The sequence below is a fragment of the Coregonus lavaretus genome (genome assembly GCF_964263955.1).
Source record: "Coregonus lavaretus genome assembly, chromosome: 21".
Classification (NCBI taxonomy): domain Eukaryota; kingdom Metazoa; phylum Chordata; class Actinopteri; order Salmoniformes; family Salmonidae; genus Coregonus; species Coregonus lavaretus.
In genome coordinates, this window is record NC_140008.1 from 16,702,154 (window position 1) to 16,774,242 (window position 72,089).

At 43.7% G+C, this 72,089-nt stretch overlaps 2 protein-coding genes across 2 annotated transcripts; one reads left to right on the forward strand and one right to left on the reverse strand.

Annotated features, from left to right (window-relative positions):
• Window positions 1-1,607: 1,607 nt before the first annotated feature.
• On the forward strand, window positions 1,608-23,427 carry LOC311149101 (one cut domain family member 2-like; the record flags this gene model as incomplete). The annotated part of the gene is made up of 2 exons (XM_084186210.1): window positions 1,608-2,649; window positions 23,135-23,427. The coding sequence occupies 2 exons, from the start codon at window positions 1,608-1,610 to the stop codon at window positions 23,425-23,427; spliced, it is 1,335 nt and encodes a 444-aa protein (XP_084042336.1).
• Window positions 23,428-32,166: 8,739 nt separating this feature from the next.
• Window positions 32,167-49,523, reverse strand: atp8b3 (ATPase phospholipid transporting 8B3; the record flags this gene model as incomplete). The annotated part of the gene is made up of 27 exons (XM_084186211.1): window positions 32,167-32,430; window positions 32,636-32,766; window positions 32,881-33,019; window positions 33,151-33,375; window positions 33,501-33,584; window positions 37,238-37,461; window positions 37,694-37,880; window positions 38,090-38,213; window positions 38,393-38,468; window positions 38,548-38,659; window positions 38,841-39,005; window positions 39,122-39,234; window positions 39,553-39,741; window positions 40,996-41,152; window positions 41,311-41,342; window positions 41,951-42,162; window positions 42,362-42,555; window positions 42,782-42,870; window positions 42,996-43,154; window positions 46,065-46,156; window positions 46,282-46,352; window positions 46,656-46,728; window positions 47,124-47,185; window positions 47,483-47,581; window positions 48,736-48,849; window positions 48,988-49,079; window positions 49,487-49,523. 27 exons carry the CDS (start codon window positions 49,521-49,523, stop codon window positions 32,167-32,169), a joined length of 3,516 nt encoding a protein of 1,171 aa, XP_084042337.1.
• Between the last annotated feature and the right edge of the window lie 22,566 nt (window positions 49,524-72,089).

Consider the following 72,089-nt stretch of genomic DNA (forward strand, 5'->3'; position numbering starts at 1 on the left):
CTGAAGTGGAACTACGAGTTAAATCTCCTCAAAGTTTGGGCCTACCCAAAAAGCTTTTTCCACAACCCCATATATCTGAGGTTTCTCGTGATCAAAGGAAGCACCTATGCCATCTGTATATTTTATTGCTGCAGTATCGATGAATCGCCCACTGATCTATACATCCATTGACACTGATGAATTAGGATTGCTGACTTAGATTGACGTCAGCAGGCAGAGAGCTTTAACATGGGTTCAGAATGTGTGAAAATTGTGAAGGAAAATTAGGCTTAAAATGAGAATATAGGTGAGGCCCCGTATAGCCTATGCCTTTAGCGTCCATCTGGTGCAAGCCACAATAACTGCATACACAGCGCATACAGCATATAGGCCTATAGCCTATACATTCATGCGAATGTATGGCTTTTTTAGTTGGCTCAAATATTGGGTACATTTTAAGACAAATGAAATTAGAATTAGCTTTTTCCTAAACCATTTAGACCTATTCGTTCATGCGAATGGCCTAATGGAGGCACTGTATGCATATACCACACATTAATAGTTATTCTATCCTAGAATGAGCCTAGGCCTATATCGTTTTCCTTCTTGATTCATGAAAAAAGGATATGATAAGTGAAAATATTGTTTTTCAGTGTATCGACATTGGGCCTCGTGATTACATTTAGGCCTAAAAACAGAAGCATGGAGGCCTATCATACGTCTTTCACACAAGAAAATGCATAGCATTTTTCTAAGACATTTTCCTCAATTGCATTCTAAAAATCAATCAACATATCATATCATGAAATAAACAATGTGTGCGTCCTGAAAACTCCAAAGAGTATATATACATAGCCTATATCTTTATGGAGTGCATTTTAATAGATTACTTAAAAGAACAGAGCTTTTTATTTATGGAGGTAGCATGATGTTAAGCATGTCAATTAATATTTAACCAATGAGAAATCACATGTGCTGGCGCCAAGTTAAGCGGCTTTATCAGGGAAAACCAAAGGCGCAAGTTTCTTATCCAGGCAGGACTCCCCAATATCTCAAGGTAAATGTTGCATGACGAGGGCTTGCAGTTTTGCTAAAGATACGTGTCTGTCTCTTATCTCTTTAAATGTCTAATGTAATCTTTTTGAGAAATTCGAGGTTTAGTTTACGACATGAGCAAACATGTGTCTGACAGAGAGCTGGTGACGTCAGACAGCCCCAGACTGAGTGCTAACGCTGGAACACTGGGCGCACACATGCACAGGCACAGTCACGTCTTAACATAAGCGCGGGCACATCATCATAGAAGCTGTAAGCACAGCCTTTGCTTTCTAGAGGTGGGCTACAGCGAATAAAGTAGGCTACAAGCAAGGACGGACACCTACCAGAAGCGTGAGCAGCGGTTTGTGGCACAGCTCTGTCGCGGGCAACTGATCGCTTTAAATCATGCTGTATTGACTGAAGAGAGGCTAGTACAATCAATGGTTTGGCTTTGAAATCGTTCACAATTTATTGGAAAGGAGTGTGTGAGACGGAGGGAGAGGGAGAGGGAGAGGGAGAGGGAGAGAGAGAGGGAGAGCGAGAGAGAGGAGAGAGGAGAGAGCGAGGAGGAAATAAAGATTATTTCAACGATGGAACTTACAATGGAAAACATTGGAAATCTGCACGGCGTATCTCACTCTCATCAAACGGGTGACTTAATGAACTCTCCGCACCACGCACGGCAGTCCTTGGCGTCGCATCGGAACTTGGTGTCGCACGGACGTTCAGCCATGGTGTCCAGTATGGCCTCAATATTAGAGGGGTCTGGGGAGTATCGCACAGACCATGCGTTGTCCGGTCCCTTGCACCCCGCAATGACCATGTCCTGCGACTCCGGGATGACCATGAGCAGCACTTACACTACGCTGACGCCGCTGCAGCACCTGCCTCCCATATCCACCGTCTCGGATAAATTTCACCACCATCCCCACCCGCACGCCCACCACCACCCGGCGCACCAGCGACTCGCCGCCGGCAACGTCAGCGGCAGCTTCACCCTCATGCGGGACGACAGGAGCCTTGCCTCGATGGGCAACCTCTACGGCCACTACCCGAAAGACATGTCCGGCATGTGCCAACCGCTGTCCCCTCTCTCCAACGGCCTCGGGTCTTTGCACAACTCTCAGCAGACTCTTGGCGCTTACGGTCCGGGCGCACACCTCTCCAACGACAAAATGCTCTCGTCGGGAAGCTTCGAGTCTCACGCAGCAATGCTGTCCCGGAGCGAGGAGCACCTGGCCCGGGGATTGGGGGGCCACGGGGTCGGGATCATGTCATCCCTGAACGGTATGCACCATCACAGCCATCCGCACTCTCAGGCTAACGGGTCCATGCTCTCTGACCGGGAGAGGCAGACGGCGGGGGGTGGGCAGGGAGGTGGTTCGGGGCAGGTGGAAGAAATAAACACCAAGGAGGTGGCACAGCGAATAACGGCGGAGCTCAAGCGCTACAGCATTCCCCAGGCCATTTTCGCCCAGCGGATCTTGTGTCGGTCCCAGGGAACCCTATCTGACCTGCTGAGGAACCCTAAACCCTGGAGTAAACTCAAGTCTGGCCGGGAAACCTTCCGAAGGATGTGGAAGTGGCTGCAGGAACCCGAGTTCCAGAGAATGTCGGCGCTCAGACTAGCAGGTGAGTGAGGAGACTTCCAAATTTGGCTAATGTGAAGGGATCAATTAGAAGTCAATGTGGCAAGACTATTAATTGCTACTCAAACAGATTATCACTGTAACAAGTTAGTATTGATTCTTGGAGGAGTTAACGATGGCTATTATTCGTTAAACTTTGTTAAATAACCATGTTGAATTGGATGTTAGAAAATATAAGTAAATCCAGATTGGATTGACTGCTTCATGCTCATATAATACAGTAGGAAATAGTAAACAAGCTATGCTGTGCTGTAGTAGTCTACTCTGCTGGTGATATCCTAATTAGGTGTTAAACCTGGAAAAAAAGATAAATCAACTTGTTTCAAGTTTTTGAATAGTCATGCACTCATTTGCTGGCAACATTATAGTAGGCCTACACTTGTAATCAATTTTACGCACGCGCGTAATGGTGACCACACACACATACACATACACACACAAACAAACACACACGCGAAGGGTTTCGACAACAGACAATATGAAATCAAACAGGGAATGGCCTGAATCAAATTGATTGTGCTTCTCTGTAACTGTATAATTTGGGCCACAATAACGAGAGTAAAATGGTGCGATTATTGACAAAAAGACTGTAGTGTTGTAGTATTGATGACCCTTTGTCAAGTTTCACATATTCACTCTTCTCCTGGTGTGGAGTCGTTCCACAAGCCACATGTTAATTGTATTTATGTATCAAATGGACCTGGAATTCTCGTGGGCCTTCCCTTCCCCTGTCTACTCCGCGAGGCGTAAACAAGGCGCGTCTGAGGTGTGCCTAGCAGCAGTGTGACCTCCCGCGAATCGATACTTCGTGTCCCGGCGTCCCTTTTTAAAGTAGCCACTAATAAATGATCAATTTGGATCTGAAAGACAGCTCAAGAAACAGATGCCCCTGTCTTTGATTTTTCAACATTCTGCTTAGGCTACACTTTATTTCTAAAGTATTTATAATATATTTATAAAGTCATATAGGTCGAATAGCGAGTTCATGGTGAAATAGTGTGATTATGAATAAATACAAGTAAAATAAGAACTGAGTGGAGGTGAAATAGGCTTAATTTAATCTACAAATAGGCCTAATTTCAGAATTATCTGTGGTCAAAGGGGACTTTTATTGAATCTACAACATACCAACTCTAAAACATCAACAATTACATTTTATTCATTTAGCAGACGCTCTTACCCAGATCGATAACACTACAACCAAGGTTGAACATTATGTTGTAGCCTATGCTGGCTATAAAAATACATAGGCCTATAATAAAACGTTTGTTTTTACGAAGGTCTATCCAAGTGGCGTAGCGGTCTAAGGCACTGCAGCTCAGTGCTAGAGGCGTCACTACAGACCCTGGTTCGATTCTAGGCTGTATCACAATCCGGCCTTGATTGGGAGTCCCATAGGGCGGCGCACAATTGGTACAGCGTAGGCCGTCATTGTAAATAAGAATTAGTTCTTAACTGACTTTCCTAGTTAAATAAATGTAGTTACGAATTTTTAAGGCCTGCACTAGCCTGTTTAAGTATGGCGCTAAAGTAATTTAATAACATTATATCAGTTAAACCCCAAAATAATCATACTTCATTTTGGAAATTCAACAGACATATACCATTTAATTGTCACATATTGCTAATCACTCAACTTCGAGATTTTTGAGAGAGGGGATGTTCATATAAATAATTTGAAATAGGCCTACGATTGAACTTGTCTATTAATCCATTACTTCCATATTTCACTCTGAATTCAAAAGTTGCAACCATTTATTCATATTTATTTATTCCTTCATCAGTTCATTTATCCACCAACTTTGCCAGTGAGAGATAACAGTTTGAAACATTGTATAGTACTCCAAGCCTCTACATTGAAAACTCCACGAAGGCAAAAAAATTAACCGGAAATAGTATTATTTGACAAGCTATACAGCGTAGGAGCTAATTAAAGAGGCTTAATTAAGGGTGGAAAGCTATAAAATCAGAAGAGTTGGAAGTGAGCTCCACTTTGATGTTTCTGCAAAGCACTCCTTTTGGACATGCATGCGTTTCAAAACGTCAATCAGTACTTCTGTGTGTCATATTTCAGTGGACAGTTCAATTAAGCAGATATAGTGGCATATTTTAGTTCCAGTCAATGCCCCATTGAAAAGCACTTAATGGGATGTAAATTGTTCCTTTGCACATTTAGCAGCGTTTTGGTATATAAAGATTTAAACACTCCACAATTGTCTCTTTAAGTGCCATTGCTAAACCTAATTAAACCTAATTGGGCAGAGGGGTTTTTATATAGTCGTAACCTGGTCTCAGAGCATTTCGTATTATTTTGTACATAAATCCGAGACACTCCATTTAGTATGATATGTTACATGGTTACATAAGGCAGATGTTTACTTAAGGCAAAAACAAAAGTAGGGTGATTGGTTGCGTGGATGGGTAGGAGTATAATGCAAACTCCTTGCGAGTTTGAATATTGTCACAGACAATTTTGGCATTTTAGCTAATTAGCAACTTTTCAACTACTTACTACTTTGTTAGCTAACCCTTCCCCTAACCCTAACCCTAACCCTAAACTTAACCCTTTTAGCTAACCCTTTCCCTAACCCTAACCCTAAAGTTAACCCTTTAACCTAACTCCTAAACATAACCCTAACCCCTAACCGTTAACCCCTAGCCTAGCTAACGTTACAGCTAGCTAACGTTAGCCACCTAGCTAGAATTCATAACATATCATACATTTAGAAAATTAATAACATTTAATACATTTTGCAAATTCGTAACATATTGTACATTTTTCAAATTCGTAACATATAACACTTTTTCAAATTCGTAACATATAATATGAAATGGTTGATGGACATCCATAAATTAATACATTCCATACAAAACGTAACATATCATACTAAATGGAGTGTCTTGGATTTACATACAGAATAATACGAAATGCTCTGAGACATGGTTGATTGTCCACACCCTACACCATGATAAAAACCTCCCAATTAATGGACTGCATGCACTATACTAGAACTATGAAACAGAACTTCCTATACTTGTGTTTCTGCATGCATAGGGTCTATATGTGCAGCATGCATGCCCGTTCGTATGCATTCATTTTAGAATTGATACACCTATGCTCCATTTGTTCCCCGGTGGGTATTTTACTGAACGCATTAAGGTTGACATCGGATATTTGAGGATGGTATAGGCTACATAAACATTCTTCTTACTGCAGACGACACAACAGTAGTAGACTTGATTACCAACAACGATGAGGCAGCCTACAGGGAGGAGGTGAGGGCTCTCGGAGTGTGGTGTCAGGAAAATAACCTCTCACTCAACGTCAACAAAACAAAGGAGATGATCGTGGACTTCAGGAAACAGCAGAGGGAGTACCCCCCTATACACATAGAAGGGACAGCAGTGGAGAAGGTGGAAAGTTTTAAGTTCCTCGGTGTACATATCACTGACAAACTGAAATGGTCCACCCACACAGACAGTGTGGTGAAGAAGGCGCAACAGCGTCTCTTCAACCTCAGCAGGCTGAAGAAATTTGGCCTGTCACCTAAAACCATCACAAACTTTTACAGATGCACAATTGAGAGCGTCCTGTCGGGCTGTATCACCACCTGGTACTGCAACGGCACCGCCCACAACCGCAGGGCTCTCCAGAGGGTGGTGCGGTCTGCACAACGCATCACCGGGGGCAAACTACCTGCTTTCCAGGACACCTACAGCACCCGATATCACAGGAAGGCTAAAAAGATAATCAAGGACAACTATCACCCGAGTCACTGCCTGTTCACCCCGCTATCATCCAGAAGGCAAGGTCAGTACAGGTGCATCAAAGCTGGGACCGAGAGACTGAAAAACAGCTTCTATCTCAAGGCCATCAGATTGTTAAACAGCCATCACTAGCACAGAGGCGCTGCTGCCTACATACGTACTTGAAAATCACTGGCCACTTTAATAAATGGAACACTAGTCACTTTAATAATGCCACTTTAATAATGTTTACATATCTTGCATTACTCGTCTCATACAGTTGAAGTCGGAAGTTTAACGTTTCGGGTAGCCTTCCACAAGTTGGGTGAATTTTGGCCCATTCCTCCTGACAGAGCTGGTGTAACTGAGTCAGGTTTGTAGGCCTCCTTGCTCGCACACGCTTTTTCAGTTCTGCCCACAAATCTTCTGTAGGATTGAGGTCAGGGCTTTTTGATGGCCACTCCAATACCTTGACTTTGTTGTCCTTAAGCCATTTTGCCACAACTTTGGAAGTATGCTTGGGTTCATTGTCCATTTGGAAGACCCATTTGCGACCAAACTTTAACTTCCTGACTGATGTCTTGAGATGTTGCTTCAATATATCCACATAATTTTCCTTCCTCATGATGCCATCTATTTTGTGAAGTGCACCAGTCCCTCCTGCAGCAAAGCACCCCCACAGCATGATGCTGCTACCCTGTGCTTCACGGTTGGGATGGTGTTCTTCGGCTTGCAAGCGTTCCCCTTTTTCCTCCAAACATAACGATGGTCATTATGGCCAAACAGTTGTATTTTTGTTTCATCAGACCAGAGGACATTTCTCCAAAAAGTACGTCCCCATGTGCAGTTGCTAACCGAAATCTGGCATTTCTATGGCGGTTTTGGAACAGTGGCTTCTTCCTTGCTGAGAGGCCTTTCAGGTTATGTTGATATAGGACTCGTTTTACTGTGTATATAGATACTTTTGTACCTGTTTCCTCCAGCATCTTCACAAGTTCCTTTGCTGTTGTTCTGGGATTGATTTGCACTTTTCACACCAAAGTGCGTTAATCTCTAGGAGACAGAACGCGTCTCCTTCCTGAGTGGAATGACGGCTGCGTGGTCCCATGGTGTTTATACTTGCATACTATTGTTTGTACAGATGAACGTGGTACCTTCAGGCATTTGGAAATTGCTCCCAAGGATGAACCAGACTTGTGGAGGTCTACACATATTTTTTCTGAGGTCTTGGCTGATTTCTTTTGATTTTCCCATGATGTCAAGCAAAGAGGCACTGAGTTTGAAGGTAGGCCTTGAAATACATCCACAGGTACACCTCCAATTGACTCAAATGATGTCAATTAGCCTATCAGAAGCTTCTAAAGCCATGGCATCATTTTCTGAAATTTTCCAAGCTGTTTAAAGGCACAGTCAACTTAGTGTATGTAAACTTCTGACCCACAGGAATTGTGATGCAGTGAATTGTAAGTGAAATAATCTGTCTGTAAACAATTGTTCGAAAAATTACTTGTGTCATGCACAAAGTAGATGTCCTAACCGATTTGCCAAAACTATAGTTTGTTAACAAGAAATTTGTGGAGTGGTTGAAAAACGAGTTTTAATGACTCCAACCTAAGTGTATGTAAACTTCCGACTTCAACTGTATGTATACAGTATACTGTATTCTATACTATCGTAATAATGTTTACATATCTTGCATTACCCATCTCATATGTATATACTTTATTCTATACTATCTATTGCATCTTAGCCTATGCCACTCTGACAATGACATTGCTCATCCATATATTGATATATTCTTATTCCATTCCTTTACTTAGATTTGTGTGTATTAGATATTTGTTGTGGAACTGTTAGATATTACTTGCTAGATATCACTGCACTGTCGGAACTAGAAGCACAATAATTTCGCTACACTCGCAATAACATCTGCTAACCATGTGTATGTGACCAATACCTTTGATTTGAATAGGCTATTCTAATCGGTATAGTGCAAGTATCATAATTATAATAAATTATCAATCATTATAGTAGAGATATTATCGTGATTGTTATGGTTATTGTTATTATGGTTATGATTATGGCTATGATTGTTTAATAGCTGCACTCTTTGAGAGCGAGCGCTGTTCCAAGAGGGTGTCCCCTGGCCCTGACGTGCTGTCTGTTGTCGTGTGAGCTACCTTGTTCTGTTGTCAGTTGCTCTCTGGAAAAATGGAGTTGGGCAAAATGACAAATGACTGTGTAAATGGTGGGAGCTATGTTTTACTTATTGCATTTAAATTCACCATTATGCACTGTGCGCATGTGGAGTGGGAGTGGGAGTTGGGGGTTGTGATTCTGAAAGGGATACTGGCGACAGGCCTACTCGGTCGGCCACATCAATCAATAAATTCAAATTACTATTCCAAATTCATCACAGTCCCACAAATCAATGCGGCTGCATTGCTTAGCTAATGTGAAAACGCCAGTGTCTGCACACTCACAATCCTCCTCAGAAAATTAAAAACAGAGCACGATGTAGTCAATTGAGGGGGGATTCTGTCAAAACAAAGATAGGCTGCGTGCCCTTTAAGCGCACACCCTAAAAGGCATGGTTCATAATTGGAATGATGTGTAGCGTTGTCTGCGTGAGGAGGGCAAGGTAAATCTCACAGAAGATACAAACCTAGTATGGCCTACAATTTAGGCCAACTAGTGCCTCGTTACGTGTCACGCTGATCGTGTATCACGATTAGCCTTTTAGGACAAATCATTATTTCCAAAGAAGCTCACAACCTGCATCTGTTCCAATGTTGAAGCAAAGTAAACAAGGAAGCGCACATATACTGTAGGTATGGAGTAGACAATACCTTTGATTGTGTTGAGAAAGACACGGCTGAGGGCATGAGGGCTGAGATGCATTTAAAGATTGCATAAACGATGAAAACAACTCGTCTTTGCATCTGTGTTGAACTCCACGCTCCATCTCAATGTATTTGGTCGGGTCAATAAAGCAGTGATCGATAAGGATAGCCAGTGCATCTATCAATTATTCCGCCTCAGCACTCTCTCCCATTGGACTCTCCCAGAGTGGTGGGGGATGGCTGGGCGGTGTAGGCAGGAGCCGGGAAAGCAATGAGAGACTGGGAAAAGCCCCCATTGCACACCTTTTTCTTTCTTTCTGTTGTAATCATGTTACATGTAGACTGGATGGAAAACTCACTCTCAAAACGCCGTTTGGGGGTTGGGTTATATAATCAGCTTGGATCTGTGTAAACATGTATCCACCAACGCATTGTTCCAGAATCACTCGGGAGCCAAGAGGAAGACAATAGAGAGACAACAAAAATGATTCGATCCTGCAAACCTCCCGTGTGAAAAATACGACGCAATGAAATATTACACAAGAGCATCAATCTCATTTATCCAGAAATGTGAAGGGGGGAATATCAACATTTTATCGTTTGTAAAAATTCGATTTTGAGGATGAGATTATGCTCTGTTCTAGTAATAGGCTATTCAATCAAAATACAGGAAAATCATGGATAAGGAGAGAATAGCTCAATAACAAATTTAATCACAGGCTAAGCCTACATGCCAATCACGCCAAGAGAGGTCGACCTCTCTACTGTCCCAATACCATTGCTATGGAGCAATATTTTTCTGGGATGGCTAGGATATTCATGAAAAGCTAATATAAGTGAAAGGAGTCTTTTATTAATCTGTCATCCAACAGTTTATATGCACAAATCAGCCACATGCATGCATCCTCCATATTCCCGGAGTAATGCTGCCTGTCTGGGACATAATCCAAATGTCATCACTGTACCTAAGTAATGACCAACCCAGCCTGCTCCATACACCACTAGCATTTATATCCACCTCCAAGTGTAGGCTACAGAAATGTTCACCCCCAACTAGGCCTCCTGTAGCTCAGTTGGTAGAGCATGGCGCTTGCAACGCCAGGGTTGTGGGTTCGATTCCCACGGGGGGGGGGCAGTATAAAAACTGTATGCACTCACTAGCTGTAAGTCGCTCTGGATAAGAGCTTCTGCTAAATGACTAAAATGTAGCAAAATCATTTTCAATTGGGATCACCGCTGTCTATGGTGCTGAAATCTTTATATGAATGACGCTGTTGGCCTATGTTTGAGGCCATGGCTTTAATAAGGGGCTGTACAACATGGTTGAGGTATGCTTGTGTGCCAGATGAGTCAAATTAAATATATAATATATGTATAGCATACGTCCTTAAGTCAACACGTGATCAATAACATTACACAATTTCACAATCAGATCCGTCTCACCATCCTGTTGTAGGCTATGTTAAGACACATAGTCCAAAATCCACAGAATAAGGTCCATATTCAATCAAATCCGGAAAACCCTTTTCCGGTATATTCGCCTCCAAAATACCCAATTTCCTATGGTGCACAACAAAACTAAAGGTTTCACCAAAAGAGACTCAGAATAAAATGAATCAAAGGCTGTGATGCAAGAATGTTGCTAATAATCTTCCCAGGAAATCCGGTTAGTCGTTTTGATTGAATAGAACCTTTAGAAGTGATTGATTTAGGATAATCGAAAACAGGCTTTTTCATGAAGAGAAGTGTTGATGCAGGCCTGCGAAATGATCGATGCGGACTTTAATAATTGATAGGCATAGGGAAGACAAGGGGAGAAAATCATGCAGCTGCGGTTTCACAGAAGCTCTTAGTTAAGCACAGCAATGTGTGCTGTAAATACTGGGATTCACACACACGCAAGCACGCGCACTCACCAAACACAGTGAAATCCTGTGGCTGTTGTGGACAATGGCCAGTACGCAGCTATTTTCCCCGCTGCAATAATGAAAAGCTATATTCACATTCTTTATTCCAAATGTTTGTGAAGGCAGCCAGATGACAAATTATGATTTGTTCTGTGTTTTTCTGCCTTCGAGGAGGCGAATTGAGCACTCACATACATCTCCCAATTTTTACAGTGTAGCGTGCCTGCATGTGCGTGTGTGATCGGGATAGAGAGTGCGTCTGCGCCATACATTGTTAAGTCCGATCTGAATCTGTATCGATTTCCATTCCCCGGTCTCTCCTTTCCATCGCTGGAGCTGCGACATGCAGGCATACTCCCCCTTTCCCCTCCGCTCCTGTGCAATACCATTTCCCCCATTAACATCTCACCCTTCATAACATACAACGGAATGAATAATAAACGCATGTTTTCATTGGCACTACGCAGCTACAGTATATGCTTGCATTTACACGCGAAAAACAGGTATTCCACTAATCATAGGCTATGTTATGTTGACATTTCTCTAAAATTGCGAAGCTATGGATAAGGACATAGCCTAAAATGAGATTAGCCTAATTTCGTCCCAATCAACCCAGTGTAGCCTATATAAGCCTATGGCCAGACAGACCTATAGTGAAAATGACAATGTCTCCATTAGATAAAGGGATCAATAACAGAAGACTGTTCCGTCACGTACACAAGACAATGTGGGCAGTCGCTCCACTCACACTGTACAGTAGTAGCCTTTAGTAGAACCCCAGAACTTCACTGTCTCTATTCCATATTTTCATCGCGTATGCATATGCTCACACACACACACACACACACACGCACGCACGCACGCACACACAGACACACACACACACACAAGAGAGAGAGCATTCACACCGGGGCATTGCAATTATAAATGCAGCACATAGTTCTAACCCGTTTGCCTCAATAGGCATACAGTCTAGAATACCGTCTATTCCATTTTAGATGATCAATTCCTACGCTTTTCCGTCGCCCCCTCGCCACACCGGATCGATAGGAGAGAATGACCTTTAAATCAAATTGCTAGGAGACTGAACTGTAAGCACGAGGCTAGCATCGAAGGGTTAAATGGCAATGCGTCACTGATTTCAAATATCAAACAGTAAGAGAAGCCATTTGCTGAAGCCATCCTATAGGATCATTGTTTTAAAATCACAACAACATTTCCCTGCCAGATAATATGAAAATGATTATGTTTGTATTATACGTATTATTAGACACATGAAATGCATTGAATAGTCTATCCAAAATCATTATCAATAAGCCTAAACTTATATTCTCATATTTGGCACCGTAAAAACAAAGGCATCTTGTATTGGGTCACCAATCGATTTCCCCAAATATTTTGGTGGCGTGGAATCAGAGTATACGAGACCACATAATCCATAGCCAACCGATACGCGTTCTGTTGTTTGAAGCCTAACTTGGTGTTCGAGTTTGGGAAACCCTGCAATACAGCACTTTCCGCGCGCCCTGCGTAACCGGTTGTAAATCTCTGAGCAGTGGTGCTGAAATGCCGATTGTCTTCCCGGTTAGTAGTGGCCGCTAATCTGACTTCCCGACAGGTCATCGCTTATTCAAGGTCCGATAATGGCTTGTTTAATGCCCGATCTAAGGCGAATACTGCAACGTTCGAAGAACAAAGCAGACATTGACCACGCCATTCTTAAGGAGAGAAAAGGCACACATCCCCATGTAGGCCTTGGACGAATAGGCTAATAGTAGGAAAGCATTAGCCAATAGTCAACTAATTAGGCTGCAGTGATAATTGAATGGCAACATGCAATGACAACAGCCTCATCCATAGGCCTACACTGAATTCATAATCGTAGTTAGTGATTTGATCAGCAAAACCATGCTTGCGTGCAGGTTCGGTTGTAGACTATAAGCCTAAACACATTCTAAGGCATTATCATGGATGATAAAAAAAGTTTTTCCATGAGTATGCTTTTCCAAAACTGGGATTAAAAATGACTTCAGAAAAGGGTCTCATTATAGGTCCTTAATACCATAACACGTGTTCGGGCACCGCATGCCAACAATCACCTGCAGGCTGCATTGGCTTCATCGATTATTGTCGAAAGAGGAAAATGCTTTTTAAAGGTGACAGCAAAGACATTAATAAGATTAATAAGTGGTCCTCTGTAGCTCAATTGGTAGAGCATGGCGCTTGTAACGCCAGAGTAGTGAGTTCGATCCCCGGGACCACCCATACGTAAAAATGTATGCACACATGACTGTAAGTCGCTTTGGATAAAAGCGTCTGCAAATAGCATATTATTATATTATATTATAGTCGAGGGCCTTAAAGTTGTACCAAAAATTCCACATGTTGCAAGTTGATTATTTTCACACAATAACACACCGATTGTGTCTAAATTTTACAGTGGTAATAGTTCCAAAAATAGGACGGGAGACAATCTATGATTTTACCACTCCTTATATCACATCAGGTAAATGTTTTCCAACACTGAAACTTTCATTTAACTCAGAGTTGAATAGAATACAAGTAATCCAAAGAGAATCCCAGCTTGACTCTTACATTGAAAACGGAAAAACTTAAAGAAAGTTAGCCTAATTGTAACCATTTGGCATTTAAAAAATATTTGACATTACAGAAATATTACTGAATAGAGAAATCATTAGAGAGCCTGAAAAATACAAATATTTGACAGTTAATCCTACCCTGAGAGCCGAGCCTATATGCGCTCAAATACACCACCTGCAACCAGGGTCGATCACACAGTAAAACCGCAATCATACACACGACACACCCCACCCCGTACCCACAGATGCATCTCGAAACTCCAGTTGGGCAAACCTACACAAATCAACAAAGGAACAAAACGACCGTGAAAACATTTGATTAATTAATCAAAGCTATATTACATGCTATGTAAACAAACGGAGTGGATTCTAACATAAGAATTTGAATTGATGTTTGAATATCTATTCAGCCAGGCATTCAGCCAGGCTATCGTTTTGATTAGTAAGGCCTATGCTGAGCCGGCATCTTTATCCACTATTGGCTAAAGATTTAAAAATATTGTAGCTTGAAGAAGATATACAAATACATAATTACATCACATATTCATATCACATTCAATGATTCAATATCAAAATCAACACATTTAATATTTGTGTGTGTGTGTGTGTGACAATTTCATTAACGCAACACACACCCAAATATGCTTTGATAAACTTCAAGCCCAACTCTTTTACCATGTTGCACTTTTGTTCGATAAAGACTAGTTATTTATATGATCAAATATTGGATACATTTAATTTCCTCTGACTTGGTTATTACATTTATTATTATTATTATTATTATTATTATTATTATTAGTAGTAGTAGTAGTAGTAGTAGTAGTAGTAGTAGTAGTAGTAGTAGTAGTAGTAGTAGTAGTAGTAGTAGTAGTAGTAGTATTTGTATTTGTATTTGTATTTTATTTCTTATTTAATTATACTATGATTATGGTTTTATTGCATAATATTTAGCCATATTTTCAGCCGTTGATTGAATAACATTTTCCATACATGTCCTCATCTGCACTTTTTTTTCAGCTGACAACTGCAGAATTACATCCATCAAGATCGACCTTTGAGACGATTAGCCGGCTGCTTCACTGATAAAATGTTCAGGCCGTCCCATAAATCACTGAAAATAAGAAAAACACTAAACGAGTAAGGTTTGGCTTAATAAATAGAGGTACATGTTTTATGGTGCCAGAGAGCAAATCAACCAGTTCTGAACATGCCAGGAACAGTAGGCTATGCTTACAGAAACAAACATCACAGTTGGGCTATGCGTTTTAACAGGAGCCCTTCACAATGTTGACAATAGCCGTCTGTCTACACAGTGATTTTGCTGGCCACAGTCACTCAAAAACGATATTCACTAATCCGTGATCTGTTGTGGCAAGTCATCCATGATGCCAATGAAATAACTCTGCCTTTTTTATTTGTCTTTACATTTTACCTTTGATGTAGGCGAATTCTTTAATTTTATTTCAAAAAGTAATACAACAACCCTCAATAAAGGCTCTGGTACAAGGTATTGCAGCTTTTCATTGTTTGTTTGATTGTTGAGGCCTGTAGACCTAAATCGTTTGATGATGCTTTTGTTAAACAACATGTCTAGACTTGTTGCTATAAAACAACGTAAGAATAGGATAGGCTATATGCAAAACATTTGCAGAAATAAGATCACACAAAAACAGACTGCCCACCTTCACAATATCAACATAATATATCTGCAATTAAATCATGGAGGCCGATGAAGTTATGCTTTAATAATCTCTATTGCAATAGACTAAAAGTAACAGCCCATAATAACGATTTGAAATGAGTCAGTCGTAGCTGATGATGGTGTGCATCTTGCATGTCCACCTCAGACATTGACCCAATGACTTGTTAGAAGCCAGTTATTAATAGTAAGTAATTATGGATAAGAGTCCATGGTTGACATAGTGACTGTTTCTCGCCTGCAGTAGCCCGGCCTCTGCGGGAGAGAGTCGCACCGCACCCAATTTCAGATCAGCCCCATTCAAGCCATCGATCCCAGGCAGAACGGTTGGGTGCACGGTGCGGTTAGTTATCGATTCTCCCACCATATCCCCCCCCCCCCCCCCCCCCTCACTCCAAATCCGACAGAGCACACACCTCTAGCCAGGCTGCAGAGGCAGTTTTCACACGCTCACATATTTATTTAAATGCCAGTTTCAATCTGGAAGCATGCGTGGGCAGGCTTTTTCCGAAATTGGGGATTAGTAACTCAAGTATAATAATTAAATGAGACACAATTAAGCAACTTTGTACTATGATCAGGCTATATACATCAAATACATTCACAATTAATTTACAACGTATCCCATAGGCCTATTGTTATCATATGATGTATTTACTTATGATGTGGTAGGCCTACATTCAACAAATGCGTCCAACTGAGAGATACACCTGCTGTTATTTAGGATTTGGGTATCCACTCACAGGCACGGAAGACCTCTTGATGTAAAAAATATAATAATTATTATGATGTAAATAATAGATCAAGTCAATCTCAGCGAAGTTAGTCAATATTAGCATTACCCCACTCTTACGGACATGTTGTCACGTTCACTTCTTTAACTAAAATAATCCGTCGGTTATTGCCTTTCTTAATCAGGGAAACACCAAAACGTCAGAGTACATTATATAAAGTAAGGAGGTGTCACACAATTATAAATATGTTTAATCATAAAACAAAAGTTGAGTTTATATCACTCATCTTTAGATGGGCACTCCTAAATTTGCTCAGCAGCCTGACTGTTTACTGAACAATGCCACCATATTACATTTTGCAACTTTCACTGACTTTTATAATATAATACTGACTTTTGTTGCCAATTATGATATGCCATAGCAATACATGTAAGCATGAGGTCTACAACATTTTCCAAGTCACTCATTGTCACATTTGACTTCAGTTAAACATTACTTGTAAGTATACATTCATGTCTCCATCGATAATCTGAGCACTTGAGCACTGTTTCTAAAGGCATTCTGCAGCTGTGAATGACACAGGTGTTATCACATAATGAGCTGACTACACAGTCATTATGATATTATTTAGATGTTATATCATATCAGGTTCTCGGTCTGCATAGGTAAATATAGGGTATTTATCTAAAGGTGATTAAGGAAGTGCTCACTTCACTTTTATTAAAGAGCAAACATCTAAAAACAACAACATTTGATTGGTGAATTTTGCACACAGAGAAATCTATTTGATGAGCTCAGATATAATGGAAGCCTAATGACTGGTAAAATATAAAGTATCTCCCCAAAAATAACAAAAATGCTTAAGAAATGAAAATGTAGGCTACCAGTGAATTTATTCTGAACTGCAGTTAGAACCATTCTTCTTCCCAACAAGTGTTTTGAGCAGTGTGACTTTCAAAATGGTCCAGAGTGAGTGTTATTGAAGTTGTCGGGAATGCCTTGCAGGGAGGGGCAGTGTGCAAGGTAAACAAACAAATTGTATCAAGTTATCAGTATATTAGCACCAACTCTGCCTCATTACATTAAGGAGTATTGAGTTGAAAGTTTGCATTGGGAAACCTTGGCACTGCCCTGCGGTCTGAATTGAATAAATACTGTACAAACTAGCTTTTAAAGTGCAGCCCAGTCGATACACAGCCTACAAATCTTTGTGCAACATAAGTCAAAACAAAATCCATGGCTTTAAAATACTGTACGCCCCACCTTACAGCACCATCCAAGGTCTTGAGAAAAGGTGCATCCGATTCTGTGGCATCTAGAAGGGGGAAATAATTGAGTTTTAGATAAGACACTGATACATGCCAACTGGCAGAGCCTATAAGGTAGAGAGAGAAGTGGCTGGCCTGGGGTTCTTTTCTGTAAGGGCAATGGAAGCACAACTTGAAGTTGGCTTTATAGTGTGTATGAACATGTTGAACCATAGCCAGTAAAAATGTTTATTGGGAGATTCATTAAATCAGTGGTCTATGGCTAGAGCATATAAACAACCAATAGGCTACACATTAACAGTAAGCCTAAAGGAATCTGTGTTTTACATTTAGGACTGTTGTCATTAAATATTTAGCCATGGCTATTAGACATTAGTAACATGTTGGACTAGATGATCAAAGACCTATGGGCTATTCATTCTGCAGTGCCAATAACCAAAACACATTACAACATTTCGTTAATTCCATAGATTCAATATGATTTCAATATCTAGAGATAAACATCTATTTTATTTTGACCTAGTAGGCTGTTGTTTTTCTCGAACAAATAGAACCGCAGCACAAAATGGACAAAAGAGAGGGAGAGGGCTTTGGATAACCCAGGCAGGAACTGACTGTTGAAGGAAAGTCGTTGGAATAACAGGCTAGTCGCCCCTATAAGTGCAATTAACTGGTGCTAACGGTTTATGAGGACCATTGTTTCCACAAAATTTGAGCAAATAAAACCTACAACTGACCAATTCGATAAGCATCTCTCGAAACTCATGAATCTTTTTCCTTCCCATTCTCCCTCCGAGGCATAATTAATTGGACGAACTGAATTTCACACACGAATTACTCACGATTCTATCGACCGATATTGAACACCCAGGGCCTTTCACTTAACCTTTTTTGGTGCGTTGCAATGCTAGGAATATTAACGACCACAGAAAGAGAAAAGTTATTCAATAACATCAAACTTTATTTGGACTCACATTTTAGACTTTAAATTGGGGTTCAATACAAATGTGTTGAAGTCATGATCTTCCCGTGCATTGTGGGATTGTTTTGAGTGACCATGACAAAAGGCAACACCCATAGGACTATATTATGGTAAACACTACACCGACCCAAATGTATTGATTGGTAATGATGATGATTAATTGAGTAGGGTATACTCTGTCATGTTTGTAAATTAGTTGCATATATAACACAACGTCGCCCTAACCTTATACACACGCCAAAATGTAGGCTATATTATCCAATACAATTGTCAGGTTTGAGACTGAAAAATATTGAATAAAAAAAATCATGTTTATCAATTTATACATTTTATTACGAGGCTTCCACTGATGCCACAGTTAGAAGTAGTGAACGGGTAGAATAATTGCCACGGTGTGGGGTGGTAGGCCGGGCAGAGTAGACCATCGTGAAAGCCGAAAATAAAAGCCAAATACATTTGTATTATGATTCTAATATGGGTTTTTCGTGCATGTGTTTATGTGAGTTTATGTCAGTCTCTGTGCTATGTGTCTTCTGTAGCTCTAAAAGCTGCAATGATTGATTTTCTTCTTTTCTACAGCGTGATTCAGTAATCAGGGCCCCCTTCCTCACCGATCGATCACTATTGATTTGCCTACTAAATCCAGCGCCTGTAGCAAGGCCCAGTATGGCGCCCGGTACGGCCAGGCACAGCGCGAGTGACACCTACTGACTAAGAGACGATAAAACAACGGGGTCAAAAGTCTCCCACAGAGCTCTGTGTACAACTTGAACATAATGGGATGAAGGGGCTGGATGGAGAGAGGGATAAGAGTGGATAGCTGTGTTAATAATGATACACTACACACATAACTAGGATATTGAATCTGTTATCATCTGTTGCCCAAGCTAACTACAGTGATGATATGCCCACTCTAGACCATATAAAACTATAATCATCATCATCATCACCACCATCACAACCACCACCAGTCTGTCTATAGTGCAGACACAGTGTATAGTGTATGTGTGTGCTTTAGGAGAGGCCTGGAGTAGTCTTGATGTGAAATACAAATATGATGGTTGTGCTCATGTGGAGGTTAGACCACCGTAGTAAACAGATTTGACTGCAATGGCTGATCAATGGCCTCTGTCTCACTGTAATTAGACACACAACACTACAGCTTGGCTCCTGCCACTTCAGCACAATCACACACACGTACATGCACATGTACACACACACACAAATTTCTGCTGCACATGCACGCAAACAGACAGACACACACACATACACACCAGAGAGAGTGAAAGAAAACAGGAATAAAGGAAGATTGGAGTGAAAAAAGAGATAGAGAAGAGGAAGGTAGTTATGGCGACAACAAGGGAAATAACTGACTGACAAATCCCCCTCCTATGCATCTAAACCTGTCTCCTCATGTTTTCACTGTTAATTTCACCTTTATACATAGTTAATACTCGTTTTAGTACATACGGTAAGCTGTATATTTTTCTATTTGGTTTTATTTTTCTATTTGGTGCTTCTAAGTACTACTAGAGGTTTTCTATTGAAATTGCTCCCCAAAGAAGTCAGTGCACACTCAACACTCCAGTTTGTGTTGGAGGCAGTTATAAATACCATCTCAGTGCTCAATGGATAGGGCTCCAGTGGGCTCTGTTTGAAGTAGCAGACTGCAGACCTGCTGGAGGGGATTCTGACCTCAGTCCCTGTAGAGAACCCCCCCAATTCCTACAGCAATGTGGGTCAATATTTCCCTCTCCACCACTCCTCACGCACACACACTGATCTCTCTTTCTCGCTCTCTCTCTCTCTCTCTCTCTCTCTCTCTCTCTCTCTCTCTCTCTCTCTCTCTCTCTCTCTCTCTCTCTCACACTCACGCACGCACGCACACACATACATGCACATTAACACACACACACGCGTGCGCACACACACAGACGTACACACACACACAAACGCTTACTATTGTGCTACAGTCACTCAGTCTCCCACTGCGACCCAAACTGCATTAATATTGAATCAAACAGCAGTGTCTCCACCAGGCAGTCAGAGCAGCTCACCGCAGGCTAGCTCCCTGTCTGCACTCTGCAGGATGGAAGAATATTTCCACTGGGCACCAGGGATGGATTAGCTTTAAATCAAGTTTACAGTTTTTCTCGATTGCTAAGACACATTTCTTGAAAGCTGCTCTCCTTTTCTCTTAACTGTGAACACAAAACCCAATTTTCAAGCTACATTCACAAAACCTCAGACTCTTCTTGCAAAACCAAACTTTCACCTCAAAACAGTTCAATCTGTGCTCAAAACTGAACTATGTTGTCAAATCGTGCCCCGAGTCAATCAAAATAAAAAACACTACTGAACAGTCACTAAACACTACGTAGAAAAATAGAAAACACAATGCTCAGGACATGAAGCTGGAGAAATAAATGTTTATTGTTCACTGTAGGCTAAATGCATGTTGCAAAACAAAAAAAAACCTGTGCATTTAGCACTTGTACAAAAAGACAAAACAGAAATCTTGTGCATTTACATGTAGCACTTGTAAAAACAAACAGAAATCTTATGCGTTTGCCACTTGTGTACAGTAAGCCCATGTAAAAATAAAGTACAAAAATATACAAATAAGTGCATTACTCAGCCACAGCATCATGTCTCCGTACTGGGTCAGGCCACAGGACTTCATCCACATCACAGGCCACATTTTGTCTGGCCAGGCAACGGGGGAAAAAAACCCTGGCATGCCGTATCCAGGCTTGGCATGCCTCCACACCTATGTCACCACAGGCAAGTCCCATGGCTTGCAGGAGATTTACCCTGGTGTAAGGTTGGCGTTCATATACCTTCCACCGCCATGAGGAGAATAATTCCTCAATGGGGTTTAGGAAAGGGGAGTACGGTAGAAGGCAAAGATTGATAAAACCTTGGTTCATATTGTACCACTCTCTAACCTGGAGGGCTCTGTGAAAACTCACATTGTCCCAAACAACAACATAGATGGGATGCTCATCCTGCTGCCCTAACAAAGCATCTCGCATGTGATTGAGGAAAATGAGGAGCTGGTGAGTGTTGTAGGGCCCCAGGTTGGCATGATGGTGGACAACCCCATGATTGCTGATGGCAGCACATAATGTGACATTGCCACCACGCTGCCCAGGAACACCAACAATGGCCCGATGGCCAATCACATTACGGCCTCTCCTTCTCCTTTTGGTGAGATTAAACCCAGCTTCATCCATGTAGATGTATTGATGGGGTCTTTCCATTGCATCCAGTTGAAAAACCCTCTGTAGAAATAGATATAGTTTTGTAAGTGATACGGAAAAAGTGATTTAGGCCACTACAGTAAATCACTACTTAGAGTAATCAACATTGAATGTGTCTGGATATATGCCAACCTGTACATACTGGAATCTTTGCTCTTTGACTCTGTCTGAGTTGCGATCAAAAGGCACTCTGTATAGCTGTTTCATGTGCAGTCTGTTGCGCTTGAGGACATGATCAACAGTAGAGAGGCTGACACTGTTGGTACCCTCAAAATGTAAATGGTCCTCAATGATCTTCTGCTGAATTTCGCTCAGTTTAATGGCATTGTTCTCACGGACCATATCAACAATTAGGGTCTCTTGGTGTGGGGAGAACATACCTGTCCTCCCACCCCCATGTGGCAGTCTTTCAATTCTACAAAAAGAGAACATGGAGTTACAAAAAATATACATGGAATACTAGGCCTACAAACAGTTAGACCAACCCTCCATTACAATACTACAGTACATTGGTACAGTGATGTACTGAAACATATATTTACTTACAGTATACTGTGGTACAGTATATAGTATGTCATACAGTAATTGCTGTCAACATTTACATACTGTACTATAATGTCAAAAAAAGGTAATTACCTGTTCTCTTCTCTAAATCTTCGGATTATGGTGGACACAGTGAATCTACTGATGTTTGGTTGTACCCTTTGTCCAGCCTCCCTCATGCTCATACCATGGACAAGAACATGGTCAATCACAGTAGCTCTGATTTCATCAGATATTACTGTTCTTTGTCTTCGCTGACCCCCTCGACCACCTCGACCTCCTCTCACACGAACTCTTCCTCTCAGATTTCTATCCATTGTAGGGCCTCACAAACCAGTGCTCTCTGAACTGGCTTACTGTAAATGTTCCCTCACATCATTAGCCACAAGTGTGATCAATTTTGAGTTGTTGTGTTGTGGTGACACCTGTGCTCTAATTGTGTTTGACTTTTGTCACCTGTGCTCACCATTATGCAGCACGGGTGCATCACAATGAAAATGTGTTGGCAAGTTACGTCTAAACAGGTGAAAAGTGCTTATGGTTTTGCCAAAAGAGTGATTGATTCAATCAGTGGGTTCAGGCAACTGAGCATTTGGTTCAGACAATAGGGTTTAGTGTTTTAGCAATTGAGAAAAACTGTAATACATGGCAATATATGGGAGCTCAATATATTTTGCTGCTTTGTAAACCTGTTTTGATGTCTTAAAGTACTGGCTAATGACTCAATTCCCACATCTTCCCTCTGCATCTCTCACCTTTTTACTCTAACTGAAGTACTCATAATGATATAGTATTACAGTATTATAACTGTAACACTGCATTTATGCTATGTTTTTCTCTCCCCCTTTGTCTCCCCAACCCCACCCCTACCACCCCTCACAGCCTGCAAGCGCAAGGAGCAGGAGCAGCACAAAGACCGCAACATGGCGCCCAAAAAGCAGCGTCTGGTCTTCACGGATCTGCAGCGCCGCACACTCATCGCCATCTTCAAGGAGAACAAGCGCCCGTCCAAGGAGATGCAGATCACCATCTCCCAGCAACTGGGCCTGGAGCTCAACACTGTCAGCAACTTCTTCATGAATGCCCGGCGCCGCTGCGTGGACCGCTGGCACGACGAGCACAGCACCAGCCCCGGCCAGCCGGGCACCTCGGCCACCACTTTCTCCAAGGTCTGAGACGCCCAGGGGGAGCCACGGGGTGGCATGGGGATGGGGAGGTGGTACCTCCTGTATCCCACTTCGTTCCCGATAACCATGTTGATGCCTCCTCATTCGTGCCATGCAACCACCTCTTGTTCAGTCGTAACTTTAACCACCACGATCCTAAAAATCTCACCACTGGACTGTTATGAAGCAAGTGAAACGTACAGGTAACATGTAGTCAGGTCCATACAAGGACAATCATCTGTTTTTTGATTGAACCAGCTTTCTGTTGATGGTGTCAGTCCATCTGCACTACATGCACCATGATATGTTGCTATGTTTAAATGATCTCAACATCGAGCCTCGGCCAGCCTCCCTATCCAGGTAGTTGCTGCTGAATCCCTCCCAGCACTCCCCTTTGTGTCGCTCCTCACATCTCTCATCTCTCCACATGGAAGCAACAAGGACAGAAGAACAGCAATAAACCTGTAATCCAACCCAGTTCTGTGCACAAGGAAATCCTAGAGAAAACAACACAACCCCTATGAAAAAACAAAAGCTCAACCTCTCCTCCCGCTCTCCACTCCTTCTTCGCCAAAGGTATTCCCTGATGGCCAGCCATTTCAGCGAGCCACTCGAATCATACTCCGGCACACTAATGAATCGAAAAATGAATCGATGAAGACAGGGAGAGGGAGCGGGGCCTTGACCCTTCCTGAAGGTGAAACAGAAGACGCTTGGCAGTAAAGATACTCAGATCTGTCCAGTTGCCCAGGTCTATACTGTTGCACAGATGTTGGAGGCCTGCAGGGATACTTTCGTTGCTTGGGAGAAGCAGAAGTGTCTGTTTTTGTAACTGTCGGGGAGGCGAGGGAGCAATACGCCTGGACATGCTCTTTGTTCAGGAGGGAGCTGCTTTTCACTGATCAATACAGAAACCAATCGACAACACTGCCAGGCAGGAAGGCAGGCGTCAAGCGAACTGCATTATAGCTGCTGCAGAGGAGAATGTAAGAAGAGCACATGGAACCCAATGGAGGTGGCGACACAATGGCCTAACAGCTGCCCAGTCTGCTCTGCACATAAGGTTCCCCAGTACCCCCTGCTGGTTATAAGAGTAAGCTGCAGCCAGCAGTCCTCTAGGAAAGGCCTCACGGTGTGTTCCAGGGCTGGGGATAGAGAGGCCATGGCACATGTTCAGGCCCTCACAGATCTCTAAAGGCAGATCAATAGTGAGTCATTATCCTATTGTTGTTCCTCATCCAATGAGGACTGGTGAAGTAGGAGGAGGGGGATGGTTCAACTAGCGCCCAATACGCTGGAAAATAGAAGATACAGTTTTTTTTAGCAGACACTCCAAATACATTACCTTGATACTACTCACCAAGTAAATAGATGACCTTGTGTCACAACCCACATGTTAGGGTATTGAAAAGATACACACAGCAACACATACAGCTGATATAGAGATATGTCTCAGTTTAATTTAGTGGACAGAGGGGTAATGATGGATCCAGACACATTGGAAGTGCTATGCAAAAATGGTGGGGAGGCTTCCTGTTTTGAAACATCTAAAATGACACACAGTTTAGATGCATCGTCCGTCTATTACCAAAAATAATGATCAGCAGATTTGGAAAAGAGAAAGTCCCCACTGGATATTTCCACAAAATGGTTATATTCAGTGGCTAGCCGTCACACACTACAGTCACAAATGCTACAAGAACTAGTGCCAATGCTAACTGCCTTAATGATAATCAGAGAATATGGAACTGCATTCACACACAGCTACAGTGTACCCTACTCCTACTGATGGGCAGTATGTACCATAGCAACCAACAATCAACTTTTAAGTGAATTAGAATCTACTTTTTTAGAAAACGAAAAGTTAACCAGATTTTAAGGCATACAATACCAAACCTCAAAACCACAAAGATACCACAATATGTGTTACAAAGACAAATCCACCAACACATACTGGATACATTTTTGAAACAGAGGAAAATCTCTCTCTCTCTCTTTCATTCTATCTTTGGTTCTCTACCCCCTCTACCCCCTCTTCCCCCTATCCCCCTTGTTTCCTTCTCTTTCTCTCTTTCACTCTATAATATTGATGCGGGTAATTAGTACCATAGACACAAAGTTTCTCTTGTTACTTTTGTGCTCTGTCGTGCATAAGTAAGGCACCTTGTTGATAAATGTAAAAAAAGACAAATGAAAGGACTTTTTAAAAGAAGAAAAGAGGGATACGAGGACCGAGACCAATGAAGGACATTGATTTTTTGCATTATATGTGAATATTGACAAGGAGGAGACATTTCCCAAGAGAAGGAGAAACCAGGGAGATGGACGGTGTATTCTTTCATACCGTTACATGTCGGGGCTGCGGTCTGTACTTCAGCACCTCTTTAATCTGAGCCCCAAAAACGGGCTTTGGAAAGGGGACACAACATGACCTCCATATGTCCTTGCTGATTATATATGTGTATGGGGAGGGAGGGAGGGGATGAAGGTTAAAGGGGAGTTAGAACATGGATGTTATCTGTGTGGTCTTAAAAATGCATCTGTAGCATTTCCAACAATGTAGTTAGATTAACTGTGGAGAATAGATAAGACACTTTGATAGTTTAAAAGAATGGCTGTAAACTCTCTTTGCTATAAGCAGTGAGTTTAAAGTCTCGAACGATGAGAAAAATTGATTTGTGGTACACAGTTCAGCAAGAGCAGAATTCAGCTCTATGTACGTGGCTGATAAAATTACCTTTGTTTGTAGTGAGAACCAATGTGGCTACCTCACTAAGCTGAGTGGTTTGTGAAACCGCCACGAATACCAAAGATTACTCCAGCCTGCCAGTCCCATGCTACCCGGGACACACACACCAAAAAGAGCCCCCCTCTGCCCCAACGCTGTTACAGACAGACACACTGACACACAAACAGACACACTGACACACTTAACACACATACAGTGCAGTCAGGCTGCATTGTGCCACAAAGGAGGAGGTGGCTACCTTGCAGATAGAGTTGAGTGCCTTTTTCCTTCAACCACGAGTGGGACTGCTCTGAACACACACACACACACACACACACACACACACACACACACACACACACACACACACACACACACACACACACACACACACACACACACACACACACACACACACACACACACACACACACACACACACACACACACACACACACACACACACACACACACACACACACATCATTCGTTATTAGATAGACAGAAAGGGGGGCCAAAGAAAGGGGCATAGAGTGGGGGCTGTGTCAGCATCTTCTTTCATATTGACTTTCCATCTTGATACACTAGAATAAAAGCACTTTATCATGTAGAAAGTCTATAAAACATTTTCTATACACTATTTATTTGAAACAAAAATATGTTACTTTGAATTCCGTCAATCACTTTGTTACTGCATAGTAGTTGCTGTCGGAGGGGCTTGGAGGGTGCCCTTGTTTCCTTAGCCTGGTGTTCTTCTGTTCTCCATCCCTTTACCCCTCCCAACAGAGATATTTTTATGTAACAGAGAGGGAGGAGGTAAAGGGCTAGGCAGAAGTCAACAGTGGCCAGGATGTAGTTGTAATATCTTACCACTGTATATCATTCTCCCTCCACACTTGGTGCAAGCACTAATGCTGCACTGGGCACCTGAACAGTCATTGACAATTATAGACAGACACCACTTCTCTCTCCCTCCACCTCCACCATGTCTAGTCTACTCACACATCAACCTCTCCCCCTGGCCAGAGCTAAGACTTGGTAGGCATGTGTTGACAATTAATTCTGAAATACCTCAAACCTTTCATGTTTATGTAATTTAACTGAAAATAATCATGCTAATGATAAAAATGACTATGATTCTACGATACTATGATAGTTAGTTTTGGAACTTGTGACTTGAAGCTTTATACTGTTCAATGGTTTTACTTGTTTGCTTATTTTCTTTTAAGTTTCCTGTTTGTTTTGCTACGGCATGTACTGAATGTTTTCATAAAGTAAAGACATTGTGAATGTTTCTGTGGAAAAAGAGGAAGAGACAGGAGAGAATGCTAAAAGAGGAAGGGAAGAGAGAGAGAGGACTACAAGAGCTACTTAACACATAGATAGATAGCTCAGTTCTTTGAGGTGTGTATTTTCAAAGACAAAAAAATGAAACGGATTTGGATTGAATTCTAAAAAAGCATAATTTGAATATCAACTTTAGGAAGATTGTTTTTACTCATCCCAAGCTTTCTTCTGCCATTTTGTTCTCTTTTCTCCTAAACAATTTCATAGTTACTTTTGAAGTGTGTTCAAGTGCTCCTGATGTTATTAATATATTGAAAACAGCACCTCCTATTGAAAGGGAGGTGTAACCTTTTTTTTCTGCATGGATATTGTATAACTGTATAGAAACCTACAGGAATGACCTGTGGTTTTGTGCGAGAGGAGGAAGGAAAGACTGGGGTGGATGGAGGGGGGTATTTGGAAAAAGGGTGGGCTGGGGTCGGGGTTTGGCGTTGGAGGGGTCTTTGTTTTTAGACATTTTTGTCACTGTTGGATTCACTGGTTGTGTGCATGTGTTGTTGCAACCCCTCTCCCCTCCCCATGTTTTTCTTTATGCATATACATCCTGACAGTAGGGGGCAGTGTGCTGGGGAGGTTCCACCCCTCCTCTCCAATCAATCTCATTCAATCTCATTCCTCAGCCTGGCTACCAACATGGTCCTGTTGGTGGTTGTCCTGCTTTTCCAAGGCCGGGTTGTTTCCTTGGAGTTAATCAGAGGGACTAAGCCACAGGCCTGGGTGTAGCTGCCTATATGCACTGTATGCCATCCTTTTCTTCAGTCTGTGTGTGTATGTGTGCCTACATTTGTATTTATCTGAAGAAGTGTTCTTTCTTTGGTTTGCAATCTTGGTCAAGCGAAATTCTAACATTTACCAACCGACCAGTACATTGGCAACTGACCCCTCCAACCAGAAATGCTCTCATCTACTGTCAAACAGCATATATGCACCATCTTCCTTTAGGATGTAAAGTTGCCAGTCGGCCTGCAGTCAGACCCGGTTAACACCCCAGTCACACTGTGCTCTCCCTCTTCTGGTGCCTGTTAATCAATCAGAACCAAGTGTCTTTGTGATGGTAGAAGACAATCAGTTTCAAAACAAGAAAAAGGTAGAGAGAGGACAGGCCAGCAGGGGGGGGGATTGGAAGGAGAAATCGGGAAAAGAGGCTCTCTGGGTCATTCACAGCTGTACTGCACCGACTGCCAAAATATGCCCACTACCCACTACTACCCACCACCCCACACCCTAATACACACCCTATCATCAATCTCATCACAAGCAACACATCATTACAAACAACTCAAACCAAACAGTTAGCCCTTACCTCGAGACACTCCTACTCTGACATCCCTTGTCTATATTATTAACCTAATGCAAACAACACAACCCACAACGCAGTGCTGTGCAATGCAAGACAGCTATTACTACATTTCCCATCTGACCCCACTCCAACATGGTCTCCTGCTGATCTAATGTTGATGAAACCAGCCATGAGATATGAGGATCTGGCTGGTGGCTTTTGCACAGAAAACTATGCAAACACCTGACCCCCCAATCTTAATGATTGCTGTTGGGTCAGAGTGTACAAACTTCTATCCCCCACCTACCCTTTCCATTTCATGACATCTGCCCCCCTCCCGGTTTCCCCCAGAGTGGGTCTAGCAGCTCCAGTCATTCAGGGTACTCTATAGAGGGCCTGGAGAGGAGAGGCACTGCAGCACTGACTCTAGTGTGTACCAGACAGTGCTTTTACAGCTTTCAGAAAGGCCCCAAACTGCCATTGACATGAAATGGAGTCCATGCCCATGTTGTTAGCCTAAATCAATTTTCTACATGGTTCAATGTGTTACAATGTTGTATAGTCTCTGTTCAGGGGCAAGGAAGGCCCCAATCAATCAATGCAGAGACATCAAAATGGAACACAGTTTACAAAACTGGGTGACTTACAGTACACACACACACTCATACAGACACACACACTCACTCACCTACATGGAATTAAAGACGAGTCTGCCCTTTGAGAGCGTTTGCTAAAAACCAAAGATGAAATCAGAGGTCTGACAATCTGACCACTGAACCGAGACAATGCCCAGCTCTCAAAGCTGCTCTAGTTTCCTGTGAGTGATTCCAACACTGGCCATGTAAACATTCCTCCTTTTCTGTTAGATTACACACACGCACATGCACGCACACACACACACACACACACACACACACACACACACACACACACACACACACACACACACACACACACACACACACACACACACACACACACACACACACACACACACACACACACACACACACACACACACACACACACACACACACACACACACACACACACACACACACACACACACACACACACACACACACACACACACACACACACACACACACACACACACACACACACACACACACACACACACCTGTGCGTCCTGCAGGATGTTGAAGGCCCAACACACTGAGAGCCTCTTGTCCCTCCTCCCACTGCAGAAGCAGGAGAGCCTGTGGATAACTTTTTATTTAGCTTTAGTGGAGATTTTTGAGAAGGAAAAAAATTTGAGTAATAACTGTTACAGAAAATAAGAACTTAAAAAGGATAATATGGGTAAATTGCGTGTTTTGAAACAAATTAACAAATAAAACAATTGTAAAACATCTGTGCTGTCTTAGTTTGGTTTGTTTTTTCTCTTGAAAGGATGTACTCTTCTATGGGTAAATACAAAAATCTATACCCTAAAACATGGTGCACACACATCCTACAGTACGTTGCAAATTCAAACAATCTTCTCTCAATTACTATGCATGCCAAGGTGTATTGAATTGATCTAATTGAACAACGTAGGTGACTGCTGAAATAAAACTTTTTAAACAAATAAGGTATCAAATATCATTTATTTAGAAAGAATGCATACAAAAGAGAACAAAAAAATGCATACAAAAAAAAAAAAAAAAAAAGAACAGAAAAACATACACATTTAGGATTTTAATTTGTCACAGTTTGCTACAGCAGGAAAATAATCCTACAGAAACAGGAAATGTTAATTATTATGTGGATTATATAATTAATGGACATTTTTGTAGGGGTTGATACATATTTCATGAGGGAAATTTCAAAATTCAGAAGCCTTTTTAAACCTCAAATACACTACAAGTTATACATTTTCTGCATTGCAAGAAATACACTATATATACAAAGTATGTGGACATCCCTTCAAATTAGTGGATTCGGCTATTTCAGCCACTCCCGTTGCTGACAGGTGTATAACATCGAGCACACAGCCATGCAATCTCCATAGACAAACATTGGCAGTAGAATGGCCCGTACTGAAGAGCTCAGTGACATTCAACGTGGCACGGTCATAGGATGCCACCTTTCCACCTTTCCAACAAGTCAAATGTCTGTCCTACTAGAGCTGCCCCGGTCAACTGTAAGTGCTGTTATTGTGAAGTGGAAACGTCTAGGAGCAACAACGGCTCAGCCGTGAAGAGGTAGGTCACACAAACTCACAGAACGGGACCGCCGAGTGCTGAAGCGTGTAGCGCGTTAAAATCGCCTGTCCTCGGTTGCAACACTCACTACCGAATTCCAAACTGCCTCTGGAAGCAATGTCAGCACAAGAACTGTTCATCGGGAGCTTCATGAAATGGGTTTCCATGGCCAAGCAGCCGCACACAAGCCTAAGATCACCATGCGCAATGCCAAGCGTTGGCTGGAGTGGTGTAAAGCTCACCGCCATTGGACTCTGGAGCAGTGGAAACGCATTCTCTGGAGTGATGAATCACGCATCACCATCTGGCAGTCCGACGGATGAATCTGGGTTTGGCGGATGCCAGGAGAACACTACCTGCCCCAATGCATAGTGCCAACTGTAAGGTTTGGTGGAGGAGGAATAATGGTCTGGGGCTTTTTTCATGGTTTGGGCTAGGCCCCTTAGTTCCAGTGAAGGGAAATCTTTATGCTACCGCATACAATGACATTCTAGAGGATTCTGTCCTTCCAACTTTGTGGCAACAGTTTGGGGAAGGCCCTTTCCTGTTTCAGCATGACAATGCCCCCGTGCACAATGCGAGGTCCATACAGAAAAGGTTTGTCGAGATCGTTGTGGAAAAACTTGACTGGCCTGCACAGAGCACTGACCTCAATCCCATCGAACACCTTTGGGATGAATTGGGACGCCGACTGCGAGCCAGGCCTAATCGCCCAACATCAGTGCCCGACCTCACTAATGCTCTTGTGGCTGAATGGAAGCAAGTCCCCGCAGCAATGTTCCAACATCTAGTGGAAAGCCTTCCCAGAAGAGTGGAGGCTGTTATAGCAGCAAAGGGTGGACCAACTCCATATTAATGCCCATGATTTTGGAATGAGATGTTCGACGAGTAGGTGTCCACATACTTTTGGTAATGTAGTGTATCTCCTGCAACAGGGTGATCAAATTAAGATCATACATCTGTATGCCATCCTCAAAGACCACTGCCATATCATCGAACCACCGTTTGAACTTTTGCCCCACGGTCTGGGCTTCTGCTGTCCATGGTGCTGAACTACCAGGGCTAAATCATGGGCTAAACTATGACCCTATAGACAGGCCCTATTTGAAATGTTTTTACTGCTGCAGAAAATGTATTATTCTTGTAGTTGTGGAGGGACATACACACATTATCAATCCCGTTTCCATCTATTTGGATGAACCATTTTCAGTAATATTCTTTGGAGCATCATCGCTCTCCACTGTCTGTGTTTGGCCTGCTAGTGTGACATTATCACCTAAAGTTCCCCTCCTGTCCACTGGGGGAGCTGTGCTACGGAGGCTAGTTCCAGAGGTGATGAGACGGCCGATGCCTCGGCCCTGGGACATGGCGTAGGAGGAGCGGCGGCGGGGGTCTCCTCTCCTGAAGCAAAACTTCTGAAGCTCTACAGGCCCACGCTTGGTGTTGTGAACCTGGGGGAAATCAGAGAACAGGTCAAACATGACTTCTCTCCACTGTGGGTAATGTAACATGGCCATTCCGCACGCACGCACGCACACACACACACACACACACACACACACACACACACACACACACACACACACACACACACACACACACACACACACACACACACACACACACACACACACACACACACTATGGTAGTCTTACCTTATGTTTGTCTGGGTTAGTGAGGATGATGTTGATGGCGTGGATGGTAAAGGAGGGTAGGACAGCGGTCCAGGCTGTCAGCAGGGCTGTGAGCCACACCACCGGGCTGGGGAAGGCATTCTGAGACACACCTGATCAGACCACAGACAGACACACCCAACCACCTCAGTATTACCACACACAGAGTCAGTTCAAGACAGTACACAATATCAATGTTAAGACAGTGGTAGAAGTGAGGTGTCTACCAGGGAAGTAGTAGTCTACCGGGGACTTCTCAAATAGCTTGGGACTGTGAGTGATTGGCGTACACACAAAGAACAGGCCAAAGCTGACACCCATCGCAGCCACATTCCACTTAGTCCAGTGTCTGGTCAGGAGAACGATCTGAGACACACAAACCAACACACAATGTCAATGTCAATAAATGTATCATAATCATCAACGATAATCAGCAGTGATGTGAAACTCCAAAGAACTCTGTTTACGTCCATTCCATGACATCTAACCCTTCTAACCTCAATGGTGGCAGAGAACAACAATGCTATGCTGACAGTGACAGCCATGGTCTGGTAGTCCAGGGCAGAGTTGTAGAAGACTCCTAGGGGCATGAAGAAGAGGACCAGAGAGGTGTAGAGGGCATGGAGCAGGGTGGCAGCCAGCAACCAGGGGTTGAACAGCTCCTGTCTCTGGCCAACCTTATAGAGCTCCGGCCAGCTCAGACTGCCCTCTGCACTTACATCCTATAGCAGAGAGGAGATCAAACAACAGTCTGGTAATGGTCAGGAGGGTGTCCATGGCCACATGGACTCTGGGCCCCTTGGGATTACACACCTCTTTACAAATATGCCTTTCTCTCTTCTCTTACCTGCTCAAAAATGCCCAGGCATTGTACTGGCATGGCGGTGTATAACACAGTGTACAGGATGATGAACCAATTCTCATACAGAGACTGGAAGAAAACAGCACAGAAATGGCAAAAACATTGGGCTCTGTTAAAAAAAGGTTGCAGTTCCATTATATATATATTATTATTAAAACAAATTTTTTTGGGGGGGTTACAGGTACAATATTTACATTAATATTATTTCATATTCCATATATTTTCAATTCATTATTATACATTGTACCTGTGGGCTGCCACTCAAAAGAAGAAGACACAATATTACAAAATATCATATTTTTCAGTTTAAGTAATAATACATTCAGTATAAACAGGAAAAGAAAAGAAAAAAAAGAAGAGGACCTCCCATCCCATTCCCCCAACCCCACCCAGCCAACACCCAGCAGTAATAGTCTCTGATTGATTGATAGATTCAAGGAGCTATCATCGTTAAGTAACATAATAGATGCAAAGCATGAATATTTACATTCAAGCACTTTGAAAGGAATTTTGTAACTTTTCCCCAGAACCATTTAACTGCAGGGCACTCCCACATCATATGAAGGAAAATGCCTACCTGATTTAGGGGACACAGTGAACAGTTGGGAGTTGGGGCCAATTTAATCGTAAAAAGTTTCCTGGGTGTTAAATACAGTCTGTGAACAAACTTAAAATATATAAAATTGGTTCGGATTACGGGATGCCAAGGTCATATTTTTAAAGTGTTGTTCAGATTCAAATAGATCTGTGGACCATACTTTTTTAATGGCTGGCTCAAAAAATGTGAAGTTGGCAGTAGTAAGCATTGTGGTCAGACAAGCTCATATGTCCAATTTCAACTTTCTTGATTAAAGAAAATAGAGGTGTAGATAATAGTATGAAATCGATTTGTGCAAATCATTTATGGCTGTTTGATAGAAAGTGTACACTTTTGCTTTAGGATTATGTGCTCGCCAGGCATCAATGAAGTTGTAATCAGAGAGTATATGCTGGAGAGCCTTGGTTGTGTCTGGAATGCAACATGCAACTATTTCAAAGATTTTACTGAGTTACAGTCCATATAAGGAAATAAATTCAATAGACCCTAATCTATGGATTTCACATGACTGGGCAGGGGCGCAGCCATGGGTGGGCCTGGGAGCGTATAGGCCCAGCCAATCAAAATTAGTTTTTTCCCACAAAAGGGCTTTATTACAGACAGAAATACTCCTCAGTTTCATCAGCTGTCCGGGTGGCTGGTCTCAGATGATCCCACAGGTGAAGAAGCCGGGTGTGGAGATCCTAGGCTGGTGTGGTTACACATGGTCTGCAGTTGTGAGGCCGGTTGGACGTACTGACAAATTCTCTAAAACTACGTTGGAGGTGGTTTATGGTAGAGAAATGAACATTCAATTATCTGGGAACAGCTCTGGTGGACATTTCTGAAGTCAGCATGCCAATTGCACACTCCCTCAAAATTGAGACAACTGTGGCATTGTGTTGTGTGACAAAACTGCACATTTAAGAGTGGTCTTTTATTGTCCCCAGCACAAGGTTCCCCTGTGTAATGATCATTCTGTTTAATCAGCTTCTTGATATGCCACACATGTCAGGTGGATGGTTTATCTTGTCAAAGGAGAAATGATCACTAAAGGGAATGTAAAAAAATGTTGTGGAATCTTTTATTTCAGCTCATGAAACATGTTGCGTTTATATTTTTGTTCAGTATAGATTTGTCCCACATGTCCAAAATGGCATTCATGTCTGTCCTAATAACCAGATGGAATTCAGTTAATTCCAACAATATGCTGTTCAGATAATCAAAAAACGTAGGATCATATACATTTGGAGTGTACACATTAATAAAGGCAATTTTCTTTCCATTATGGATACATTTAAGGAAACTGATTCTGCCTTCTTGATCTTCGCCTTTACCCAAGATGGGGATTTTGAGTTTCTTATGTATCATTATGATTACATCTTTAGTTTTGTTTGGGGCTGATGAAAAAGCAGCCAGTTTGTACAAATGATTCTCTTTTCCATCTTTGTCCTTTTGGAGCAGGTGTGCTTCTTGGAGCATTGCTATATTAATAGATTTTCTTGCAGTGGTGTAAAGTACTTAAGTAAAAATACTCTAAAGTCCTACCTAAATCGTTTTTAAGGGTATCTGTACTTCACTTTACTATTTATATTTTTGAAAATGTTTACTTTTACTTCACTACATTCTTAAAGAAAATAATGTACTTTTTACTCCATACATTTTAACTGACACCCAAAAGTACTCGTTACATTGAATGCTTAGCAGGACAGGAAAATGGTCCAATTCACACACTTATCAAGAGAACATCCCTGGTCATCCCTACTACCTCTGATCTGGCGGACTCACTAAACACATGCTTCGTTTGTAAATGATGTCTGAGTGTTGGAGTGTGCCCCTGGCTACCTGTAAATTTAAAAACAAGAAAATAGTGCCATCTCGTTTGCTTAATATAATGAATGTGAAATTATTTATACATTTACTTTTGATACTTAAGTATATTTTAGCAATTACATTTACTTTTGATATTTAAGTATACAGTGCTATGAAAAAGTATTTGCCCCCTTTCTAATTTTCTCTATTTTTGCATATTTGTGATACTGAATGTTATCAGATCTTCAACCAAAACCTAATATTAGATAAAGGGAACATAAGTGAACAAATAACACAACAATTACATATTTATTTCATAAACAAAGTTATGCAACACCCAATTCCCCTGTGTGAAAAAGTAATTGCCCCCTTACACTCAATAACTGGTTGTGCCACCTTTAGCTGCAATGACTCCAACCAAATGCTTCCTGTAGTTGTTGATCAGTCTCTCACGTCGCTGTGGAGGAATTTTGTCCCACTCTTCCATGCAAAACTGCTTTAACTCAGTGATGTGTGGGTTTTCAAGCATGAGCTGCTCGTTTCAAGTCCTGCCACAACATCTCAATTGGGATTAGGTCTGGACTTTGACTAGGCCATTCCAAAACCACAGCGACGTGAGAGACTGATCAACAACTACAGGAAGCATTTGGTTGGAGTCATTGCAGCTAAAGGTGGCACAACCAGTTATTCAGTGTAAGGGGGCAATTACTTTTTCACACAGGAGAATTGGGTGTTGCATAACTTTGTTTATGAAATAAATATGTAATTGTTGTGTTATTTGTTCCCTTATGTTCCCTTTATCTAATATTAGGTTTTGGTTGAAGATCTGATAACATTCAGTATCACAAATATGAAAAAGTAGAGAAAATTAGAAAGGGGGCAAATACTTTTTCATAGCACTGTATTTAAAACCAAATACTTTTAGACTTACTCAAGTAGTATTTTACTGGGTGACTAACACTTTTACTTGAGTCATTTTCGATTAAGGTATCTTTACTTTAACTCAAGTGTGGCAATTGGGTACTTTTTCCACCACTGGTTTATTGCTAGGATATCAAGGCAGCTGTAACGTCTGATGGGACTATTCAGACCTTTCAAATTCCAATAAATAATAGGTAGCGTTGCCATTATATATATAAAAAATAATGTATTATTAATTATGTAATTGTTATCTTTAGTGTTAATAAACCCATTGATGTGAAACAAAAAACAGGACCCACAGGAAAACCCACCCATTGGTCGTTCCCCACCCAGAACCCCCCTCCCCCGTAAACATTAGCATTATATTAATGATTCTGATGCTAAACCAATGTGACCAGTGTTGCCATCTAACCTGGGCACTGAAGCCGTTGAAGAAGCTGAACCAGATGTGCACCAAAGCGAAGCCGCAGGTTTTGTACAGGAAGTAACGCAGAAAGACAGCGATTCGGCGGTACGACCAGCGTCCGTGGACCAATAGGAGTCTCTGTAGGAAACTGAACTTGGCCAGGGCATAGTCAGCATTCTGAACTGCCTGACCCCCTTCTACACCAGCCAAACCTACCCCTATATGAGCCGCTACAGGAGGGAGTGGGGGGGGAGAGAGAGAGAGAGAGAGAGAGAGAGAGAGAGAGAGAGAGAGAGAGAGAGAGAGAGAGAGAGAGAGAGAGAGAGAGAGAGAGAGAGAGAGAGAGAGAGAGAGAGAGAGAGAGAGAGAGAGAGAGAGAGAGAGAGAAAACATGTTAAATACACCCTGTCTTTGAACAGACATCATAATTTCACCGCCAACCTTTCTGTCCATCACACTCACTCTTGATCATGTTCATGTCGTTGGCACCATCTCCTATTGCCATGGTGATAGAGGTGGTGTTTTTCCTAACGAGCGTGACCACGTCAGCCTTCTGGCTGGGAGTCACACGGCAACACAGTACTGACTGGCACAGCACTGCCAGGGACATGAACCTGGCACCCCAATCTGGCCTGGTGTCAAACTCTGTCTGAGCAGGGACAAACCATCAACAAACCATGAACACTATCAACATGAACACTGCCTTTTGTGTGATGGCAGCCTTTAGATAAGGTAGCCTTTAGATAAATGGAGTGTTTACTAGACTCAGAGCAAATAAATTATACAGAATTATGGATAATCACTAAGCTATAAGGTTTTCAGTCTTATAGTCTTATTAGCATTAACACCTATGTTTACCAGTTCAGGGCCGGTGAGGACCAGTGCTGATTTCTCCCCAGCCTTCTCCCTGTCCACACACCACAGCTCTGTCTCTTTGCCCTTGGAGAAAGTAATCTCTGGATCAGGAGACTGGAGGAGCTGCCTGTGGGAGGATCCACAGAAATAGATATATTGGAAAAGTATGGTCAATTTGTGTGTGTGTGTGTGTGTCCGTGTGTGTCTGTGTGTTTGTCCGTGTGTGTGTGTGTTTGTGTGAATGTGTGTGTATCTGTCTGTGTGTGTCCATCCGTGTGTGTGTGTGTGTGTGTAAATATGTCTGACCTCAGTTCATCCCCTTCTAGTAGTCTGGTATCAGGATCCAGAAGTCTGCAGGCGTACCCTATGTTCACCGCTGTCTCTGCAGAGAGGAAGAGAGACAAAAAAGGAGTGAGAGACCAACAGACAGAGACAGAAAGACAGTGGGGAGCAGTAGTTACCTTTCTTGTCCCCGGTCAGCACCCAGACTTTGAGTCCAGCCTGTCTGAGCATGGAGATGGTCTCAGGGACCCCGTCCTGCAGCCGGTCCTCTATAGCTGTCACCCCCAGCAGCTGCACAACAGGAACCAGGATATACAGAGAGTTTATCACTATGATATTGGATCACATTGCATTTATATAAAGCGTTCATGAGTTTCCTTGATGGGTATCATCCTTTGGAGCATCAGAATTCTCATCAAATCCCATTGTATGGTAAACATACTGTAATGTAACACTGTGATTATGAGGATACCTTTAGATCTCTCTCCATGTCATCATACAGCTGTTCCAGCATGTCATCACGGTTACGGGTTGACATGGCAGCCTGGGCCATGGTTTTGCTCCACTCCACCCATTTGCCCTCAGGTACAGTACGCTCAGCTATACACAGGGTCCTCAGACAGGACTGGGCAAACAGCTGGAGGACGACAGGAATATACTGGATGAGATGTTGCATGAGATCTACTTGTTCTGCTTATTATATGTAGTGTGTGTGTGTGAGTGTGTGTGTGTGTGTGTGTGTTTGTGTCTTACATCTAAGGCTCTCTCAGTGCTCTCCAGATGTGGACAGTCTTTTTGTAGTCTCTCCAGGATCACCATGTCAGCACCTTTACAGTATAACTTCAGCCCTCCCTCTGGCTCCCGCACTAAAAACACAACAACATACATCAGAGGATAGAACATATCTACACATGTCAGGAGAGTACATCAAGACCAGAGACTGGGGGATAGAGAGATGAAGGGAGAGAAAGAGAAAGGTGCCAGGATAGGGGAGCTGTGGGGCAGATGCATCCAGTCTCATTCAGGTAGTCACTAGATAGCCATGCTAGAAAGTACAAAAGAGGAAATTCTGTCAGATCTTTTGAGCAAGTACATAATTAGGATATATTTTTTAGTAGTAAGCTCAGGGTTAGGGCCGTACATTCATCCTTTCTAGAATGGCCAGATAGTAACGTCAGTCTTACCCAGTACAGACATGCGTCTCCTCTGGCTGGTGAAGTCGAGCAGGGTGAGGAGCTGGTAGTGGCGTTTGAGGCCCAGCTCACTGACTGTCAGAGAGTCCCTGGTCCTGGAGAGGAAGACCCAGCCCAGCTCCCTGGCTGCTCCCACCAGGGCCTCTTCGTCTGGGGACGCAGCCTGGTACACCGGGGCCCCTGGGACAAACATCACGCAACAGAACTGTAACAGTAGCTGGGCGATTCCTTCCAGTGTACCACAAAATATTTTGGGTATCTCAGATTCTTCTGGCAACTCTCACATAGTAACTTCATTAGGAGGAAGGATGTTTGACATGGTTTCTACATTTGTATCACAAACCATTGTTTTTGAAAATCATGAAAGTTGCCATTTTAGGCCCTTTTTAGACCTATACATGCCTCCTGTAAGACCCTATGATCTGTGAACTACTCATGATACAGACAACATCTTGGTGTCATTATACTCCTTACAGTGTTCTCTCACATATGGAGTATGTCTTGATTTTGAAATACAATTCTTCACATTCATTTATTCAACATAAAAATTATTAATATTAATATCTCAAAATTACCCTTTTAGATTTAGCTTCTTTTTGACATATTGTTTGTAACAATATACTCTTCAAACATGTCACATTCCAGAGTGGGTTTTCTGGTACTTTTTAATGATATGACCCATTTTATACATAGAAATTGACATTATAGGTCATTAATCAATCACAGCCCTCCTATAGGATTTTACATTCAGCAAATGGATTCAAAGGGAGTTCCCTTTTGATCCATTTTCCCCTTCACTGTGTTGGTGGTGCTTATAAAATGTATCATACCTTCAGAATTAGCAGAGAGTCTACTCTGGAAATGTGATGTACTTGTAGAGTATATTGTTAAAAACTATATTTCTTAAAATGAACAAAATCTAAAAGGGTACTTTTGAGATATGAATGTTTTTAATGTTGAATAAATGAATATGAAGAATTGTATTTCAGAATCAAGACATACTCCATACGTGAGAGAACACTATAAGGAGTATAATGACACCAAGATGTTGTCTGTATCATGAGTAGTTCACAGATCATAGGGTCTTACAGGAGGCATGTATAGGTCTAAAAAGGGCCTAAAATGGCAACTTTCACTTTCAAATGGTTTATGATACAAATGTAAAAAGCATGTCAAACATCCTTCCTCCCAATGAATTTTCTATGTGAGAACTGCAACAACAATCTGAGATACCAAAAATGTTTTCGGCCTACGCAGGCATGGAATCGCACAGCTGTATTGTTGTATCATGCTGAGATGTGTTTTCCTCATTCTTGAGAGGGTTTAGTAGCATTTTATTTTACTGTACAGAAAACACCAAGTATTTACCTAGTTACATTTATGAAGTTACATGGTAAAATGGTAATTACACAATAATGACTTGTTTGCCCTCACCTTTCTTCCATTCAGTCATGACGGTGTGGCAGAGTGCCAGGGCGGTGAGGAACTGTCTGCTCTGTGTACACTGCTGTCCCCTCAACCTGTCCACCAGCCGCTGGTCAGACAGATACAGACCCCCACAGGAGAACGGGTTCCAGCTCAGGTCTAATGTCTGGGGGAGGCAGAGGTGGGGCAGAGAGGAAAGTTCTGTTCTTTTGTTTGTTTACTACTTCATGACTGATTTGACAATGTGGAAATAAACTGGATTAACCACATAACATATATGTTTTCCTCTTCAATGATATGGTACATCTAAATCTGGATCATTACCTGTGATTCCTCTGCACTGATTAACGCATCTCCTGACAAAACACAAAAAAGAGAAATGAAGACATTTTCAGATAGAGTGGTGAGAGTGGGGAGCTTTAGGCTGACAGTAAGCATGTTCTAACTACCTGACAGATAGTAGTAGTAGACAGTGGGCAGATGGGGAATGTGATTCCAGACAAGTTTCAGATTACACCTTGACTCTAGAGGGCAGGACCAACATTCAATATTTAACATTTATGGCCGTGTCCATATTCATATTTGAACACTTACGAGGGTGCCCTGATTTGTTATCAGAGTGGCTGGACCCCTCTTTCCTGACAGCTATAGGTCCCGAAGCTTCTGCCCATGTGCGGGATTCTCTACTTTATGAACAGTCTCTGCTGTACTCGTAGAGACTGGGCTACTCTGGTGAATGGTGCTGGTTTGATAAAGTTAGATCAAAGTTACATGTAGGTCTTGGTCTTTAGTCAGATGCAAACAAAAGTGAGTTCAGTCACTGTCTTTCCAAACCGGGGCGCAGACTGAGAACCCACTGCACAATAACACAAGGTATTCCAGGCCCTTGTAGGTTTAGTGGTGAAACCAAATCTAACACACACAGACAGAGGGTGGTTGTTTCCAGGTCATCGGCCATCCTTACCATAGACGTCCCCTGCGATGCAGCACTGTCTGAAGAGCAGGTGGTTCTGGGTGAGGGTGCCCGTCTTGTCACTCAGCAGATATCCCACCTGACCCAGTTCCTCATTCAGAGAGGTGTTCCGGGCCTGGGCAGGGATGGATCTCTCCACCCCTCCTCGCATCTCTACGTCCCAGCCTATGAACAGGCTGTGCAGCACGTGGATCATCTCAAACCTGCCCACAGAGACATAAACAGACTCAATACTAGACGTGTGACTGACAAAGACATTTCAATAGAGATTCTTAGACTGCAGAATAAGTATGCTGTGTACATTATTATAGGATTGGAAGAGCTGATTCCACTTTTCGATTCTGGAATTGGAATTAAATTAATTCAAATAGAACTGACATCCACCCTGGTAGTGTTACTCACGTGATGTAGAGAGCCATGGGCATGGCAGGGCTGAGCAGGATCACATAGCCCCAGTAGGTGAGGAAGGCTGTGTAGATGGGCGAGTTGCCCCTCGTTAAGGCAGACAGAACTTCTATTTGGGACGACACGCGCCCCTCAAACACTCCCGACCCCACAGCCAGCAGTAGAGCCATCAACAGTAGGAACAGCACTATCTAAGATCACAGACACACACATACATGTACATAAAAACACACACATTAACACAAAAGCACTCTTTAAAAAAAGCACACACATAAAACACGTGTTAAAGTTGGATCCTTTATCATAATAAAATGAGTCAAGACAAGAGAGTTATATAAATGTACAGATAAAACCATCTATCTCCATAACTCTCACACTGCATTACTTCATCATCCTCTCCAGGTCTTTATCACTCACCCCAATGACCACTTTGTTCAGGACCTTCTCAATCTGAGTCATCTTGACTCTTAGCTGACCAACGTTACGAAGGATCTTACTGTCTGAGCCTGAGGGACAGGAAGATATGTGTCATTTACACATTCAATTTCATAGTCCTTATCATTTATCTGTTAGGGGGAAAGAGAGGGTGCATAAAGTATTGAAGCAGGGCCTATGTATGTGTGCTGAGTACCGGTGTATATGGCCATGCCATAGGCTGTATCTGTATTGCGAAGTACTGTTCCTCTCAGCAGGATGTGTTCACTGTCCAGAGGGTGGCACTCTCCTCTCCAGTGGAGCTCCCCTCGGAAGGTGTACAGATGACTGTTGGGCTCCTCACACAACACAATGCCTGAAAGAGGGAGGGAGAGAGGGAGAGATAGGGGTGGGGAGCGAATAAGAGAGGAAAGGAGGCAGAGAGAGAATGACAGAGAGGTAGAGAAAGAAAAGGCTATTTACATTTGTAAACCCTCTCCTCCAACCTTACCCACTCAGCTCCTACCCAGATGGTCACGCGCCATCGCAATCTTCACTCTCTCTCTCCCACTACTCTCTCCTCTTCTATCCTATCATCTCTCCCTTCTGTGAAATCCTTCTCCCTCCTGTCTACTGATTCTGCCTGTTTGACCCTACTCTCCTCCCTTTCCACATCCTATGACTCGCACTGTCCCCTTTCCTCCCGGCCGGCTCGGCCCTCCCCTCCTGCTCCGTGGCTCAGTGACTTACAGAACAGGGCTGCGGGCAGCTGAGCGAAAATGGTGGAAAACAAAACTTCCAGAGAACCTATAATCCTTTCACTCCCTCCTCTCTACCTTCTCTTCCTCTGTATCCGCTGCTAAAACCACTTTCTATCACTCTAAATGTCAAGCTTCTGCTTCTAACCCTAGGAAACTCTTTTCCACCTTCTCCTCCCTCCTAAATCCTCCACCCCCCCCCCCCCCTCCTCCCTCTCTGCAGATGGCTTTGTCAATCACTTTGAAAAGAAGGTTGACGACATCCGCTCCTCATTCACTCAGCACCCACTCCCACAGAACCACCCCACGCCTTGACCTCTTTCTCCCCTCTCTCTCCAGATTAAATCCTGCAACTAGTGAGGTACGGACACCCGACAACCTGCCAGCTCGACCACATCCCCTCTTCCCTTCTCCAGACCATCTCTGGAGACCTTCTCCCATTCCTCACTTCCCTCATCAACTCATCCCTGACCACTGGCTGCGTCCCCTCTGACTTCAAAATGGCCAAAGTCGCTCCCCTCCTCAAGAAACCAACACTTGACCCCTCTGGCGTCAAAAACTACAGACCAGTATCCATTCTTTCTTTTCTTTCCAAAACACTTGAGCGTGCTGTCTCTGACCAACTCTCTTGCTATCTCTCTCAGAATGATCTTCTTGACCCTAACCAGTCAGTCTTCAAGACGGGTCATTCAACCGAGACTGCTCTCCTCTGTGTCACAGAGGCTCTCTGCACTGCCAAAGCTGACTCTGTCTCTTCTGTTCTCATCCTCCTAGATCGATCCGATGCCTTCAACACCGTGAACCATCAGATCCTCCTCTTCACCCTCTTAGGACTGGGCGTCTCAGGCTCTGCACGCTCTTGGATTGCATCCTACATGGCAGGCCATTTGATTATGAAATAATGTCACTGATTTAAAGTACAAGGGGATATCGGTGAACAAATGCCGTGGTCAAGGCTACGACGGCACCAGTGCAATGAGCGGAGCTTACTCAGGTGTTCAAAAGCGCATATCAGACCGAGAGCCTAATGCTTCTTATGTAGTTCTTCATGAGTTTTATTTTAGAAAACGATCTCTCCGCAGAAGCGACAGTTACAGGGATGGTAAAAAAAAACTTGATTGCCGTAGCAACATCAGGTAAACTGGGCAGAAGGGAGTAATCATACTACTGCAGTTCTGCAACATCTTTAATTGAGACTCTCATTCTCCTTAATTGCCGGCCTGAACACGTTACGGAAAGAGATTAACTGTATAGGAAGCTCTGAGGACAGGTCGTCTGGATTCTGGACAGCCAATAAATTGGCAGATGCAAACAGATTATAATCTTTAGCGGAAAACAGTTATTGAGGGCTTGAACCTTTTTTTCTGTTCATAGGCCTACTGGTGAACCGGTGCTTGAGTTGTGTGGTTGCAATATCACAGTCCATTATCTCTGGTATATCCTAGCATGCATCATTCAAGACTTTAAAGTTTAAATTGTGTGCAGCGCAATGGACATATAATGCACAATGTCTCAGGAAAGACTGTCTGGGTTGGCAATACTAAGTATAGAAAACAGTCTGGCCTGCAACCTGGACCTACAGGCCGTGGTGTAAACATTTGCACACAAAAAAGGAGGACTTCAGGAGACCAGGGGAGTCTCTCAAGTTTAATTTAATTTAATTCAATTTACCTGAAATATTGCAGCCCATTTGTGTAGGCTATTAGCCAGACAAAACCCGCTGAGTTCAACAATAAATAGTGGCTGAATTTATATTCAAGCCGATAACTTTTTTCCTCATTGTTAGGCTATTTGATTTGGAATTTTTATAAAAAGTTTATAAATAGCAGCTAAATACGGTAGGCCTTGCTGTTGGCTGGGCTCCCCGCTTGTGCCATTAAACCCCTGCAATTTATCCAGACCGCCGCAGCCCGCCTGGTGTTCAACCTTTCCAAGTTCTCCCATGTCACCCCGCTCCTCCGCACACTCAACTGGCTTCCAGTCAAAGCTCGCATTCACTACAAGACCATGGTACTTGCCAGCAAGAGGAACTGCCCCTCCCTACCTTCAGGCTATTCTCAAACCCTACACCCCAACCCGAGTACTCCATTCTGCCACCTCTGGTCTCTTGGCCCTCCCACCCCTACAGGAGGCTAGCTTCCACTCGGCCCAGTCAAAGCTCTTCTCTGTCCTGGCACCCCAATGGTGGAACCTGAAGCTAGAACAACATAGACCTTCCCCATCTTCCGAAAACATCTGAAACCCTACCTCTTCAAAGAGTATCTTAAATAATCCCACAGCACGCCCCCTCGCACTCCCCCACACAATTTTCTTTACACTCGCACTTGACTTGTTATTATGAGCTCACCCTAATTTTTATACACTTTGCATTTTCCCCCTAATTCCCTTTACTTTCTGATGCTCTGAGTCAGGGCGGTGCCTAATATTGAAGGCAGATAGGGTCTGCTTCAGTTATGAGCTCACCCTATTTGTATACACTTTGCATTTTTTCCTAACTCTCCAAATGCTTAGGGTCAGGTGGTGCCTACCATCGAAGGAAGCCAAGGTCTGTTCTGTGGGGTCAGAGGTCATCTCTGTGTGGGTTGCGTCCAGGGCCTGTCGGTACTTCAGGTTGGTCTCTCTGCAAAGACAGGGACTACAGTCAGGCTTCATAATCCTCAGCTTAAACTAAACAGGTCATATCTGGTTCAGTGTACAGTATAGACAAGAGTACATTGTTAGAACATGGATGTTCCTGTCCCCTACCCATCAATGTCAGCTGTCTCCACGTAGCACAGGCTGTGTGGCTCGGAGCTGCAGAGGAGAAGTAGATCTGCCTATGAGGGATACAGAAGGAGAAGAGGACTATAGAGAGAAGCACAAAGGGAGAGGGGCGATCAGAAAGTCAGGGCTTGGGAACCGCTTTGGACTCTCTCACTTTTTTAGTACCGTTTCTTTACCCATTTCCTTTTTCTATTGTTGTTGCACTGTCGAGAGGTGAACCTGCAAGTAAGCATTTCATTGCACTGTGTTCTCCATGTATAGTATGTGTATTTGACGAATAAACACATTTGAACTTGACTCTATGCAAACCTGCAGGTGGTGCTGAATCAGCTGAAGCTAAAGGCATAGAAACTCACCGGGATGATCTGGTCTTTGTGAATCCGCAACACATCTCCCACACACACATCCTTCCACTGAGATGGGCTGAAACTGAGACGGAGAATGGAGAGAGGCAGAAGGGAGAGAGGCAGAAGGGAGAGAGACAGAAGTAGGAGAGAGACAGAAGTAGGAGAGAGGCAGAAGGGAGAGAGACAGAAGTAGGAGAGAGACAGAAGTAGGAGAGAGGCAGAAGGGAGAGAGACAGAAGTAGGAGAGAGACAGAAGGGAGAGAGACAGAAGGGAGAGAGACAGAAGGGAGAGAGACAGAAGGGACAAAGAAAGGAGTTGAGGTAAAGACCTACTGTATATTATTTCCCTTGTACTAGAAGCACAAAGGAACTGACATACAGTAGATTTACACAAAAGTTTGAGTGTTTTACAGGTCACATGGGTTTCTGAAGTTAGGTTTGTGCCCTGAGAGACAGAGCTGGCATCTTTGTGCTCACCTCTGGGAGATGAGGACATCACTGGGTCGCCTATTAATTTGAGAGTCACTGCGTCTCCTGGCCTGAGGGAGAGAGATAGGAGTGATAGATAGATCCCTCCCTAAATGATAAGTCAATAAAGAGGGTCACAAAGCCTTTCACCAAGGCTGTAAAGACCATAACGCAGTGATGCACTTAACCACAGAATACTCCATGCAAAACATAATCGCTGCCGGAGGAGAGAAGCTAGCTAATGATAGTGGAAAAAATAAAATGTATGTAACTCGGAAGACCAGTTTGTCAATGAGCAGAGGACAAGGAGTCAATGGGGACAATGAAGGAGAGAGGCGTGTGATTGGAGGGTGAGTGAGTGATCTCACCAGGTCATTGGCCAGGTCTTTGAGCCCCTTTACTGACAGCACTATTACCAGGAGAGTGGCGGTGGTGTACCAGGGGATGGACGAGATGGCAGGGACACACTGGAAACACACACACACATGCACATATGCATGCAAGCTAGTGCTGAGCGATTAACCAAGATTTTTATTATTGTTGTTATTAAGCAACAAATTGACCGACGTTGGTTCAATTACTTGAATTCCATTATTTATAAATTTTTTAAGAGCCCAACGAGACGTTTCTCTAGAGAGAAATCAAATCATTTACGAGAGAAATCAAGTCAAGAACTATGTGGGACCCTGGGCTGAAGGAAGTTGTAGTTTACATCAAGCAAATATTCAACCTAGTTCAGTGCAGAAATGTGGTAATTGCCTTCAATGACCATAATCCATTGTGCCTGTTCTTTCCAGCTCGGACTGAGACGGATACACTTTTACATCTGCTACATTAGGTTAGATAGACACACAGCATAGACCGCATGAGAGAGGAATGTACACAACACAACGACGAGAGGGACAGAGACGGTTTGTGATAGTATGCCTTATTTACTTTGAAGAACTAGTCAAATGATTTCGTCAGACATACTTAGGCAGCATACTTAGGCAGGCTTGCCTAACTAAATAGGATGACTAAAGACAGTACAGTATGGGGTGCATAGAGATAACGTTAAATGGTCTGGCTGGCTGCTACTGCCTAAACAGAGATTAGATTATGACTTTAAGGAATGAAAAATAAAGTCATTAAATAAAAAGTAATATACACAACTGAAATATTTTATTATTTCATAGTAATTTCCTATTATTCAGAGACAATGGAATATTTTCAATGTTTTGGCAATTGAATGTTCACTATTTTTGGCTTTTGAATTTCCATTAAAAAGCTCTAAAATCATTTTAATGTAATTATTTCATAATGCATTTAATGTTTCAAAAAAGTATCGATGCCAAAATTGAAAAACCCTAATGATGTTTTAATAATCGGACTGAAACCGAACTGACCTCAAAAAGCACTATTCGCTCAGCACTAATACACCCACACACACACACACACACACATATTGAGTACCACATTCACTGAATCACAAAATATGAAAATATTACCATTCTTTATCAACATATATACATATAAATTAAATCACTAATATCAAATATTGGCCAAATAACCCTGTAAGATTTACCCATCCTCAGAAACCATAGAAATTAACTGAGTAGATCAATGAAACCCAGAGTCTGACCTGCATCACAACCATGAGAAGGAAGTAAAGGTTGGCTGCTCGATGGAACTGTTCGTACAGCGTGAGGGGTAGGAAGGTCAGAGGGGAGTACTTAAAACTGCGCACCACATTGTCCTGGCAACCCAGCAGACAGACACAGAAATAAACATAGAGAGAGAGACACGAGGGAGACGTGAGTGTTTGTCAATTAGTGGGTTAGTGTGTTTGTGCCAACAGTGTTGGGTTACAACAACACGGTGTACTGTGACTCACGGCATATCGGCCCCAGCGGAAACACAGAAAGGATCTCCGCCGTCGATGTTTGTGGAAGTGGCGGCTGTTTGCTCTCACCTCCCAAGTTATAGCTGTTAAAGACAGAGTTTAAAAAAATCCCATTCCAACTACAAATGGGCTTTCTCTATCGCCAATGAGATTTGAGGAGGGCATAGCACAGGGACCAGGTCACGTCACTGTCCATCACATATGGGGTAGGATGAGATCATGTGTGTGTGTGTGTGTGTGTGTGTGTGTGTGTGTGACAGACTGTAGTGTGTTATTATTCCATCTCTCAGGGGGAATCTTATTCCCCCATCCCGCGCCTGGAGAAGGCAGAAATTACTCTAATAGCTTCTTCTGAGGAAACCGGACACCTTAAAACACTCCGTCATTATCAAACTAGGTCAAAGGTCACATATAGGATGCTTTATTTGACATCTAGACACACTTTCATTTGTTTCATGCAAATGTGGATGGACACAAAGACTGGACTAACCTGTTTCAGGGTTGGTGGTAGAATCCCCTTTGGGCATGGTGCTATAATGATCACAGACACTGTTCTGGAAGAGTGAAACATCAGAAAGCAACAGACAAGTTATTCATAACATTGACTCGCATGACAGCCTTGTAACTTATTACATTGTTGCCATGCTTGCTTACCTGATAGAACACACAGAGAGAAAGAGTGAATCTCGACTCCTCAAATCATTGACTGTGACCTATTCTCAACAGAAATCCTATGTTACTACTGGTCGTTTGAGGTGACTGAGTGTGAACTCAAATGGTCCCAAGGTTTAACATTTAAGGCGTTCGATCAACAGATGACAAAATACCTACCGAACATGAGTTAACCCAGCTTTGGTTGAAAGTCTTCGTTTGGTAAGCAGTTGGTAAAACGTGTTGATCCAACTATTTGAGTATAATCATTTTAAGCCAGGACTGTCAACATGTAACACAACAAGAGGCGGTGAATCATGGTTCGGTTGTAGATATCCTTCTGTTTTCATCTGTCACCATAACCTAAAGAGGAGTAATGATCGTATTCAGTGGAATGAATGTCAACCCAGGCCACAGAGAGGGGCTCTACCTCCTTAGCTATAACTCTCTAATTCCCTCTTCTCCGTACAAAGAAAAGAGATAACAGGTAAATGTTACCAGATGACAACAAACACTAACCCTAAACACTAGCCTCCCTTCACACTTTAGCTTAAACAGCACAAACTCGAATAAGCTCCCACAATAAATTAACTAAGAAACCTATTTCCTAACAAATCCATAGCGCAATGTTAAATTGTTTGTATGTCTCACACACAAACACCTGTGTAGGTAATCATTAATAACACTCACCTGTAAACAGCATCCTTTGAGTATCCCTCCATAGCATGTGTGTCTCTGGGTGTCACATAACACCTGTTACCAGGTGACTGGGGCACGCACCAACGACCTCAGCAGTCAGACCACGGCTGAACATTAACATGGTGGTGACTTTCCATACATCCTACACAGCATTTCATAACATTTCACCTGCTGGCGTTCCTCCCTCTCTTCCTGCCTCTCTCACCTCTCTCAGTCCCTGCCCCTCTCTCTCTCCCAAGTAGCTTCAGTATCAACATATTCTACCTGGGGGAAGGAAGGAAGGAAGGAAGGGAGGGAGGGAGGGTGGGGACAAAGTGTGAAGAGAGAGACGAAAAAAAAGAAAAAGGTGGAAAGGTTATCAGAGTTTAGTGCGAGAACACAAACACCAGTGGTCCCTCGTTCCCCAGCTCCTTCTCCCTGGCCATTCAACACTGGACAATTGAGATATACTCATCTGTACAGCGGGACTCAATGACGTCTTTGGCTGAATTTCAATAGTTTAAGGAGGATGGGAGAGCGGTCTAGAGAAAACAAGGAAATTCTTTTTTAGATTTAGTCTTTGTCACAATGCTAATAAGGCTAACTAACACAGGCCTGAATGTCAGGTGAAAGTATATATAAGCAGGTAATAGGCCACCATCTTTGTCCTGGAAATACCAGGTCAAACTCCCAGCTCTGATTTCCTTTCACCATGGGTTTTATATTCTTTCCCCTCACAACACAGAGGCCTCATTTTCTCCCCCACATCATCCCCTTCTCTCCCTCTCCCGTTCTCTTTATTTTCTCTCTCGTTCTCACATTATCCCCCAATCTCCCTCTTACCTCCTCTCCCTCTCTTTTTCCTCTCTCTCACTCCTTCTCTCTCCCTCTTTCTCCTTCTCTCTCTCTTTCTCCCTTCTTCTCTCTCCCTCTTTCTCCTTCTCTCTCTCTTTCTCCCTTCTTCTCTCTCCCTCTTTCTCCTTCTCTCTCTCTTTCTCCCTTCTTCTCTCTTCCTCTTCCCTCCTCTCCCTCTCTTTTTCCCCTCTCTCTCTCTTTCTCTCTCCCTCTTTCTCCTTCTCTCTCTCTTTCTCCCTTCTTCTCTCTCCCTCCCTCCTTCTATCCCTCTCTCTATATTAGTGCACTCCAAGCTGCAGGAGGACTGAGATGAGGACGGAGGGGCACAGTGAGCTTCCTCCCATGGGTGGCTGCTATGTCTTTATCCTCAAAGGGAAGCTCATGTCTACACAAAGCCCAATTTATTGGCTTACCAACATGATGAAAAACCTCTATACACCTCAACTAGGAAAGTGCTTTCGGTATACCACGTTATGCCATAAGCAATTAGATTGTTTATGGCATAACATCGTCTGCTATTTAGTGACATGTTCTGTTAACTCACTACTGCATTGTGATAATCAAAGATATCCGTGAAGGAAAATACAATAAGAGGCACAATACATTCAATATGTATGACCTATAGTATTTCAATAGCCATTCTGGTCTAAACTATTTTTCCAGTCTGATGCTGACCAGAAAACCACCCAGCTAGCACATAACGTCCTGACAACCATATGTTTCTTAGAGCTTAGTAAGAGCGTGGTTGTCTTATGGTTATTTAGCATACAACCTTCCCACAACTTGGTGGAAATGGTGCAGGATAGTTGCTTGGCTTTGGAACATTCTCAGCACATGTAGCCCTTTCCTACAGTCAAATGACCAAATCGCCCTCTAGTGGTCTCATGGGTGGAATGTTATTAATATTTCTCATAATTTCATAATTAATAAACGTTTTATTTTTTTATCCGGTGTTTCTATGTCAAACGGTGTTGTTATATTTCAGTCTTCTATAAAGTGTAATATTGGGATTCAAACTCAAAATGTAATACATTTCAACTATATCTGACATGGTACAGGTGTCTTCTTTTCTTCAAGCCCATAACCATGTGTGTCACGATCGTCTAATGAGGGAGACCAAAGCGCAGCGCGTTGAGCGAACATGACTTTATTAAATTAAAGTACTCACTACAAAAAAACAACAAACAACGACGAATCGTGAAGTCCTCAGTTATAATGACTGACAAGGAACAAAAACCCACAACACTAAGGTGAACACTGACAGTTTAAATATGGCTCCCAATCAGAGATAACGAGCCGACAGCTGACACTCGTTACCACTGATTGGGAGTCACACGACCAAACAAGGAAACACAACACAACCAATACCAAACACAACCAAATGAACACACCCTGGCTCAAAATACACAGTCCCGGAGCCAGAGCGTGACAGTACCCCCCCCTAAAGGCGCGGACTCCGACCGCGCCTACACCCCAAATAGGGAAGGGCTGGGTGGGTATTGCTCCTCGGAGGCGGCTCCGGCTCCGGGCTTGACCACCACCCTACTACAATCCCCCCGTAGTGCCCCCAGTCAGATCTGACCCAGTTAGCTGGATCAGGACTGCCGACGCGCACCCCTGGCTTGGCGCGTGAGGCAGGAATGGACCGGACCTGGCAGACGATACGCACCCTTTGCATGGTGCGTGGAGCCGGAACAGGCCTCACCAGGCTGAAGACTCGCATCCCTGGCTTGGTGCGAGTAGCAGGAATGGGCTGAATCCGGCTGACGACTCGCACCCTTGGCTTGGTGCGAGTAGCAGGAATGGGCTGAATCCGGCTGACGACTCGCACCCTTGGCTTGGTGCGAGTAGCAGGAATGGGCTGAATCCGGCTGACGACTCGCACCCTTGACTTGGTGCGAGTGGCAGGAACAGGCTGAATCCGGCTGACGACTCGCACCCTTGTCTTGGTGCGGGGAGCAGGACTGAGCCGGACCGGGCTGACGACGCGCACCACTGACCTGGTGCGGGGAGCTTGGATGGGCCGGACTGGGCTGGCGACGCGCACCACAGACTTGGTGCGGAGAGCAGGAACGGGCCGGACAGGGCTGACGAAACGCACCATAGACTTGGTGCGGAGAGCAGGAACGGGCCGGACAGGGCTGACGACGCACACCACTGGCTTGGTGCGGGGAGCTTGGATGGGCCGGACTGTACTGGGGACACACACCACTGGCCCTACACCGGGATCTGGAACGGGCCGGACCGGACTGGCAACACACGCCAGTACCTCTCACCGTGCCTCTACTTCCTCCATCCCCTCTTCGACCAGTGGCCCCCGTAACCCGGCGGCCTCCTCCGGCAACCCACTGGACCGCTCTATCGCGGCCTCCTGCTGGTCCGACGTCGTGAGCCCCCCCCTAAAAAATTTCTGGGGTTCTCTTCTCTTCGTGGACCAGGCCTCCATCGTTCTCGCCAGACTATCACCCCACTGCTCCAAAGTCCAACCTCTCTCCTCTTCTCTTGGCTTGGCCCAGTCGAGACTCCTACTCAACTGCTCCCAAGTCCATCCTCTCTCTTCTTCATGCTGCTTGATCTGGTTAAGGTGGGTTTTTCTGTCACGATCGTCTAATGAGGGAGACCAAAGCGCAGCGCGTTGAGCGAACATGACTTTATTAAATTAAAGTACTCACTACAAAAAAAAAAAAAACAACGACGAATCGTGAAGTCCTCAGTTATAATGACTGACAAGGAACAAAAACCCACAACACTAAGGTGAACACTGACAGTTTAAATATGGCTCCCAATCAGAGATAACGAGCCGACAGCTGACACTCGTTACCACTGATTGGGAGTCACACGACCAAACAAGGAAACACAACACAACCAATACCAAACACAACCAAATGAACACACCCTGGCTCAAAATACACAGTCCCGGAGCCAGAGCGTGACAATGTGTGTGAGGTGTATACTTTTGTTTCAAAGTAGATTTGTTTAAGAATACCAAGAAACCCTCTGTGTGACCATGATTTAGCCCACTGCAGTAAAATGATATTATTAAGGAACTTGACAATTTTTTAAAAATGTCTTGGTATTTCATTACTTTAACAGAATGTTTCCTAAAGTTCAAACATGGTTACATTTAATTTCAATTTTGGTAATGTTCTAGGAACGTTCTCCAACTGGTTTGACAACCTTCTAAATGTAAGGACTCTTGGGAGACTAGCCCTTGGGCTAAAAAAGATCCTAAAAAAATATAATTAAATAGTTCAGAGAACGTTAAAAATATATATTATTCTGTGGGAATTTCAGTACTTCAGCATAACCTTTCCTACAGGTTTCCTCATGGTTCTATTTAAAGTCATGTTCTCAAAATTGTTCCAAGAACGTTAAGAAAACTTTCCATAATAAAACAGAAGAAAACATTCTTAAAACATTCTCTGAACGTGACAAAAGTTTTTTTTTGTAAATATACACTCCGTTCTCAGCATTAACAAAACTCTCTATCCTCTATCTTGTTAGGTGTGTTCAGGTGTGTTGGCCGCTCCCACTAATTGGCCACACCTTGTTTCCTTTGTAATGGGGTCTGTTTGAATGGACTAAAATTAATAATTTTGTATGCATAACAAAACATGGCATGCTAGCTCCATCCTGGTGGTGCAGTGGACTAATTCCATGAATAGAGAACAGAAGATTATAGGTTTGAATCTCACTGATGCCGTATCACTATAAAAAAGAAATGTGTTTCATGATTATTGTCTAAGGAAATGAATTTCCATGTGTCCTATCTGTGCTTGGAGTACCAAAAAGCTAACCCAAATAAGCTAGCACTGTTATTAAAAGTATTTTTGAAAGTTAAGGAAGTTATTAAAAAACCTCCAAATAACGTATAATTTCCATTCTCAGAGCGTTAATAAAACCTCCCAGGAAATCTTTCAAGGAACCAGAGTAAAACGTTCTCAGAACCTCCATGCAACCTAAAAAAATAAACATTCCCAGAACAGGCAAAATATTCACTTCTGTTCTCAGAACGTTTAAAAAACGTTTCGTATTACGGTCAGGAAACGTATGGCTTCTTTCCCACAACTAATGTGAAACCAAAAACACACGTTCCCACAACTTCCAAGGAACCAAATGTGCTAGATGGGCAAGGTGGCCACAACTGTGGAAACTACTTAATGGCCTGGAATCACGATGGAACCACAGCAACTGTCAGGATTGTATATCAAAACTGTTGGTCAATTTCTTTAGGTGAAAAGGCAACTTATCACCATTATTGTTTGGAAGATCAGAAGTGGCATGCAATGACTATCATTGGTATCAGTATGAAATAAAAACATATTTAAAAGCCCCTAAGATATATAGCTAATTATCTCAAAGCATGTTCTAGGGTACAAAGGCATATGTAATCAGAGCCATGTATTTAGATGTCATACAAATCCATAGTTCAGTCAGCACACCCTCTTATGCTTTTCTCTGTTGCATTGCCATCTGGTGGTTATAAATAACCACTGCAGCTTGACAAGCCACTCAACAATTGATTACCAGTTTATAAACATTAACAAGACGTCATGTTCTGTCAGCACATATAAAATATCTTACAGCCAGTTCATATGGTTCAATTGTATGTACTCTATTTAACATAGTGTTAAATGTGGTTATGTTTTTTACTCATACCCATATTGTCTTATCCTCAAAAGGGCCCCATACTAAACCTTGAACGCAACTATCTTTGTGTGTGCACACAATCAGTTCCATCTATTTTTAAATGTGGGCTTGCAGCAGAGTGGTTTTCTGAGATGCGTTGTGGCATGGGAATCTCAAACCTCCACAGACAATAAGACCAGTCGGCCAGGCTTTTTCCACTACAGTTTAACTGCTGCCTGTTATACCTGCTAAACCTCATGTCCCTCAGCAAACACACAAACACACACATACACACATCGATGTGAATCTACCACACCACTGGAAATAGCACAGCAGGTGGATGCCTACTTAAGATAGTACATGTAACCGTTGGGACAGTTGCTGATTGATGACCACACACAGAGAGATGGATGGACAGATATACTGCAGTATATTTTGTTGGGAGTACATCAATTACCACTGTGTTGGTGTCAAACTGTAGCCCTCCAGTGCACAACATAATCTTGACACAGACAGGCCTTCTGAGAGAGAGGACTGGTGGCCCCTTTGAGCTAGCTCCATCTCACCTGGTTAGATCAAACCCATATACTAAGGCATCTTTCACATGAGTTCAAAACCAGCGCAACACCCTGACCCAAATGACAGCCATGTAAACCTTCACACACTGTGAGGTCAAACTATAATCTCTGTGGCCCTTTACATACTACTGGATGTGACATGTACCGTCTCACCACTTCTTTATATCTGGTCCATCTTTCCCATGAGTGAGTGGATCAGTGTGGGAGAACTGTGCTTTTCTCTTTGAAGGGTCTACCAGCCAGGGTCTACCAGCCAGGCTCTGACCAACCTCTGCTCTCAGTCACCCTGTCACCCTGTCACCCAGTCACACTGCATCTGAGGCAGAAGGTGACACTCGGTGAGCTAAATGAGGCAGTGAAATTTCCTGTGAAGAGTGGTTAGCACCTTAGCCGACAGGAGAGGAGCAGGGATCATGCAAAGACTACAGTATTTCAAAAGGGCCTTTCGACCAAGATGGTGAACATAAAGACATGTTCTGGTTTGAAATAGAACCACGTCTTGGCATTCACACTACATTATGTTAAATTGTCAACATGCACATGCACACACTTCTGACAACCAGAAACAGCAAGCAAAAGAAACAAAGCCCAAAGGTCTTACATTTTTCTAAAGTATTTTTTTGATACTCAGCTCTTTAGCCATGTAAGATGAGGAGTCATAACCTGTCAAACAATACTTGATGTGTACTAGTATATAGTACACCACAATGAGCCACTTTCTGGAAGTACTGTATTTGATACTGTGCATGGGTGCAGCACCCTGTGTACGTTAGCTGTGATGAGATGGGGGTTGGGAGGGTGAAGAGGTGAGATGGACAGGGTTCTGCTACTTGCCTATAGATATGCTAGCTAGAGGGTCGATTTGTTGATATACTGTAGGCCTATGTATGCAGAGAAGGAGAATTCCATGCAAGCATAAAGGCAGGAAGTGGTTTTGCCACACAATGAACTGAAACCTGTACTGTAATACAATAGTTTAAAGTGGCTTCCTCTCCTCATACCTCCATCTACACTAACGTGAAAGAACTGGACAGTTGTGAGCATACAGTGGCTTGCGAAAGTATACACCCCCCTTGGCATTTTTCCTATTTTGTTGCCTTACAACCTGGAATTTAAATGTTTTTTGGGGGGAGGGGGGGGGGGGGTTGCATCATTTGATTTACACAACATGCCTACCACTTTGAAGATGCAAAATATTATTTCTTGTGAAACAAACAAGAAATAAGACAAAAAAAACAGAAAACTTGAGCGTGCATAACTATTCACCCCCCCCCCTCCAAAGTCAATACTTTGTAGAGCCACCTTTTGCAGCAATTACAGCTGCAAGTCTCTTGGGGTATGACTCTATAAGCTTGGCAGATCTAGCCACTGGGATTTTTGCCCATTCTTCAAGGCAAAACTGCTCCAGCTCCTTCAAGTTGGATGGGTTCCGCTGGTGTACAGCAATCTTTAAGTCATACCACAGATTCTCAATAGGATTGAGGTCTGAGCTTTGACTAGGCCATTCTAAGACATTTAAATGTTTCCCCTTAAACCACTCGAGTGTTGCTTTAGCAGTATGCTTAGGGTCATTGTCCTGCTGGAAGGTGAACCTCCGTCCCAGTCTCAAATCTCTGGAAGACTGATACAGGTTTCCCTCAAGAATTTCCCTGTATTTAGCGCCATCCATCATTCCTTCAATTCTGACCAGTTTCCCAGTCCTTGCCGATGAAAAGCACACCCACAGCATGATGCTACCACCACCATGCTTCACTGTGGGGATGGTGTTCTCGGGGTGATGAGAGGTGTTGGGTTAGCATTTTCCTTGATGGCCAGAAAGCTCAATTTTAGTCTCATCTGACCAGAGTACCTTCTTCCATATGTTTGGGGAGTCTCCCACATGCCTTTTGGCGAACACCAAACGTGTTTGCTTATTCTTTTCTTTAAGCAATGGCTTTTTTCTGGCCACTCTTCCGTAAAGCCCAGCTCTGTGGAGTGTACGGCTTAAAGTGGTCCTATGGACAGATACTCCAATCTCCGCTGTGGAGCTTTGCAGCTCCTTCAGGGTTATCTTTGGTCTCTTTGTTGCCTCTCTGATTAATGCCCTCCTTGCCTGGTCCGTGAGTTTTGGTGGGCGGCCCTCTCTTGGCAGGTTTCTTGTGGTGCCATATTCTTTCCATTTTTTAATATTGGATTTTAAATGGTGCTCCTTGGGATGTTCAAAGTTGTGGATATTTTTTTATAACCCAACCCTGTACAACTCTGTACTTCTCCACAACTTTGTCCCTGACCTGTTTGGAGATCTCCTTGGTCTTCATGGTGCCGCTTGCTTGGTGGTGCCCCTTGCTTAGTGGTGTTGCAGAATCTGGGGCCTTTCAGTACAGGTGTATATATACTGAGATCATGTGACACTTAGATTGCACACAGGTGGACTTTATTTAACTAATTATGTGACTTCTGAAGGTAATTGGTTGCACCATATCTTATTTGGGGGCTTCATAGTAAAGGGGGTGAAGACATATGCAGGCACAATGCAGGAGTGGCTTCGGGACAAATCTCTGAATGTCCTTCAGTGGCCCAGCCAGAATCCGGACTTGAACCCGATCGAACATCTCTGGTGAGACCTGAAAACAGCTGTGCAGCGACGCTCCCCATCCAACCTGACAGAGCTTGAGAGGATCTGCAGAGAAGAATGGGAGAAACTCCCCAAATACAGGTGTGCCAAGCTTGTAGCGTCATACCCAAGAAGACTCAAGGCTGTAATCGCTGCCAAAAGTGCTTCAACAAAGTACTGAGTAAAGGGTCTGAATAGTTATGTAAATGTGATATTTCCGTTGATTTTATTTTATACATTTTCAAACATTTGTAAAATCGTTTTTTGCTTTGTTATTATGGGGTATTGTATGTAGATTGATAAGTGGGGAAAACGATTTAATCAATTTCAGAATAAGGCTGTAACGTAACAAAATGTGTAAAAAGTCAAGGGGTCTGAATATTTTCCGAATTTACTGTAACTACTGTAACTATACACTACATTTTATTCAAAAATAAAATATAATCTGGGTGAAGTAGGCAATCATTTCCTTGTTTTTCCAGCATCAGACCTGCTTAATTCTCACTTGAAACATTGTTTTTGTGTTTAATATGGTAAATTACACATTATGTTAACATATGACCCCAAAGTGATCTGTCTTGCAATTTGTAGTATGTGACATTACAGATTTATATATGAAAATTTTTCACAAAGTAGTTTGGATGTAGTTAACTACTTTTTCAAAGTAACTTTAGTTAACCTGTCACAACTTCCGCCGAGGCTGCCTCCCCTCCTTGTTCTGGCAGGCTTCAGCGTTCGTCGTCACCGGCTTACTAGCCACTGCCGCTCCATATATCATCATTCCATTTGTCTTGTCTTGTCAATTACACACACCTGGTTCATATCCCCTCATTAGTCCATGTATAAGTGTTCCCTCTGCCCCCTTGTCCTTGTGGGTGGTTGTTTCATGTGAGTTGAGTGTAGCTCGCTGGAGCTACTCGTACCTTGTATTGCCAGGGTAGATTATTCCCCTGTGCCTGTATTTTGTTGGAGCTACCCGTACCTTGTATTGCCGGGGTAGATTGTTCCCCTGTGCCTGTATTTTGTTGTTGCTATCCAGCGCAACTGTGTACGACGGAATAAACTCTGTATTCAGTGATTTACCCTCCTGCGCCTGACTCCTTCTAATCACACTCATCACATAACCAAACTATATTTATCTTAAGGGTAGCTTTAGTGTAGCTTAACTTCTTCCAGTGTGAAGTAATTGGTAGCTTGGTAAGCTATATTTTTAGAGTAGCTTCCCAAACACTGCCCCCTGGTACCTGTAAAGTAAATGAATGAATCTTGAAATTACTACCAATAATAAGTCTGAGCACCACAACAAGCCCTGTCTACTAAATCTCAAAATGGATTCTTACTCCCACAAAGACAGTTGCTTTTTCACTTCTACAGTATAATGGCATAAAAAGAATGCTTGTGGTAAGTCGGACTAGATACGAATTCAGGTGAATGTCTGTGGTTAAACCTTTTCAGTTCTTTGGAAATATAGACAAGACTTTATGAGTCATCATGACCACAGAATCTGGCAAGTTGTTGAGCTTCGGCAGTTCAGAACTATAGAAGACCTGTGGATTACTCACAGAAGAGTGCAAACAACATGTTTAACACAACGCTTCCTTTCCTCACAGGACTGTCCCCCACTTACTGCCTGGACAACCCCCCCACTCACCACATGCCCATTGGCTCATCCACAGATATACAAACACTGGCCCTTTTCTATGGAGAGGATGTTTGTAAGGTAGGCAGGCTATGGTAGCGATACATAGGATGGGTAATTCAGACTGAGTCATTTCTTGATTAACTTTTTTTTTTTACAACCTTGCTCAGGATTTCCACTTTTAGCACTCCTGAAGAAACTAGGTAAGACTACTGAAAGTAAGCACTGTTTCCAACCACATAGACGCGCGAACACAGAAATTAACACACCATGCGTGCACGCACACACAAGAAGCTTAAAGGTTTTCAGAGCGTAAGATGCGCCTTGTCTCATTATCACTTAAGCACTTCACATCGTGACAGCGAAACAAAGGTAGGCCTAAAACATCTAAATATGGTCCCTATAGCTTACCAAAACTTTATTTTAAAATGATGGCAAATACCTACAACACAGTTAATAGTTTTCTCTTTTCGCAATATTTTGTAATAGTCTAATGAATATCACCTTTTCCAGTGTATTTTGATGAAATTCCAGCCTTGGCTTCTTTTGTATCAAGTCAACTACTATCAAGTAAATTACTGTGTAAGATAAATATTTAAAGTCTAATATATTTCCTTAATTTTTTAAAAACTATAGCGCCTATCCTGTAAAGGGCTCATCTGTAAAAGAGACCTTGGTCTCAGTATGACTCCCTGATAACATAAAGGTTAAATAAATAAATAGATTCTGTGTCCTCTCATAGCCTACTGAGTGACATGTCTACCCCACGGAGTAGGGACGGGCCCCAGGAGGGTATGTGCCAGCCCTTCTCCTCGTTGGAGAGCAGTGGTGGGGAGGAGGTGTCGTCGGACCATGGCCTCCTCTTCCCTGTGGCCCGGCCGTCCTTTCTGACCCAGAGACTACTGAGGCTCCAGACATGCCAGAGCCACCTATCCCCAAGTACACGCCGCAAGAGAGAGATGACGCCTACTGACAAGAAGGACGCCAGCTACTGGTACAAGCGCCACAAGAACAACAAGGCCGCCAAACGCTCGCGCGAGAAGAAGAGGGTGAATGACCTTATGCTGGAGGGCCAGCTGCTGGCCCTGAGTGAGGAAAACGCCCGGCTGAGGTCCAAGGTGTTCAACCTGCAGTACCACATGGACCTGGGGAAAGAGGCAGGCCCAGCCACCCTGCCTTCCTATGGCTCAGCTCCACTGCACTACCCAACACCCACCCTCCTCAAGCCAGGGGTCTGGGGCCACCCCACCTCCCTCTTAGGTGACCAGCAGGATCTGGAGGGGCTGTTCCTTAGAACCATGGTAAACCCTACATTGATAACCAGCAGTGGTGTGGGTCTCAATCAACATAGTCCTCAGAGTGGTTTTGATTCAGGTCTTCCTAGTTTCTTCCTTCCATCCCTCCTCTCCCAAAGAAGAGCTTGTGCTCCAGAGAGTGGTGGATTGGCTGAACAAGAGAAAGCTGCTCACCACCAGGTCTCCTCCAGCAATGATCTTCCTGGCGACGAGGAACCCCGTTCTGCCGCTAATAGAGCCTTCCTTCCCTCTTCTCACCCTCTCCCCCCTTCCTCCAGCCTCTCCCCCTCTTCATGCCCACCCCAGAATTTGCTGCTGCCCGATCTTAGTCATTGGTCAGTGTATACCAACCTGCTGATGCCCTGGGGTTCCCCCTGCCTCCCCCAGTCAGCCCTGTACCCCAGCCTGCCTCTCCAGCTGCCACTGGAGGATCGTGAGGGGCAACACCAGGTCCTGGACATACACAGGGGCTTCAGGGGAAGGTTCAACACTCTGGCCCAGTTCAGAAGGTACCTCAGTCCAGACAGCTGCTAGCTAACAGAGTCGCTTAGAACAAATCAGCCCCAGATATTAATACATATTGTAACGGTACACTCTTAGAAAAATAGGTGCTATCTAAAACCTAAAAGGGTCCTTCAGCTGTCCCCATAGGATAACCTTTTGAAGAACTCTTGTTGGTTCCAGGTAGAACCCTTTTGGTTCCAAGTAGAACCGTTTTGGGTTCCACGTAGAACCCTTTCTAAATGAAACCCAAAATGGTTCTACCTAGAACCAAAAAGGGTTCTCCTATGGGGACTGCCGAAGAACTCATTTGGAACCTTTTTTTCAAATAGTGTATTAAATGTCACATAATGTCAGATAATAAATGGACACTGTATTTGATTAAAGGTTATTAATCAACAATTGCAATCATCATTTCAAATATTGTTATAAATGCCATATGTGTATAAATTACATTTTGAGAGTGAACTGGGAATTCATTGAATGTATGTCAGACTGTTACATGTAGGAATACGACTTTGGTATTTTTTGGTATAACTTCACTTTGGTATTTCCCAAGAAACGGATTAACCCTTGAGAATATAGTATACTTATTTTTGATTATGAAAATTTTAATTGAACACAAGTTTACAATTAGCTCTGTTTGAATTTTCTAATTTCATCTGTTTTTATCAAAAACGAGTTCATTCTAATGTATACCTTATAGGCCTGCAAGTGTTATCTTTCTAACCACAACAATAAAACTGGTTTAACAACTTTTAAAATTACAGTGAAGATTCAATTATTCAGGAAAATATTGACAGATTGTAATTTCTTTCAATTAAATGTGGCATTTTTAACACCAATGAAACAAACAGAAAGAGAATCAAATATTTTTCTAGTTCTCAAAAAAGCATATAGGGTGGGGTAGGGTTGAAAGCGATCAAAGAGACCTTTTTAATCACTTTATTTTATTAGGTGGAGGGGGGGGCGGAACAGTTGCTTTATTAGCCTAATGTCAACAGTTAGTGACACTAACACGACAAGCGGCCTTCTAATGCACGCTGCAAATGTGGATTTAAAATGCTTTGATAGCTGCAAACGGAGATGAGCGACATTGGTTTGAACATTTAGCCTTATAGGAATTTTACCGTTCAAAGAGCCGTTTTTCTGTGGTGTGAAACATCAAATAAGGCTTCACCGAAACTGGGTGCTCGCTTTGGTTGGTGGGTGGTAATCCCCTCTATCCACACACTGTGAATTCCCTTATTGCCAACTATTGCACATTGCAGAAAGTTAGACATGCATTAATTCAATGCATTATCGTGGAAAAGTGGACGTTTTCCAATCAAATCAAATCGAAGTTTATTTGTCACGTGTGCAGGATACAGCAGGTGTAAACGGGACAATTCACATATCAGCAGATGAGGCAGTCCTTGGCCAGATCAGCTCTCTCTCTCTCTCTCTCTCTCTCTCTCTCTCTCTCTCTCTATGAATATTACTAACAACAGATTAAACAACTTTTGGCCAAGGGATACTTAGAATAAGTTTAAAGTTTAACAATTTATGTTATGTTCTTAACCCTGGCCTACATGGGCCTGGGAGGCTCACAGGAATATTGGTATCCACAGTACTCCACCAACAATTTTTGTACATAAATGCACTGTATTTTACGCTTTAAAACGTCAAAGTTGTGTTCTGATTATGAGGGGGTCCCTGATGAATTTGCTTTCACAAAAGGGGTCCCCGGACCCCGGACCCAAAAAGTTTGAGAACCTCTGCCTTAGAATAGGCTTCTCGTGTGTGTGTGTATGTGTAGGCTACTTCCAGAAATGTATAACATCATATGATTATAATTTTATAGGTGGAATCAATAGGCAAAATTTCAAGAAAGGTTTGCAGCATTTACTCTTGAATGCATCTGTGTAAAAAAGAATTTGATGTCATTGTCAACTGTGGTATAAGGGATGACAACGATGGTTCATAAACATAAGGCGATTCACAGTGTATAGGCCTACTTGAAAGTACTACTTACGTTTTTTGGGGTATCTGTACTTTACTTTACTATTTATATTTTGGACTACTTTTACTTTTACTTCACTACAATCCTGAAGAAAATGATGTACTTTTACTCCATACATCCCTGACACCCAAAAGTGTCAGGGACAGGAAATTGTAGCAGGACAGGAAATTGTCTAATTCTGTCACGACTTCCGCCGAGGCTGCCTCCCCTCCTTGTTCGGGCAGGCTTCGTCGTTCGTCGTCACCGGCTTACTAACCACTGACGCTCCATATATCATAATTCCATTTGTCTTGTCTTGTTAATTACACACACCTGGTTCTTATCCCCTCATTAGTCCATGTATAAGTGTTCCCTCTGCCCCCCTTGTCCTTGTGGGTGATTGTTTGTTTGTGAGAGTAGTGTAGCTCGGTGGAGCTACTCGTACATTGTTATTGCCGGGGTAGATATTTCCCCTGTGCCTGTTATTGTTGGAGCTACCGTTACCTTGTATTGCCAGGGTAGATTTTCCCCTGTGCCTGTTTCGGTTGTCGCTATCCAGCGCTATTTGTGTACGACGGAATAAACTCAGCATTCGGTGATTATCCTCCTGTGCCTGACTCCTTCTATCACACTCATCACAGAATCACCCACCCGCTATTTTACTTAAAAAACAACAACATTTTTAGTCATTTAGCAGACGCTCTTATCCAAAGCGACTTACAGTTAGTGAGTGCATACATTTTCATACTGCTATGGAGTCAGCGGGAGAAGAGTGCATGCCTGGAGTTGTGGCACGGGTCCAGGAGCATTCCACAATGCTGGCCAGCTTGGGGGAAGCGATGGATCGGGTTCCTCAGGTCGTCCAACGCCTGGAGAGGAGAGGACCCGATCTGTCGAGACCAGCTGGCCAGCCGGATCTAGCCACCTACACCCCAGCACCCGGAGGGATCCAGATATCCCGACCACGGGCGTTCAACGGGATGGCGGCGCTCTGCCAAGGATTCCTCCTCCAACTGGAGCTTTACTTTTCCAGCATCAGGCCAGTGCCATCGGAGCAGGAGAGGGTGTCCATCCTTGTTTCCTGCCTCTCGGGGAAAGCCCTGGAGTGGGCCAATGCGGTTTGGAACGAAGGAGGAGCCGCGTTGGAGGACTATGGGGAGTTCGCTCGCTTCTTTCGGGCGGTCTTCGATCACCCGCCCGAGGGTCGAGAGGCGGTCGAGCGGCTGGTCCACCTGAGGCAGGGGACAAGGACCGCGCAGGACTTCGCGTTGGAGTTTTGGACTCTGGCAGCGGGGTCCGGGTGGAACGAGCAGGCCCTGATCGACCATTTCTGGTGCCATCTGTGGGAGGACGTCCGACAGGAGCTAGCCTGCCGGGACACCATGTTGTCTTTCACAAAACTGGTGGACATGGCCATCCATTTGGACAACCTGCTGGCAGCCAGAGGACGTCCTGGTAGGGGTCTGCCCGTTTCCACCCCGGACGACTCGGATCCCGAGCTGATGGAGCTGGGTGGAGCTGCTCTCCGAGAAAGCGGAGGACGACAGCGACAGTGCCACTCTGGTGGCTCGAAGGGACAGTACACCAGACGTCATAGTCAACGCTCTTTTGGGCCGGGAGGCGGCAGGCAGGGCACTCTCGCATCACCCCAGGTATCGAACACCCACACTCGTTCAGAGCCCTCTGCTGCGCACTGTATCCTACCTATCCACTTTCCCGATCACATGGTAGTTCCCCAGTGTAAGGCGCTAGTCGATTCAGGCGCAGCTGGGAACTTTATGGACAGGGCATTCTCACGCCATCAAGGCATTTCATTGGTTCCACTATCCATTCCACTCCCCATCAGAGCACTTGATAGTCGACCATTAGGGTCTAGGATTGTAAAGGAAGTCACTGTACCAGTCACCATGATCACCCAGGAGACTCATTGTGAGCAGGTTAAGTTTTCCACTATTGAGTCTCCTGCTTTCCCTGTGGTATTAGGTATCCCTTGGCTAGCACACCACAACCCCACTTTCTCATGGCCGCAGAGGGTTCTCACGGGGTGGTCGCGAGAGTGTCAGGGTAGGTGTCTAGGTGTTTCCGTTGGTGCAACCTCCACCGTGCGCATTCCCCCCGAATACCATGATCTGGCACATGCGTTTTCTAAGACACAGGTGACAAAATTACCACCTCATCGGGTGGGGGATTGTGCGATAAACCTTCGGGTAGACGCTGTACATCCCAGGAGTCATGTGTACCCCCTGCCGCAGGCTGAAACGGAGGCTATGAAAACATATGTCACCGAGTCCCTGGGCCAGGGGAATATACGTCCCTCCACTTCACCCGCCTCCTCGAGTTTCTTCTTTGTGAAGAAGAAAGACAACGGTCTGCGCCCGTGCATTGATTATCGATCACTGAACAAGGAGACGATAAGATTTAGTTATCCTCTCCCCCTCATTCCTTCAGTGATTGAGTCAATGCATGGGGCGCACTTCTTCACCAAATTAGATCTCAGGAGTGCACACAACCTGGTGCGTGTTCGGGAGGGGGATGAATGGAAGACAGCATTCAGCACAACCACGGGGCATTATAAATACCTGGTGATGCCCTACGGTTTGTCCTTTGTGAACGAGGTGTTTCTGGACATGCTTGGTCGCGGTGTGGTGGTCTACATCGATGACATCCTGGTGTATTCTGCTATGTAAGCCGAGCATGTGTCCCTGGTTCGCAAAGTGCTGGCCTGACTGTTGGAAAATGACCTTTATGCCAAGGCAGAGAAGTGTATGTTTTTTCCAGCAGTCCGTCTCCTTCCTCGGATACCGCATTACCACCTCAGGTGTGAAGATGGAGGGAGATCGCATTTCAGCCGTGCGTAATTGGCCGACTCCAACCACGGTTAAGGAGGTGCAGCGCTTCCTTGGCTTCGCCAACTACTATCAGAGGTTTATCCGGGGCTTTGGCAAGGTCACAGCGCCCATTACATCCCTGTTGACGGGTGGACCGTCCCGGCTCCGCTGGTCTGCTGAGGCTGACCTGGCCTTCAGCAAACTGTGGGGTCTGTTCACCTCAGCCCCGGTACTGGCCCACCCCGATCCATCACTCCCGTTCATAGTGGAGTTGGATGCGTCTGAGGTAGGGATATAGGCGCTGTCCTGTCTCAATGCTCGGGCACGCCACCCAAGCTCTGCCCCTGTGCCTTCTTCTCAAAGAAGCTCAGCCCGGCGGAGCAGAACTACGACGTTGGTGATCAGGAGCTGTTGGCTGTTGTCCGAGCTTTGACCATGTGGAGGCATTGGCTCGAAGGAGCGAAACACCTTTTCCTCGTCTGGACGGACCACCGTAACCTGGAGTACATCCGGGCAGCGAGGAGGCTGAATCCTCGCCAGGCCAGGTGGGCCCTATTCTTCACCCGGTTTGATTTTACACTGTCATACATTCCGGGTACGAAGAACATGAAGGCAGATGCACTGTCCCGGCTGTATGACACAGAGGAGAGGCCCAGAGACAACACTCCCATACTCCCGGCCTCCTGCATTGTGGCACCGGTAATATGGGCGATGGACGCGGATATAGAGCAGGCATTACGCACAGATCCATCTCCACCTCAGTGTCCAGCTGGGCTGCGGTACATGCCTGCTCTTATCCGTGATCGTCTGATCTTCTGAGCACACACGTCACCCTCCTCTGGTCACCCAGGTATCGGTCGTACAGTGCGCTGCCTGATTGGAAAGTACTGGTGGCCTACCTTGGCTAAGGACTTGAGGGTGTATGTCTCCTCCTGCTCGGTGTGCGCCCAGAGTAAGGCACCTAGGCACCTCCCAGCGGGTAAGTTACAACCTTTACCAGTTCCACAATGACCATGGTCTCACCTTAGTGTTGATTTCTTGACTGATCTTCCCCTCTCCCAAGGTAACACCACCATCCTGGTCGTTGTGGACCACTTTTCCAAGTCCTGCCACCTCCTTCCTCTGCCTGGTCTCCCCACGGCCCTGCAGACTGCAGAGGCCCTGTTTACTCACATCTTCCGGCACTACGGGGTGCCAGAGGATATAGTGTCCGACCGAGGTCCCCAGTTCATGTCCAAGGTTTGGAAGGTGTTCATGGAACATCTGGGGGTCTCGGTCAGCCTGACCTCTGGGTTCCACCCCAAGTCAAATGGGTAGGTGGAACGGGTAGATCAGGATGTGAGTAGGTTCCTGCGGTCCTACTGCCAGGACCGGCCGGGGGAGTGGTCGGTGTTCTTGCCCTGGGCAGAATATGCCCAGAACTCTCTCCGCCACTCCTCTACTAACCTAACGCCATTCCAATGTGTTTTAGGTTACCAACCGGTTCTGGCACCGTGGCACCAGAGCCAGACTGAGGCTCCTGCGGTGGATGACTGGTTTCGGCGCGTGCGGAGGAGACGTGGGACACTGCCCACATTCACCTCCAGCGCGCCGTGCGTCGTCAGAAGGCCAATGCTGACCGTCACCGCAGTGAGGCCCCGGTCTTCTTACCGGGGTATCGGGTCTGGCTCTCGACTGAGCCCGCGGTTTGTGGGGCCCGTTCAAAGTCCTGAGGAGAATCAACGAGGTCACTTATAGGTTATTACTTCCCCCTGATTACCGTATTAACCCCTCATTTCATGTGTCTCTCCTCAGGCCGGTGGCGGTTGGTCCGCTCCAGGAGTCTGAGGTGCGGGAGGTTCCTCCACCTCCTCTGGACATCGAGGGGGCCCCGGCGTACTCTGTCCGTTCCATCCTGCATTCGAGGCGTTGGGTGGGGGGCCTTCAGTACCTCGTGGAGTGGGAGGGGTACGGTCCGGAGGAACGGTGCTGGGTCCCTCCCTGTTGCGGGATTTCCACTGTCGCCATCCGGCTCGCCCTGCTCCGCGTCCTCCTGGCCGTCCCCGAGGCCGGGGTTGGCGCACTGCTGGAGCTGCGCGTCAAGGGGGGGGGGTACTGTCACGACTTCCGCCGAGGCTGCCTCCCCTCCTTGTTCGGGCAGGCTTCGGCGTTCGTCGTCACCGGCTTACTAGCCACTGCCGCTCCATGTATCATCATTCCATTTGTCTTGTCTTGTTAATTACACACAACTGGTTCTTATCCCCTCATTAGTCCATGTATAAGTGTTCCCTCTACCCCCCTTGTCCTTGTGGGTGATTGTTTGTTCGTGAGAGTAGTGTAGCTCGGTGGAGCTACTCGTACATTGTTATTGCCGGGGTAGATATTTCCCCTGTGCCTGTTATTGTTGGAGCTACCGTTACCTTGTATTGCCAGGGTAGATTTTCCCCTGTGCCTGTTTCGGTTGTCACTATCCAGCGCTATTTGTGTACGACGGAATAAACTCTGCATTCGGTAATTACCCTCCTGCGCCTGACTCCTTCTATCACACTCATCACAAATTCACACACGTATCAAGAGAACATCCCTGGTCATCTCTACTGCCGCTGATCTGGCGGACTAACTAAACACATGCTTCATTTGTAAATTATGTCTGAGTGTTGAAGCGTGCCCCTGGCTATCCGTAAAAAACAAGAAAATGGTGCTGTCTGGTTTGCTTAATATAAGGAATTGGAAATTATTTATACTTTTACTTTTGATACTTAAGTATATTTTAGCAATTACATTTACTTTTGATAGTTAAGTATAGATTTTACTGGGCGACTTTCACTTTTACTTGAGTCATTTTCTATTAAGGTATCTTTACCTTTACTCAAGTATGACAATTGGGTACTTTTTCCACCACTGAGTAGCTTTAACTGCACATCTAAGTTGATCCCACCAATGTACTCATCAGCAGTAAGAAAAGCACTAGGCCTATGATAAATTCATACCATTTAGCTTACACACTTTTGCAAACTGTGCACCTACATGTTTTTTCATATACACATGTAGCCAAGACAATATCAAGTGATTCTAACATCAAATTCCTACAGTAGCCTACTTCTAACTGTACATTAGCCTACTTCAGGTCAAATAACAAAATACAATACTTATGTTTGTGTTATTAATACCAGCCATATGTGAACATATCTGAGCTGGTGAGAGGAGAGTGTAAAAGTTTAGCTGTTTTGGGGTGTGAAACCATTGGTGCTCAAAAGTGACCGCATGGAAATGCCTCTTAAAATGTCTCTTAAAACGTATTTTGAGTCCATCTAATGTTTGACTGAGGCCCTTCACACCCATGCTAAAGTGTGAGAACATCACTCATTCCAAATGAGATATGGGTTCCCATCACCTTCTGCTACGGCAGTAAATACTGTAGTTTGACATATAACTATTATAACTACAACTATAACTAACCATTTTGTGAAAAATAACTACACAACCAGTATAGTAACAGTAATAGTAACAAAACAAAATTACATTAGTGAACTCATTGGGCAACTCATGAACCCTTGAAGCATGGTCCTCAGACTGGCACTATTCTATGTGTAAACCCTAATTAGACCTCCAGCAGAGGGCACTGCAGTAAAGCACTCTGTACACTGCACAACAGTACAATCCATGGCAGAAAAATGGAACACTTGTTTTTATGATCAGCCACTAGATGGTGTACTTTACTATCAGAAACGGAATCTCAGTCAGGACATGCTTGGTCAATAAAGTATTGTTTGTCAAAATCTTCCCAATCATACAGGTTAATCCAAAAATGGTTTTATGTAAAATTGTTTGAAGTAATTATTAATTAGCTATTAACAAACTAGAAAGCTCATGACAGTTGTGACAAATGTACCCTAACTGTTGATGCTGGATAATTAAAAAGTGTGGTGGCACTGTAGGTCTATGATATTTTGCCATTGCACTGGAATTCCCCAATTTTATAATAAAGCTATACAAAGTTTTCAGAGATTCCACTTTCCAGTGTTTAACCTAGTGGACAAAGAAATACTGTATGCCATTCCTAGCATGACAAAAGGACAGACATTTTTATTTAACCATTTTGGGAAACTTGAGGTCATATGAGGGACTTTTTGCATCTTAAAGTAAATTGCCTTATCACCACATAGAGAACATAGTGATGGTTAAGGGGCAAGAAAGAGAGAAACAAATATTTGAGGGATGCCAGGTATCATCAGATCTAAAGGCTCCCTCTGATCAAACACATCTCCCAGACAATAACATGGGTAAGCCACGACCATTACACTGAGGGGGACTGAGTGGGATACAGACACACAGAACACAAGAGATGGGCTAGGCTACATGGTGCAGGGGTGGACAGACAGACAGACACACAGAACACAAGAGATGGGCTAGGCTAGATGGTGCAGGGGTGGACAGACAGACAGACACACAGACAGACTTAATGCGCTAAGAGTGAGAAAAAAAAAGGTTGTGAGATTACACACATAGTGTTGGTGGTCGAAGCCACTAGGTGAACTTCAGTTGAGATGCAGTAGAAGGATGATTATAAAGTTCTGTAAGTTGCCGTCTGTTGCTCACAGAGACGCAATGGGTGGGCGGTGCCACTTTGAGTGAGGTCATTGTCGTCTTGCATCAGTGGTGGACTCACTGGAATATAGTTGCCTGGCAGCAGAAGGTAAGGTCCTGGGTTCATTTTCACCTAATTTTCACCCACCTAAATTAAAGTTCCCTTCACATATGACATATACAGCTACAAAGAGAGTGAGGTAAATAGCCAGGAGTTGATTGGGTACAATAAGTCATTTTTCTTAGCCTTGCACTGCCGTCCGCTCTAACTCTCAAGCCTCCGCTTGGAGTTGTCATCA